The 72,089-nt window shown below is 39.2% G+C and overlaps 1 protein-coding gene and 2 long non-coding RNA genes across 3 annotated transcripts; 2 read left to right on the top strand and 1 right to left on the bottom strand.

Moving 5' to 3' along the window:
• The first annotated feature begins 23,876 nt into the window (after window positions 1–23,876).
• Window positions 23,877–25,932, top strand: LOC308686223. Its single transcript, XR_014029544.1, has 3 exons — window positions 23,877–23,935; window positions 24,820–24,852; window positions 25,700–25,932. It is a non-coding gene; the product is annotated as an uncharacterized lncRNA (long non-coding RNA).
• Window positions 25,933–29,270: 3,338 nt separating this feature from the next.
• On the top strand, window positions 29,271–46,821 carry irs2a (insulin receptor substrate 2a). Its single transcript, XM_081394594.1, has 2 exons — window positions 29,271–32,767; window positions 44,202–46,821. The coding sequence occupies exons 1-2, from the start codon at window positions 29,653–29,655 to the stop codon at window positions 44,204–44,206; spliced, it is 3,120 nt and encodes a 1,039-aa protein (XP_081250720.1). The 5' UTR covers window positions 29,271–29,652; the 3' UTR covers window positions 44,207–46,821.
• LOC308686222 lies at window positions 36,742–42,462 on the bottom strand. Its single transcript, XR_014029543.1, has 3 exons — window positions 40,259–42,462; window positions 39,875–40,033; window positions 36,742–39,687 (listed from the first exon to the last, which is right to left on the bottom strand). It is a non-coding gene; the product is annotated as an uncharacterized lncRNA (long non-coding RNA).
• Window positions 46,822–72,089: the final 25,268 nt, after the last annotated feature.

Raw genomic sequence — 72,089 nt, 5'->3', positions numbered from 1 at the left:
CGTCACGTCGCGACTGCGCGCTCACGATCACAAACCAGCCAGTCCTGAAATAGTCAGAGGGTGTAGTACAAATATTTTACCCTATGCGGTCGCACACTACAGACCCATAGGTGTAATTTATATAATATTTGTAGCATACAACATGCTAAGTCAGGGAATAGTCAGAAATCAGAAGGTCTCCTAAGATGTGCCCCATGGTCCATTCAAAGTGCCTTCAGTTTGATCTATTCTGGACAAGGTTTTGCGGAAACACCAGACTACACATTAATCTACTGGAAATAATGATTTCAGAAGAATGCAGAATAAATCAAGGTTAACATTTATTTGTCAGGTAAAAATGTATCATGCCAATTACAGAAGTAAATTATTAAAAGCCAATTCAAAAATACATGACATCATTTACTCAAAGATGACTCTAAAAGTAAGTAATGTTTTCCTGACAGAGACACACAGTAATGTGTCAGGACCTTCCAACAGGAAAATACTGAAACATTACTGTGGGGGAAAGATCCTGGTAAAAGATTCCCAATGATTGCTCTGTCCCCTCACCTTAAATACCAGACCAGAACAAAAGGGGTTAAACAAATGTTGTTTAGAGTTGGTTGGGCCAATCCATGTACCCTAGGGGGGTAGCACCTGGTTTCTTGAGATATCGTAAAGAGATATCAGCCAGAGAGGAGATACAGGATTCTCCTAAGTTCTTCAATCTTTTTCATTAAACCAATGACTGCAATGAAATTAAGACCATTTTACCAGTCGCACTGTGCCCTTTAAAATGACATCAAACATGTAAAGGAAAAACAACACATTCACAAGAAACACCATATGTGTTAAATAGACATTCTTAATGAACTTTCAGTGCCTTGAGGAGGGAGAAGAGGAGGGAGAGGGGGGATGAGTTGAAGTCAAACAAAGGGACAAGGAGATACGTTTGGGCAGGACAAGGTTCTGTGCTCTGCCTTTGTTGTCCGCTGTCCAGGGTGCATTTTATGGCGTTATTGCAGGGTGAGTTTTGTTTTAACAGGAAAATCAGTTCTTACAACGGCGATTCCTCGCATTAAATAGGCCTTCTGAATCGAGGGCAAAAGATTTGCACAACAGATCTCAAACACCTTAAAAGGGGAAACACAATGGTTAATACCCATGAAAATGCTTAATGTCTCGACCCAATCAGGAAAAAGCTTACCAGACAATGAAGTCAGTCAATCGCTCGTAACGAACCACTTTTAGATGGTTTGGTTTCGCTTTGATCCTGTCACGTAAACTGGTCTGGATATCTCTGAAACAAGCTATAAAGCACCTCCTTTTAAAATAAATGCTCACACACGCAGCGCCCATCACCTCCCTCGACCCAGACTTACCCGATGATGAAATCAGTCAAGCAACGAACCGCCCACCAGATTATTTGATCTCACTTTGATTCCGCAGTGTCGCATAAATGAGTTCACACATGCCTGCAACAAACTAAACGTCATACCCACAAGTCAGATTAATACCCAACCACAATTGTCATAAGACACTGCATTACAAGCTTACCGTAGACAATCGCCATTGTAAAAAGCACGCAACCGCTAGCGTAACACCACACTCGAAATGCCCGCACGTGGGAGCGAAAAGGGAACCCCCGAGTCAACAGGAAGCAGCGTATCCTAACCGGCTGAAAGAGGCTATTTATGGCCAATCGGAAATGACGTGTCCCAATACTTAAAGGGAAATTGACGGCAGGAACCTCTAGCTTAATTTGCATAAGTGGGCAACATGGAAAAGAGAGCATTCGGTCACACATGGATGCATAGGATGCCGTTGCCAGGGGTTGGCAACCAAATGTAGTAGGATACAGCATGCTGAAACACTAGAGAGCAGCGACAGCAGCAGTGACTCTGAAAACAGCTAAACAAATTGTAAATATAGATAAATAAAAATACATTTAGAGTGTACTGGAATGGTGATATATAAAGTTTTCAGTCCAAAAGCACAAATATGTCATGAGAACATGCCAATAGCACTCAAAAACAGCACATATCATGTCCAAATCTACGCCTCAAATTTCTCAGAGGTGGAAATGACATTTTAGCAGTTTTTCTGCAATATTAGCACACCCTCATGTCAGGCTTAGCTACTTTTGGACTTATTATGTTGTTTACTTGTAATGAACATAAATACATTATTTTCATATTTGTTGTACATAATTCAACCGAACTACAGCCAAGGTGGAAATGACGCTGAATAAAAATATTCTGTATAAAAGCTTGACATACCTTGATTTATTTTCTTGTGCTGAAGAGCACATGTGCTTAAGTTTCATCTTCAACTAATACATCCTTTTCACTATTATTTCCATGATTACCAAGTAAATAAAATATTTAAGGTGGGTCTATTAAAGTGGATTTTGTTGAGGGAGGTGGAAATGACGGAAAACCTGGGGACAGACTTATTTCATTCCAAAAATAGTTTAAAATTATGATATACATATGGAATTTCGATGGTATGATATTATTTTATTTGTCCTTAAGACAAACATGTTAAAAAATATTTTTAAATCGACCCTTTAATATAATTTTCTAACATTCAAAGAGGGCCAGTCTGGGTTGGGGACAAGCATAAAACTGCAAAATATGCTAATAAACAGCCCTGCAAAAGCATTTTTAAAAGAAAAAAGAGGCAAGATTTGATTGTTACTAGGATGTTGGAGCATGAACTTCATAATGACAGTTTATTTGTGCACTTGTTTGTTTATTTATTCACAAAAAAAGGCCAGGGACAACAAAAGTGCCTGTAGTTGGAGAATCACCCATATAGCAACAGTAAACAATACACAGTAAACAGTAAAATAGTGAAAAAAAAGAAGAAGAAAAAAAAAAAAGAGTGCAATAGCCAGTAGTGCAATGTAACCAGAGCAGAAGCTGATATCCATATGTCCATTTAAAGTGACAGTACACAGTCATTTGTGTGTTCTTGAGTCCTTTGTCATTAGGGGGCAAACGAATTATGGGGATGAAAGTTTGGATGGCACCAAGATATTCAGGGCTCTGACAGCTTGGGGGAAAAAGCTATTACAGAACCTTGCAGTGCGGGTCCTGATGCTGCATAACCTCCTGCCTGATGGTAGAGGGACAAACACACTGTGTGAGGGGTCCTTTACAATGGCAAAGGCTCTGCGCACACAGCGTGTCCGCAAGATGTCTTGGATGGGTGGGAGGGAGACCCCTGTGATCTTTTCAGCTGACCTCACTATGCGCTGCAGGGACTTGCGTTCGAGTGCTTTGCAATTCCCAAACCACACAGTGATGCAGCTGGTCAGGATGCTCTCCACAGTTCCTCTGTAGAAGGTGGTGAGGATGGATGGCAGGAGCCTGGCTCTCAGGAAGTACAGGCGTTGTTGTGCCTTCTTCCCCATACAGAAAAAAAAAATATTGAAATATATTTTAAAGTGTCAAAAATATATGTGGCATATATTCCAAATACATTGAAATATATTTGCATTGTTGTTCACTTATATTTATCATTTTGAAATATATTCTGAAATATAACAAAAATATATGATGTTAAGTGTGAAATATATTTACATTTATAACATGTAATGTAAAATGACAAAATATATGGTCATAAAATGTTTAGCTTGCTAAAGAAGGGTCGAAAATGTATTTTGATCATAGTAATTCCTCTACCTTTTCCTCTATACACAACAGTAGGCTACCATATTTCACTACTGTATTATTACACACAGCTATAATAAATAACTAGAAATATGCATTTCCGGAGGAACTGCAAAGTGTGCTTGCTCGGGTGCAGTGCACTAACGTTAGCAGGTAGTGGATAGATGCGAGAAAAAATGCGAGAATGTGAGAAAAAAGATGTCAAACTGTCTTTTATTTTCAAATTTAATTCCTCAATCAGCGCTGGACCGGCATTTTCTATCTTCCGCTGAGCCCTGGCCGTAGACAGATCATGTGTTTTACCCTGTCAATGCAGTGGTCTGCGTTGCGCTGATCTTATTCACACTATCGAGTGTAGGTGCAGCATTCTAACATTGAGTCATAATGAGCTGTTTATGAAGAAATTATCCGCTTCCTAATTATGTCATTTTAATCACGAAATTGAAACATTGAAAAACAATTTGCTCTTTATGGTGTGCGAGTGATAGAGCGCGGCAGCAACAAACCATCAGCTTGCAGCGTAACAACATTGAATGCTCGGCCGAAAAGCTGATCATAGCTGTACAGGGCGCCTTATTATTTTTCATCTCCATAAATATATCTAGTAGTAAAGCTAATGCAAGGGCTAGAAATCTAGTAATCTTTTGCTGATACTTCCTTAGCTGTGTCTGAAACCGCTCACTCATTCACTAATCCCTACATAGTGAATGGCAGTTGAGAGAACTACATCAGCAAAGAATTTGGACGCTGACATAATTATCACGCGCCAGAGAGCTCAGACAATTTGTCATAAACATTACCTACCCATCTTTAATATTTCCTTTTTTTGGCTGTGTGAATTGTATGTAACCATTATTTTTCACGTTTATTGCGTAATTTGATTAAAAAAAAAAGATAATAAAAACACTTGCTTGTCATATTTATTTACTTTTTTAATTTATATGTGAAAATAAAAGAGAACAAAACACTACACAACACATTTGATTTTTCAAATATAGACATAACGGTATGTATAAATAAATAACCAGGCGTCTGGTCTTATAAATGATTGTTTTCTAACTCGGGTGCACCGTTGCCATGGTGGCATTTTTGTTTATTTTTCATTCGCGCTCAATCGCCTTATCGTGATGGATTGTGGGAAATAGTGTCTCAGCAAGTGTACATCGTATGTACACTCGAATTCAGAGAGGATTGTGGATAAAAGTAGTGAAGAATGTAGGGAATGATGTCGTTCACTCAGAATTCGGACACCACTACAAAATGGCCGACACCCTAAATAGTGCACTATATAGTGGATAGGGAGCGATTTCAGACACAGCTCTTGTCATCATGGAGAGCGCAGTTCATGTTTGCATAGCAACGACAGACGCCACAGGAGAACAAGCGAAAGGAGACAGCGGCGCACTCGCGCTTTCCACTTGTTTTTACACATCTAATGTGCGTTCCATTCGACAGGGTCCATATGCAATGTTCACTGCTCCCCTACTCCCTGAGCACGGTATATCAGTTGAAGTGGACTTCACTGACAATAACCGCTCATTAGAAACGCCCAGCAAATGTCATCAAAGAAAGTCAACGACGGAGTCGCGCAGATTATGATATAACAAATATATATAGGACTACATTCATATTTTAATTTTTATTATTATATTATATATTTACAATTATATTGCACTATTTTACAACTACCTAAAATAAAATCACTTTACTTCACAAACTAGCTAAGCTGGCTGCATTCACTGAGGTAAATTATAATCATCAAAAATAGTATGTGATATTCACAATAACCGTTAAAAATACTGTCAGTTGTATAACAATGGCGAAATGTATTACTTACACACATACGTAAACTCCTCCATCGTTAGTTATGACCGTTCTGACTGGTGATGACCTGATGCGCGAAATGACAGTTGGGTGTGATCATCGCTCTCCACTTCCTGTGAAGTGATGTATCGATGTTCCCTTATTCCCTATGCCGTGCGCAGTGCCCTTCGAACTGAACATGTTCACTCCCTTCGGATTAGACTCTAACTTAAGATGGCGGAATACCCTGTGAAGTCCACTTCGCAGTCCACAACGCACCTCTAGAGCGACGTTGTTGATTGTTTGAGCATGTGACTGCGCGTTTCTCCTTGTTTTCTATTGTTATGCGCAGCATATTTCCCGCGCGCACAAACACAGCCACAGACAATTAATTGTTTGTTCGGTTATCGAAGAAGAGCATGATGTATTTTGTATAAAGTTTTTTTTTTTTTTTATTAACTGCTTTGAGGATTGGAAATGCACAATTCATGCATACAAATCTGTATATATTAATAAATGAAGATGATTAAAATAGACCAATGCAAAAAACGAAATTCATGCCTGCATTTATTAAGACAAACCTGGTAAAAACGAATGCAGTCTATACACTGACTTGGCTGCTCTGTGAAATGTAATACAACAGTGCCACCTACTGTCTAAATGCATTACCTAACATCAAAAGGTGAAACTCTTGCATAGACATAGGTAAATGGGTTTGTCTATTAGCCTGAAATAAAAAAATAAATAAAAAAAAATTCAGATCTTGTACATCCTCACATTGGAGTCTCGAGTTAATGTACAAAGTTTGGTTTCGATACGTGACAGCATTCCTGAGATATGAACTACTTCCTGTTTTGGCGACTACGCCGCCAATTTCGTTTGGCTGTGACGGGCAAACGCTTCCAAAAATCAAAAATCCTTCTAGTAACTTTGGTGAGGCTTGCTCCAAGGATCATGTACGTCCAGTTTCGTGAAGTTCGGACCAAATTTGTGACCTGTGAAACTTTAGTTTCGTTTTCTGTTCAATCCACTATGGCGGACGAACGACATGGACTCGTGATGTCATCTTCGCGAGCAACTTACACCGGTATTGACCGAACGTTTTAAAGTTGGAACGGTGTCTCTGTCTCAAAGGGTCTAGGCGCAGGAGCTGGCCAAAATTTTTCTCCCGGGAATAATAATAATAACTAGAAAAATGCATTTCCGGAGGAACTGCAAAGTGTGCTTGCTCGGGTGCAGTGCACTAACGTTAGCAGGTAGTGGATAGATGCGAGATGCGAGAAAAAATGCGAGAATGCGAGAATGCGAGAAAAAAGATGTCAAACTGTCTTTTATTTTCGAATTTAATTCCTCAATCAGCGCTGGACCGGCATTTTCTATCTTCCTCTGAGCCCTGGCCGTAGACAGATCATGTGTTTTACCCTGTCAATGCAGTGGTCTGCGTTGCGCTGATCTTATTCACACTATCGAGTGTAGGTGCAGCATTCTAACATTGAGTCATAATGAGCTGTTTATGAAGAAATTATCCGCTTCCTAATTATGTCATTTTAATCACGAAATTGAAACATTAAAAAACAATTTGCTCTTTATGGTGTGCGAGTGATAGAGCGCGGCAGCAACGAACCATCAGCTTGCAGCGTAACAACATTGAATGCTCGGCCGAAAAGCTGATCATAGCTGTACAGGGCGCCTTATTATTTTTCATCTCCATAAATATATCTAGTAGTAAAGCCAGGGTGCGATTTGCCGGGGGGGATGCGTGGGATTTCCCCCTTTCTGGTCAATGTATCCCTGCCTCTGCTTAATTATTTTTATCCCCAGTGGGGATAAATTTATCCCCCCCTCAAAGTGATCAGTGCTACTACACTAGTGGCGAGGCGGATCACAAAACTTATCACGGATCCGTGGTTTGATTAAACTCCATTTTATTTTAAGATGCGCTACTTTGACTGGCTCCGCGCAGCCTCTATCACCACTCTGAAGACTTGCTCAATTTCCCGCCCACGGCGCTATCGGTTACACCTCACGAGTAATAGCCTATCAACACTTGCGAGACGGCTGCAGGTCTTTTTTTACGCCGTATATTCAGCATATTACTGAAGCGGGAATAAAAATCACAATCTGATTATCTGTTTCTATGATGACAAGCAGGGTTAGTGTCCCAGTCACACCACTGAGAATGGCCGAAGTTACACATACGGTGTTTTAATCAATTGAGACTAAACGCAAAGGTTTTTTGATTACTCACTCACTCTTGAGTTTCTGGCGCGAGTGATTTCAATGTAAAGACGCGTTTACGCGCGTCTAGAGGTCCTGCGGCGCGGTAGACGCGAAGCCCGAATGAGGCGAATTGACTTTGTCGGCCCTGCCCGACACGTTAACTGTAATCATGAGCCCGAGCCCGATTTAAACCCGTCCAGAGAGAGAAGTTTTACACACATTTTTTTTAATACGTGGGCCGTTATAACCAGGTGGCGCCAGGGAAGTTGAGATGAAGCAAAGATGAAGTTGACGATCGCCATCTCCGTAGTGAATGCACATATATGGAGAAATGCATGAATTACATCAGAGTGTTGCCTTTTTTCTTTTCGTTTTAAATTGTTTCGTTTAAAGACATTTCAAGCTTTCTTTAGATATATTTCTTAATATTCTCTGTGTGAGGCATACACTGAGTTTCGGTTAATTTATGATGAGATGCGCAGTGCAAGTGACCGGGGCGCGCGGGCGCCTCCATGATTAGCCTATAGCCTATGTCTGCTATATTTGCTTCTTAAATACATGCAATTCGTTGATGAAAAATGTATTAAAATTAAGATACAATTTATACAAAACGAAATTCACTTTAAAGAAAGGCTTTCTACAAAACAAAAATTAATGAAGTGGTCAAAATCATGTCTGACCCACTCCAAGTCTCCCGATATACTGCACATCCTATCTTCGTGCTGTTCACTTTTCATAATCAACATAGATGAAAAAAAAAAAAAACAAAAAAAAAACATTATAATATTTTAACAAATATGCAACTAAATTTATTTAGTTATTTATTTATTAAATTTATTATTTAATGGCTAGGCTACAACACATAGTAGGCCTACAGAATCTCTGTACAAATTTCTGCACATTCATTTACTGCTTCTGAATTTTACACACAAGTTGAAAGGCATTTGTTTGTGCATAGTAAAACATATCTGCAACATTTATCAAGTTCACGGATAATTGTGCGTGCATTTATTAATTATTATCTTAATTAATAATGCAACAAGGACAAATCATGGTAACTGTCTTGTTTGTTTATTCAGAATGAAATGGATCGCAAATGGATCCGAATGAAGAAATGTAAAAAAAAAAAAAAAAAAAAAAAAACGTGGACAATGATGAACACAGAAAATAAACATGAATGAACTTTGGATGAACTTTGGATGGCCTAGGAGGAGTAGGCCTAGTAGGCTACAACTCTAATTCAACAAGGTTTTAGAATATAGAATATTTTTTAAACAAAATAAATATTTTTAAAGTTTATTATCCCGGGCCCGGTGTGATGCGTGCGAGTGGAGGAGACGCTGAACATGACACGTGACGTGTTGCATTTTGTAACACAAGTGCTGGATCAAGGGCCCGGCCCGGGTCGGGTCAAGTTCAGCTCGGGCAGAGAATCTAAACTCTGATTTATCTGATCCTGTCCATTAGCTTTGATCCATGTACGGCTTTTCAGAATGTCACCAAGTAGCCTAAATATTTATGTAGCCTAATTTTTCAGCGCGAAAACTCTAGCTATAGCTGGGAACAATGAAAAGGGTCCAGAGCAGCAAATGCAGTGAATGAAGTTCATGTTCTCATGGTTTATTTTTATGAATAAAAATGTTTCAAAACATCCCCCCCTCTGTTTTTTTCACAAATCGCACCCTGAGTAAAGCTAATGCAAGGGCTAGAAATCTAGTAATCTTTTGCTGATACTTCCTTAGCTGTGTCTGAAACCGCTCACTCGTTCACTAATCCCTACATAGTGAATGGCAGTTGAGTGCACTACATCAGCAAAGAATTTGGACGCTGACATAATTATCACGCGCCAGAGAGCTCGGACAATTTGTCATAAACATTACCTACCCATCTTCTTTAATATTTCCTTTTTTTGGCTGTGTGAATTGTATGTAACCATTGTATGTATGTATTTTTCACGTTTATTGCGTTATTTGATAAAAAAAAAGATAATAAAAACACTTGCTTGTCATATTTATTTACTTTTTTAATTTATATGTGAAAATAAAAGAGAACAAAACACTACACAACACATTTGATTTTTCAAATATAGACATAACGGTATGTATAAATAAATAACCAGGCGTCTGGTCTTATAAATGATTGTTTTCTAACTCGGGTGCACCGTTGCCATGGTGACATTTTTGTTTATTTTTCATTCGCGCTCAATCGCCTTATCGTGATGGATTGTGGGAAATAGTGTCTCAGCAAGTGTACATCGTATGTACACTCGAATTCAGAGAGGATTGTGGATAAAAGTAGTGAAGAATGTAGGGAATGATGTCGTTCACTCAAAATTCGGACACCACTACAAAATGGCCGACACCCTAAATAGTGCACTATATAGTGGATAGGGAGCGATTTCAGTCACAGCTCTTGTCATCATGGAGAGCGCAGTTCATGGTTGCATAGCAACGACAGACGCCACAGGAGAACAAGCGAAAGGAGACAGCGGCGCGCTCACGCTTTCCACTTGTTTTTACACATCTAATGTGCGTTCCATTCAACAGGGTCCATATGCAGTGTTCACTGCTCCCCTACTCCCTGAGCATGGTATGTCAGTTGAAGTGGACTTCACTGACAATTACCGCTCATTAGAAACGCCCAGCAAATGTCATCAAAGAAAGTCAACGACGGAGTCGCGCAGATTATGATATAACAAATATATATAGGACTACATTCATATTTTAATTTTTATTATTATATTATATATTTACAATTATATTGCACTATTTTACAACTACCTAAAATAAAATCACTTTACTTCACAAACTAGCTAAGCTGGCTGCATTCACTGAGGTAAATTATAATCATCAAAAATAGTATATGTAATATTCACAACAATAACCGTTAAAAATACTGTCATTTGTATAACAATGGCGAAATGTATTACTTACACACATACGTAAACTCCTCCATCGTTAGTTATTATGACCGTTCTGACTGGTGATGACCTGATGCGCGAAATGACAGTTGGGTGTGCGATCATCGCTCTCCACTTCCTGTGAAGTGATGTATCGATGTTCCCTTATTCCCTATGCCATGCGCAGTGCCCTTCGAACTGAACATGTTCGCTCCCTTCGGATTAGACTCTAACTTAAGATGGCGGAATACCCTGTGAAGTCCACTTCGCAGTCCACAACGCACCTCTAGAGCGACGTTGTTGATTGTTTGAGCATGAGACTGTGCGTTTCTCCTTGTTTTCTATTGTTATGCGCAGCATATTTCCCGCGCGCACAAACACAGCCACAGACAATTAATTGTTTGTTCGGTTATCGAAGAAGAGCATGATGTATTTTGTATAAAGTTTTTTTTTTTTTTTTATTAACTGCTTTGAGGATTGGAAATGCACAATTCATGCATACAATTAATAAATGAAGATGATTAAAATAGACCAATGCAAAAAACGAAATTCATGCCTGCATTTATTAAGACAAACCTGGTAAAAACGAATGCAGTCTATACACTGACTTGGCTGCTCTGTGAAATGTAATACAACAGTGCCACCTACTGTCTAAATGCATTACCTAACATCAAAAGGTGAAACTCTTGCATAGACATAGGTAAATGGGTTTGTCTATTAGCCTGAAATAAAAAAAAAATAAAGAAAATTCAGATCTTGTACATCCTCACATTGGAGTCCTGAGTTCATGTATAAAGTTTGGTTTCGATATGTGACAGAGTTCCTGAGATATGGACGACTTCCTGTTTGACGACTACGCCGCTGATTTCGTTTGGCTGTGACGGGCAAACGCTTCCGAAAATCAAAAATCCTTCTAGTAACTTTGATGAGGCTTGCTCCAATGATCATGTACGTCTAGTTTCGTGAAGTTCGGACCAAATTTGTGACCTGTGAAACTTTAGTTTCGCTTTCTGTTCAATCCAATATGGCGGACAAACGACATGGACTTGTGATGTCATCTTCGCGAGCAACTTACACCGGTGCTGACCGGACGTTTTAAAGTTGGAATGGTGTCTCTGTCTCAAAGGGCCTAGGCGCAGGAGCTGGCCAAATAGCTGGGGGGGGGGGGGTTGCCAAATAATGTAAAAAAAAATTTTTTTTTATCTTGTCCATCCTCACATTGGAGTCTCGAGTTAATGTACAAAGTTTGGTTTCGATACGTGACAACGTTCCTGAGATATGAACTACTTCCTGTTTTGGCGACTACGCCGCCGATTTCGTTTGGCTGTGACGGGCAAACGCTTCCGAAAATCAAAAATCCTTCTAGTAACTTTGGTGAGGCTTGCTCCAAGGATCATGTAGGTCCAGTTTCGTGAAGTTCGGACCAAATTTGTGACCTGTGAAACTTTAGTTTCGTTTTCTGTTCAATCCACTATGGCGGACGAACGACATGGACTCGTGATGTCATCTTCGCGAGCAACTTACACCGGTACTGACCGAACGTTTTAAAGTTGGAACGGTGTCTCTGTCTCAAAGGGTCTAGGCGCAGGAGCTGGCCAAAATTTTTCTCCCGGGAATAATAATAATAATAATAATAATAATAATAAGAAAACTTAAGAAGAACAATAAGTGTGCGCTTTCAGCAAGCACACTTAATAATAATAATAAGAAAACTTAAGAAGAACAATAAGTGTGCGCTTTCAGCAAGCACACTTAATAATAATAATAAGAAAACTTAAGAAGAACAATAAGTGTGCGCTTTCAGCAAGCACACTTAATGATATGTTGCGGCTATTGCAGCGTTCGCAGAGTCGACGCTCGGCCAGGCAATAGGAAGGAACGAGCTCATCATCCGCTTCCTTAAAGGAGCCAGGAGGATGAATCCCCTGCGGCCCCCATCGGTTCCTATTTGGGATCTTTCTTTGGTCTTGGAGGCCCTGAAAGCTCATCCCTTTGAACCCTTAAATACTGTGGATCTGAAATACCTCACACTCAAAACCGTTTTTCTGATAGCCCTGTCATCAGTCAAATGCGTGGGTGACTTACACGCGTTATCTGTTAACGCCGCGTGTCTCGAGTCCGGACCTAATGACTCTAAAGTCATCCTCAAACTGAGACATGGTTATGTCCCCAAGGTGATCGGCACCCCGTTCAGAGCGCAGATCATTTTGCTCTCGGCTTTGCCGGCATCTGGCAGCGAGGTCGGCGGTAACCTCCTCTGCCCTGTCAGAGCGCTGAGAATTTACATTACGCGCTCCGCCACCTTCAGGCGCTCGGAGCAGCTCTTTGTTTCGTTTGGTGGGCGCACTAAGGGTCTCGCCGCCTCGAAACACACTCTGTCCAGATGGATAGTGGACGCTATCGCGGCAGCTTATGCGTCTAAAGACCTGCAGTGCCCTTTGGGCGTCAGGGCTCATTCCACCAGAGGCATGGCCTCGTCGTGGGCTTGGTCCAGCGGGATTTCTATTCATGACATTCGTATGGCGGCAGGCTGGGCCTCCCCCTCAACATTTGTTAGGTTCTATAACCTGGAAGTTCCCGCCTTGCAGGCTAGACTTTTATCAGTCTAAGTCGCGATTTAGCTCTCCTGGTTGAGCTGCACTATAAGGGTCGATAAATTTTCAGTACAGACCGGCTGCGCCGCTCTATATATCTCCTACTGTGTGCTTATGTACATGTGCGGGCCCACTCTGTTGGCCGCCTCATTCCCACTTATCTGTGTCCCCCGGGCTTTCCCCCCCTGGGACTTATGTAGTGGATGCTTGGCGCGCACGGCGTTGACAAGGGGTTCCCGTAGCGTAATCAACTTACGCAATACGAGAGAACCTCTCGTAAAAGAACGTACTCGGTTACCTAATGTAACCTTGTTCTCTCTAGAAGAGGGAACAAGTATTGCGTAACCTGCCGTGCTTGCGCCACGAGCTCATTTCGTTCATTCCTGCTGCTGCACTGCGTTGACAATAAATACAAAAATTAAGGATAATTTGTTGGTTTCATATCTCGAGAAAAGATGACTTTACCCATAGCGTAAGCAACTTACGCAATACTCGTTCCCTCTTCTAGAGAGAACCGAGGTTACATTAGGTAACCGAGTACGTTTTCATTTAGTTTTGGCCTTGGTCCAACCGTGAAACCAAATTGCTTCCTTTTTGTTGACAGTGGTGGTTTTATCTTTCCTAAACAATTTAGTTTTGTCTTGTTTCAAATCTCTTAATTTATGTTGCACCCTGACCCTGGATCGGGTCTGTAACTTTTTTTGATGAAACTAATTTGAATACAGACAAGCTACATTTAAATGAAGATTCCAGCTTCAGCATCCCTGCAACCAATGTTGGGTAAATTACTCTAAAAAAGTAATTAATTACTAACTGCTAGTTACACCCATACACAAAAGATATATATTTGAAATATATTTTCAGAATATATTTTGAAATATATTTTTGAAATATATGCAAATATTCGAAATTGGCCCAATAAATATATTTTAGTTAAATATATGTAAATATATTTTTTTATTTTTTTTGAAAATATATTTTAGTTAAATATGTGAATATATTTATATGTCAATATATTTACTAACAACATATATGTTCATATATGTTTTAACTTTTGTAAATTGTTTCATTTGAAATATATTTTGAAATTTAAAAAGTTAACATTTTCACAAACAAACAACACATTTTAATTTATTTTTTACATTTTTATTTATTTCATTTTAAATCTGAGTTCAGCTATTTTTGAGTTGACAGCTGTCCCCAGTTGTCCCTTGGTGGCCTGTGGAAATTTCTTCAACACTGCGTCTGGGGGTAGAAGGACAGACACTTTGTTTAGGTTTAGCTATTAGATGTGATCAGTGTTTCAGCATAGTTAGCAACTGCATTTGTTTCCTAGATACAGTATATCTAACAATAAATCTAATAATTGCACTTAGTGTTAGGTATGCCACCTAATATGGCCTAATAGTCCTAGGAAAGCAACTATCTGTCATTTTACATTGCAGTCATTTAAATGTAAGTACAGTATTATTATAGCTGTGTGTCATAATACAGTAGTGAAATATGGTAGCCTACTGTTGTGTATAGGGGAAAAGGTAGAGGAATTACTATGATCAAAATGCATTTTCGATCCTTCTTTAGCAAGCTAAACATTTTATGACCATATATTTTGTCATATATTTTACATTACATGTTATAAATGTAAATATATTTCACACTTAACATCATATATTTTTGTTATATTTCAGAATATATTTCAAAATGATAAATATAAGTGAACAACAATGCAAATATATTTCAGTGTATTTGGAATATATGGCACATACATACATATATTCAATATATTTTTTTTTCTGTATGGGCATCTTCAACAGTGCAATTAGATTACTATACTAATTACTCTCTCTAAAAAGTATTGCATTACTTATTACATTCTAAACCCCACTGACCAGCACCATGCACTCAACCATGCAGGTGAACAATACAAGAATAGCCATGAAACTGCTCTTTTAATTCTTTCAAATATATAATAGAAAATTGCATTATTCTTGAACTGGCTAAAGAATTTAAGGGGATTAGATGAAAATGTAGATTTTAAAGCAACACCATGTAGTTTTTTAACCTTCATAATATATTTCCAAGACTCTTGTGATGGTACATCTACTTAAAATAGGTTGAATGACACGTCTGCCATAGCCTGACAGGGTCTGTATCGCTTTTACTGGCACTACGGAACTTCGGGGTTCGGGTAGTAACCCGAGCATAAAAAGAACTACAAAATTCGACTGCTTTACGACATACGTCACTTCCCCCACCACCCCCACCCCCTCAAATTCAGAGAGAGCCCAACTAGCGTTTGTTTGCCGGCTGGTATAGCGTGTGTAAGTTGTTGTCATGGCCGAAGCAGCAACTAAAACGAAGAAGGCAAAGGTTTTGTCGGAGGAGACTAGGAAGAGAAAAAGGGAGAGTGACAAAATCAAAGGCCGGATGAGGATCAATATTGGTCCAGCGTTCGCTCACTGGCATGAGCTAAAGGAGGAGGAGGGGTGTCCGACCGATGCTGACTTGGCCGTCATGCTGTTCATGGGCGTCAGTTTGGTTTGAAATGTGCGCATTCGGAAGTGCATTTTCAGAAGTGCTGGGTACAATGACACACTCATTTTTTTTCTCTTTCGCGCAGATCATATTTTGAAAGACGATGTCCTGCTTACTAATGTAAATAAATAAAAATGTATTCAAAAATGTGATGATGTCCGACTCGTTTTATGAAGAAGAAAGCCATAAGTTTTCAAAAAGCATTAGACATATAACCCACTATTCTGCTTCATAAGTAGTACCATGTTAACAATATGACATGACGTGGTTTAATGTACCTAAACAATGATTACCAAATTTCTCTCTCATATTGCTCCTCATAACCACTGAAAACGGTCAAAAAATCGAACCAAAAGTCAAATTATTATGGACGTTATCTGACATTAAGCATTTCTGCTTCATTGAGGCTATTGTAGGAAAAAGCTTAACAGTTTAATGTACCTAAACAACGATCAGTGATCACCAAATTTCTGACTTTTTGACAGTTTTAAGTGGTTATGATGAACAATATGAGAGAGAAATTTGGTGATTCATATGACATGCTGAAATATATGCCACTGTACCTGGGATAAAGACATTTCACACGCAACGCATACAGTCTGCCCAAGACGTGACAACTCCTTCTGCAGAGTTCGGGGGTATCGGCTTGTCAGCAAATGCACGTGTATCCCCTGGTGTAACCATGACAGATTTTACGACAGTAGTAGAAGACAATACTGTTTCCCAACTGTAGGGGGACCCCGAGAGCAAAAGTTACTTGGTGTTGCTTTAAATTGACTATTGTTTTAAATAGAATTGTTCAGTCTAAACAGTATTTAATGCCATTACATCACAAGTAATTGTAATTTAATTACGGAAACATAAAGAGTAGGGCTGTCAAAGTTAGCGCGTTAATAACGCGTTAACGCAAAATCATATTAACGGCACTAATTTTTTTAACGCTCGATTAACGCAGCGCGTATTTTCTGTTTGACCCGTGGCCCAGCCCCTAGTTGGAGAAATGGAGATACACAGTGTTGCCAACTTAGCGACATTGCAGACCCCTTTAGCGATTTTTTTCCCTTTAACAAAGCGCCCAAACCTTATTTAGTTTCTGAGAATCTACCGGTAATGCCGGTACTGCTCTCTCAGCATGCGCGCGCGCCTCTCTCGCTCTCTCTCTCTCTCTCTGCGTCTCGCGCTGGAGGAGCAGCTCTTTAATTCACAGATATTATGTTGCTTCTCTAATTTTACAAGTATAGCCGAAATCAGAGCACAGATATTGTCTTTATCTTATGTGTATTTGATTTCATCAGACGACGGCTCGATTATCAGAACTTTTGTGCAGATTAACTTAACATCTTAGAAGGAAGAGCTGGTTATGTCTTAATGGGTCGCGTTTCAGTCACCATTTCAAATTCATTCCGTTGACAACAGAAACAGTAAAATATACCAATGAAAACATTTTTATTGAGAATTTAGCTTCATCAAAATGGGCACAGAGAGAGACAAACTACAATGTAATAATAAATAATTAATGTAGCCTACATTTAGCATTTTCAGAAGAGCTGCCCCTGTCATGCAAAAATCTAAACAGGTTTGTGTTAATTGCTCAGTGCAAAGAAAGAGAAGTAATGGTAACCTGGCATTTTTTTGTTCTTTCTACATGTCTAATAGACTTGAACAAGTTCTTTGAAAAACATCTATGACCTTTGAAACATGTCTCATCCTTATGCTCTATATTGACTATGGTTTCAATAATAAACATACATTTGCATAAAGCATCTATTTATCCATGCCCACGTTGATTAGAGTATTACAAACTTGAAAAGTATTAATTTAAGGTACATTTAGAACAAATAAAAAAACGTGCGATTAAATGCGATTAATCGTGAGTTAACTCATGACAATCATGCGATTAATCGCGATTAAAATTTTTAATCGATTGACAGCCCTAGTATAAACATTATTACAGAAATTAGTTATCACCCTGAATTGTAATCTGTTTGTCTGTTTCATTAATGTTTTTTTTTTTTTGGTACAAATTGCTACTTAATGTAACAGTTTTAATCAGTAAATACTTTTAAACCTACTCCACACATGTGTTTTAGTCTTTCAACATTTAGTTGTCAGTAACAGGGCTGTGCACAGACCTTTTGAGGGGCATGTGCTGAAACTGAAAAAGGGCACCCCTCCCTTTTTTATATCAAAATTATTTAGTAAGCCTACATAAAAGGAAGAAATGGTCACGTCTTCATGACAAATTCAATAACACAAAACAATAGTCTCAAAAGCTTTAGATTTATTCACGATTAATAACAACCATAATAATAATATAGATAATATAGATAAACAGGGTTTTAAGGGCCTCTTAACCTAAATACAACAGCAACCTTCTGTTGCTCTTGTGTACTCCCTCTTTTTTAAATTGCATTTATAGAAATATATGTCAAAAATACTTGACTCATACATAAACATGTTAACCAAATAATACAAATTAGCTTACAAAACCAAACAGAATAGCTAAAAAATTCTGTTTTTTTATTGAACTTTATGCACTTTTTTATGAACTTTGCAGAGAAATATATATATATATATATATATATATATATATATATATATATATATATATATATATATATATATATATATATATATATAAAGAGAGAGAGAGAGAGAGAGAGTTCAGATGCAAAAGCCTCTAAGTGCCATCTGAAAATTTCTTCTAGAATGATCATTTTTATCAAGCTCATATATTTAAGTTCAGTAATTTCACTTAAATGACAATTAATAGCTAATTTTCATTGCCATTTAAGTGAAATTACTGAACTTAAATATATGAGCTTGATAAAAAATGATCATTCTAGAAGAAATTTTCAGATGGCACTTAGAGGCTTTTGCATCTGAACTCTTCATATTCTCTTTTTTAGCTATTCTGTTTGGTTTTATAAGCTAATTTGTATTATTTGGTTACCATGATTATGTATGACATTGAGAAGAGGGGAAGGTAGAGCAATGAGTCAAGTATTTTTGACAAACTATTTTGAAATATAATTTGAGTAATTATGTCCAAATCAATTCCAGATTATAAGAAACTATAGCCATACCTTTACTATATCCAACATGTATCCGCCTACCTGGCAAAAATTTGATACTGTGCTGTGGAGGACAAGGGATGTTGGTCTCTTGAAGGTCTCTTATTCACTAAAAATATTTCACAATATTACTGTTTTTGCTGTATTTTGGATCAAATAAATGAAGCCTTGGAATGAATTACATTTTTTTTTTTGTTACTACTACAACATTACTGTAGTAAAACCATGTTTTACTACATTTTATACATGTGAGGATGAGCGGAGAGTATAGAATAATATAGATTAAAAATTAGATAGCGAATACATGCATATTAACAGCCTTGAATTAACCATAATTGAATATTATTACCATAACATGATTATCCTAAATGTTAATAAATTAAGTGTATCAGCAATCATAAATCAAAGAAGAAATTTCTTAGAAATATGTTATCTAGGTGATGAGGATCGCTTTATGTAAGTTCCAGTACGAAACAGCGCGGGGGCGCACCTGTTATGATTTTCCGATAGTAAAAACAAATTATATGTTGTTGTATTACTTATCAATATATAGTTTTTGTTGTATTACTTATCAATATACCAGCGAATGTGTGCAAATGTGCATTTTTTTGTCCTTCATTAAAACGGCGCAGGCGGTATCACATTACATTTTCATCAACAGGTTACAAACTAGTTTGTTTTTCCTGTTGTAAAATACATTTGGCCAAAATCGCATTTTATAAAATTTGAAATACTACTGTATGCACAGGATATTTAAGTTATTTGCGTTAGGCTATGTATTGGCTATGACTAGATGGCAAATGCTAGCCTAGACCTCTCTCACATGTCTCAGTCAGTGAGTCATCAAATAAATAAAATATGAGCCTTTAGAGACATAGTGTTTAGTAGTACTTATTCAAACAACAAGATATTTATTTACCCTTCGCAAAACTTCGTTCAGCTGCTGTCTACTGTGCGGCTGCTGTGGAACTTCAGTTGATGCAGTGAATATAGAGGAGGCGGAGTTATCAGCTTACTGACAGCTTGAGGATCGAATAAGATTTACACAAGCTCGGTTTAAGAACTGTCATTGGCTAAATATTTGTAAAACAGACAGACAGACGTAAAGGATGACCAATAGCATTGATTTAAAAAAAAAAAAAAAAAAACACCACCAAAAAAAGGGCACTTCGGAGTGTGAGGGCAAAAAGGGCATGTGCTCTGCACAGGTTGAGCCCTACCTGTGCACGTGCCTGGTCAGTAACTTTGTCTCACACTCCAAACACCTGGATTGCACAGTAACCAGCCTAACCCAAAATCCTCAAATCCCTTTTTTTTTTTTTATTTCGATACCCAGCAAGCAATAGGCGTCATTTCAACGTCTGGGTTAAATATAGACCCGATATAGTCCGGCTATGTGTAACCCACTTTTAGCCCAAATAACATTTAATCTGGATAAATGTATTTTTTTCCAAAATAACTTGTGAGATGTATGATATTCCATCATGTAAGCAAAGTCAACTGTGCTTACAAGTTGTTTGGTATGCTTTATTTTACATGTTATATGTGTAGGCTGTGCGTAGCCACGATTTAGCTCGTATTCAGACCCGGCTATTGTAGCCCACTTTTAGTCAAAACTGATTAATTGTAATAATTAATTGTTTTTTTGCCAGGAAGTGCATGAAATGGTTGATATTCCATCATGTTCTCATTGGTAATGATATCTACAAGGTTCAATGTGTCATTTCACGACATGGTCGATCTTTAGTCACGATTTAGCTCCGAATTGGACGGGCTAAATGCGGTCTGCTTTAGCCCACCTGGCGAAATCAAAGCAATCTGGTCTACGTACGGCTTGGCTATAGCCCTGATTCAGACCAGCGATATAGTATAAGAATATTAGTCTAAAAATGTTTCGCTCACACAGCTTAATGTTTGCTGTCACACATAAACATAACATTCATACACAATCTGCGATATGACTGTCTATCATTTCAAATTAAATCAAATGCAATGGCATTTCTCAACCGCTAGATGGCACAATCAAAACACTACTGAGACATGACTACTGGGACTGGGACTACTGGCAAAGCGCGACTAGATCACTGTAGCCAGATCTCGCGATACACATATCCTCACACGTTAAAGCCATGTTGGGAAAAAGAGAGGAGGAAAACTAAAAGTTTTGGATGGACTGTGATACAGAAAGCAACAGAACTTAAAATTAATCGATTAAATGTTAGTCCTACTGTTCCATTACCAGTAATAAAACCTTACTTCCAGATGCTATAGTTGATTTTACATTGTTAGAACAGAGAAACAAGGGTAAGGAATGTAATTCATATAATGTACAGACATATATTAATGAGTACTACAGTTATGTTCAGATATACACAGATGCATCAAAGAGTTCAGACAACAAGATAGGAGTAGCATTTACTGTCCCAGAGTTTCATCTATCAATAAGGAAAAGGATCAGTGATGAGCTATCTGTTTATACAGGGGAAATGGTTGCATTATTATTAGCGATACAGTGGATAGAAGAAATAAGACCTGTGAAATCAGTTATTTGTTCAGACTCATGTTCATCATTGGCTAGTTTACAATACAGTCATTCAGATAGTAGACCAGATATTTTAATGGAGATAATGCAAACAATATACAGAATTCAAATGATGGGGATTACAGTAGTATTTTTGTGGGTGCCTGCACATGTTGGTGTTCAAGGAAATGAAATTGCAGATAAAGAAGCAAAAGAAGCAGTTAAAAACAATGACATTAATTTAATTGTTAATTTAAGTAAGAGTGAAATTAAGAGTATTATCAAGAAGAGACTAAAGGAAAGGTGGCAAAAACAGTGGGATAATATGGGGCGCCGTTTGTAAAGCGGCTCACGCTGAAAATAACAGCAACATTTTGTCACATTTAGCTTCAAACAATGTTAAAAAAACTGGTATGAATTTTTGATGGTCACTTTTTACCACATTTACAACAATATTTGTCAACTTAGAGATATTTTAAATAGTTAAATCTAAATATTAAATGTTACACCTAAATGTTAAATATTAAATCTAAATGCTAAATCTAAATCGAAATGTTAAATCTAAATCTAAATGTTAAATCTAAATCTAAATGTTAAATCTAAATCTAAATGTTAAATCTAAATGTTAAATGTTAAATCTAAATCTAAATGTTAAATCTAAATATTAAATCTAAATCTAAATGTTAAATCTAAATGTTAAATCTAAATCTAAATGTTAAATCTAAATATTAAATCTAAATCTAAATGTTAAATCTAAATGTTAAATGTTAAATCTAAATCTAAATGTTAAATCTAAATATTAAATCTAAATCTAAATGTTAAATATAAATGTTAAATCTAAATCTAAATGTTAAATCTAAATGTTAAATCTAAATCTAAATCTAAATGTTGAATCTAAATCTAAATGTTGAATCTAAATGTTTTGGGTGAAACTAAATATTTAACTAATATGCAAATTCAAAATGCCGGAAGTGGCAAAATAAAAGCTCGAGGTGGTCAGTGTGTGTTTATAGCATGGTTTATAGTGTCAAATAATGAATAAAAACCATCTCATAATAATAACTATAATATAACGATAATAACTTCCTAAAATAATAAACACGTTTGGAGAAACTGTAGAGTATCGTGATGAGAGTAATGACATGACATTCAGTCAAAGTGAGCCCCCTAGTGCCTGGCTATTATGGCTACAGGTCATAAGTCCCGCACTTTTCATAAAAGTGACACTAGCCAACTCTTCAAATACAGTTTCTCCAAACGTGTTTATTATTTTAGGTAGTTATTATCACGATAATCTATGTCCAAGAGTCCATTTCCTCGGATGAGATGGTTTTTATTCGTTATTTGACACTATAAACCATGCTATAAACACACACTGACCACCTCGAGCTTTTATTTTGGCACTTCCTGTTACCGGCATTTTGAATTTGCATATTAGTTAAATATTTAGTTTCAACCCAAACATTTAGATTCAACATTTAGATTTAGATTTAACATTTAGATTTAGATTCAACATTTAGATTTAGATTTAGATTTAACATTTAGATTTAACATTTATATTTAGATTCAACATTTAGATTTAGATTTAGATTTAACATTTAGATTTAACATTTAGATTTAACATTTAGATTTAGATTTAACATTTAGATTTAACATTTAGATTTAGATTTAATATTTAGATTTAACATTTAGATTTAGATTTAACATTTAACATTTATATTTAACATTTAGATTTATATTTATATTTAACATTTAGATTTAGATTTAACATTTAGATTTAGCATTTAGATTTAACATTTAGGTGTAACATTTAATATTTAGATTTAACTATTTAAAATATCTCTAAGTTGACAAATATTATTGTAAATGTGGTAAAAAGTGACCGTCAAAAATTCATACCAGTTTTTTAAACATTGTTTGAAGCTAAATGTGACAAAATGTTGCTGTTATTTTCAGCGTGAGCCTCTTTACAAACGGCGCCCCATAGGATAAGGAGAAAAAAGGTCGGTGGTTCTATAGAATTCAAAGGAAAGTGGGAGAGATGAGAATTGCAGGGAAAAATAGGAGAGAAGAAATAGTAATATCACGGGTGAGATTTGGACACACAAGATTAAATAGTACGCTTTATAAAATGGGTAAACATGATACGGGAAGATGTGATTATTGTGGGCAAGAGGAAACAGTAGAGCATGTTTTAATGCATTGTCAGAAATATGAGAATGAAAGAAGGTTGTTAATTCATAATTTAAAAAACATAAAAATGAAATTCATACCAAAGTATATTCTGCAAAATAATTCGAGAAATGAGTGTTATATTTTTATTCTTAAGTTTCTTGAGGAATCTAATTTGTGGGAGAGAATAAAAAATAAATAAAGAAAGAAAGAAAGAAAGAAAGAAAGAAAGAAAGAAAGAAAGGGGGGGGGGGGGGGTTAGTCGTCTTGATCCACACTCCATACCAGTTGGTGGCGGAAATACACCATTGTGTTGTTTGTCAACCGCCAATAAAAATTCAAGAAGAAGAAGAAGAAGATACACATATCCTCCATTTTCAATTTTATTTTACACGAGGCTGCTGTCAGAGAGCAACGGGCGAGCAACACTCTGAAAACCTTCAAATTTCAGCTTCGATCTTGTAAGTATGAGTGTTATTTTTTGTTATGTTCTTTGTTTAAATTAGTTAGTTGTTATAATGTGTAGAAACCGTGACATTTTAACATTACCATTGCAGAGTACTATTTTTCTCCAACAAGTTAACGTTAACGTTACCTGCATGTGTTATTGCAACTGTGTGCCCATATCTAAATTCAAGGTGGTAAGCATGAAACTATGAATATTATCATTACTATTTTTTATTATTATTAAAGATACCAATATATTTTTGTTTTTAGATTAGAGTAAGAAATAATAGTTTTTGATTTAAGGCAAATTTTCAAAGTACTTTACATAAAACTTAACAGCAACATATGCAACATGAAAAGAAATTATATAAAAAAAAAAAATTCCTTTCCAATTAATAAAAGGTAGTGGCAAACAGTAAAGTCTTTAAAATCGATTTAAAAGAATTAAAATATGCAGCATACATTCAGTTTTCAGTGAATTTGTTTCAGATATGGTGCATAAAAACTGAATGCTGCTTCTCCATGTTTTGTTTTGACTTTTTTTTTTTTTAATTTTGATATATAAATTTGATATAAAAGTAGCTGGCTACTATCCCAGATGACCTGAGAGGTCTTCTCTGGATGGTTCATAATGCATCAGAAGATTAGAAATTTACTTTGGCCTTAAAATGTTAATTCATTTAATAACCAGCTGTAGTATTTTGATGAATTCTTTGACAGACAGATAGCCAGTGTAAAAACCTCACAACTGGAGTGATGTAATCCACTTTATTTGATTTAAAGACACTGTTTATTGCAAATTATCCAGCAATCAGTCAACAAAGTACTTGTCACTGACTACCATTAAATGTCTTGTTACCAACATTCTTCAAAATATATATTTTTTTGTGTTCAACAGAAGAAAGCCATACAGGTTTGGAACCAAGTGAAAGTGAGTAAATGCTTACATGATTTTTTTTTAAGTGAACTACCCCATAACTATCTTTTTATGTTCATTAGAGTTATATGAGTAAGTGATAAAGAATGATTTATAGGGATAGTTCACTTTGAAATTAAATTTTGGCATGTTTTAGCTTATCTTAAGGGAATCCAAGATGTAGGTGTCTTTGTTTCTGAAGTAGTTTCAATTTTGATATTTTTAAGTCAAACTGTTCTTGTCTGTCAGTCAGTCATATAATGCAGGTCTATATGGTCACTACCTGAAAGAGCACGATTGTTGTCACGATTTGTTATGATTTCTCTTACATTATGAGCGCGCTTTTTGACGTGCCTACTTTTGTAATTAAAAATTTTTGGTCAGCAGTAAAAATTGTCTAACGAACAGTTCTGTTTGTTTAAAAATCCGTACTGAAATCGAACCGAAAGCCTCATACAGAATGGCTCAATACGTGTATCGTTACACCCTTAAAATATATGTATGTATATATATATATATATATATATATATATATATATATATATATATATATATATATATATATATATATATATATATATATATATGTATATGTATGTATATGTGTATATATATATAATTAGTGCATCACCATTATGCAGGCAAAAATGTTCAATTATTGTTATTAATTTATTAATAATATTGATATAAATTATTGTCTATATTGATATCAATTATATAGTCTCAATCTATATTCCGTTAACTCTATATTGGCCAGCTCTAGTGTGCATCCTAGCAAAAGTGAATGACTGTAATTAGTTCAAAATGATTGTCATCAATGCTTTTCTTGAGCAATAATTTTTTTCTTTTTCTCATTTGGCAGACGCAGTGATGACCAACTTTCCTTCGGCGACTGAATGGGAAATAAAAAAATGCAATTTCTGGTCATTTTAAACAAGCACCAGGGAGAGCAGGGGGTGGTGGTTATGGATATAAAGCTAACAATTAATTCTTAAAAATTTTAGTATCTTAAGTTGTTTTACATATTTTTCAATATTTTATTTGTTCATTTTTATGTTTGAATGTTGTCTAAGTTGTTACTATAATTGTTCTAAATAAATCCCTTTATAATCAATTAGTTTGGATGGATTTTCATTTATGAGAACCTGTTATATTTGAGTGAAAAGAATCCTTATGCCTCATTTTGTTGTCTATTACATGTATATGTAGTGTAATTGATGACTAGTCTATTCTTGGGCTATGGTTAGACGTCTATTAGATTTTCACTGACAGCCCAAAATCAGCCTTGTTTTAGCCTAGACCCATATTGCCTGTCTATTAGACGTATATATGTAGTCGTTTAATAGCTGTCTAATTGATGACTGGTCTATTTTTGGGCTATGGTTAGACGTCTATTAGACGTATAAATATAGTCATTCGATAGCTGTCTAATTGTCTATTCTTGGGCTATGGTTAGACGTCTATTTGACGTATATATGTAGTCATTCAATAGCTGTCTATTCTTGGGCTATGTTTAGACGTCTATTAGATTTTCACTGACAGCCCAAAATTAGCCTCGTTTTAGCCTAGACGTCTGGGCTGTGTTTTGACGGCTATTAGACGTCTATTAGACGCAAAATTGCTTGCTGGGTAGAATAAATAAAGCTATCCCACTTGTGAAAGAATATTAGAAATAGACATTGCAATACAAATAATAGATATTGCATAAATATGCAAACGATATACTGTACATACAGAAACAGAGCAGTATACAATTAACATCATTAATGGTAAACTTCTTTCTTGGATCTTGTTTGAATTGACAGGCTATTATAGGCTTGAAATTGAATTCCCTCTAAATGTGTTATGGGCCATGAGGACTGTCTGGTTAGTGAAAATGATCAAAATATGATTTCATCTAGTAAAAGTTAACTTCACATGGTAATTTGTTTATTTTAACAACAACAAAGGGAAAAGAATTCTAACGATTACAGATGGAATGTTCAAATTTTTTTTTACATTTTTTTTGCCTACCTATGAATTAAGAGGCATTGTTAACTCTTACATTCTAATTACATGTACAATCAATGCATCAGATGAAAGCTTATCTTCCACTCTTTTGAAAGGTGTGCTCAGTTTGTTTCTAGCATAAAGTATCAGGGAGATATGGCTCAGGATTCATGAATATAATTAAACCTTTTTAGCATGTTTGGGTGATTCCGGGGAGTTAAAGCAGAATTGGAGGTAGCATTGTTTTGACCCTATAATTACAAGTTTCCAGCAGCTTGTTGACCGGGTTGTCCACCCAGGTTGTGATCCTCAGACATCATAGATTTCATTTTATATGACAACCTTTTACAGCAGCCCATGCTAAACCCCCTTTGCCCCCTGGGTAATTGTTAATATTAAATTTCCTCTTTAATATATTTAATATGTAAATCTAATTTGTTAATTGAAAAAAATTATATAATTTATTTGCAATATTAGATCATGCAGCTATTTAAAATACATGTCAGTGTAAGTAGGACCATGCAAATACAAATATCCATGTTGTTATACTGTTTTTTAAAATAAATGTTAGCAATTTCTTGGCCCCACATCAGCTCACCCTGTCACACCTGCAGTCTTGCCTAAGTAGATTTGTTGTGGATTGATCAATGGGCTTCATTTACTTCATTTCATTGTTGTGTAAGATTAGAGACGCCTACTGCTAATGCCCCAAAACACATGCTACTGGTGACGCAAAAACATCAGATCAGATCAACAAACAGAACAACAGCACAACAGAATCTGAGGAAAATGCAACATGACAGCAATCATTCGTCTGAAGCTTATTTAATCATTGTTTGCATGTGTGTGTGACAGAGAGTATTAACAATAGACAGCTGCTCATTTCAGAATTGGGGTATAAAGGCCACAAATCTTCCCAAGGTAGATCAGTCATGCTGTCTGTATACCATAATCTTCTTTAAGGGACAGATTATAAAACCAATTACAGAGCCACTCTTACTCTTACTCCTACCGGGTTCTGCTGGATAAACGGGTACTGTAATGAGTTGTACCATTGTATTGTATTATTGTACCATTGTATCATAAATTAAATGCCATATTTGACAAATAACCTTGCATCTAAGATGTTAAATCCCTGGATTACACACACATCCATTAATAATACAAAATCCACAGACTGAAGTGTTGTGCTGCTTTTATTTTATGACCTGATTTGGGCTGCATCATTGCAAGGGGAAACAATTAGAAGCAATTGCAAAGAACAAATCGGCTACTGATTCTTGTCAAAGAAGAACTATTCAGAAAAGTGTTATGCAACAGGTAGCAAGGCATTTATTATTATTATTACAGTGGTCTTTGATGTGACATACATTTCCTGGGAAACTTTAGTTATGGTATTTTAAATGCTCATTCGATTATTTATGAAATGCAGTTACTAGTATAACCAAACTAAAGAAGTTGGTAAAGGTGTTCATGTTCAACTGAGAGTAGAAATATTAAGACCACGCAAACATTTGGCTGTGGTTTATAGGCATATGTGTAGCTATGGCTACAAATTTGTTGGTCTCACAGCAATGCTTGCATAATCTCACTAAATGCAAAGGTCAGTTTTAAACTTGAACTGCCTATAAACCATGATGCATTGAGTTCAATGTATGATATTTATATTCTTGCGTTGTTGCAAATGACCATGAGGTGGCGTGTTTTTACTTCTACGTGCTGCCCACTTAAATTTTCTTCTGGAACAAACAGATTTCTGCCATTCCAGAAAGTTCCTAGTCTCGCTAAGGCTCTAATATGAAAACCAAGAGGATTCTATACAAACCACCTTTTCGATGGCTTCAAATAATTCCACGCAGAAAATCCATATGTGTGGCACCACAGACGCAAGTTTCATAGTCGACATTCATTTAAAAAAATCTCTATTTTCTTTATGTTATGGTATGTGTAACGCTAATTCGCAGTCACTGTTGCTGGACAGGGACACCCCGAGTGTGTAAAAATAGACCATCATATGCGTTATGTAACACGCAGCACGCGCACTACGACTTCACGCTTGTTTACAAGTTAAAATGGACTCCATGCGTCGATCTTAATAAATTACATGCGTTTTCTTAATCCCTCGAATACGTTTTTTTCACTGTCTGACAAATTTTAAATGAACATTGAGTCTGACTAAATTAGAATTCAGAAATAGCTAAGGATCTTCTGCAGTTTCTGTCGTCATCGCATGGTGATGTTTAAAGCCTGTATCGAATGTGTTTGGAGTCTGTAGGTTTAAGTAAGTAACATGCCGATATATTTTGCTTACATTCAAAACTAGTTTTTCTGCGACATTAAAACACTTTTTTTTTAAAGCTAACCTACGTCTCTGCATCACTAAAGTGCGTACAGTAGATAGATTTGTCATCCACACAGCTCTGTTTGTTTTAGGAGGAGGGGAGAACAGCTTGAATGAAGGGGGATTTGCCTATACACGTCACGGATTTGTCAACGACCCGTCAATCATTTCGCCTGACCAATGAATCCAATGAGCAACCCCATTCGTTGGCTTAGCAGGCACGCCTCCTAAAGATTGCGCCGCCTTATATGACTGTTTTTTTTCTCTCCCACTGACCCAAGATGGGCTGTGTGCAACGTCACATGTTGTTGTTTTTCTTAAGCTCAGTCATTCTGAGCGAAAAGTTATTTGCTGTGAACAAGAAAACATCGCATGGTGAAACAGCGCCGAAATCTCCACTTCTCGGATATTTAAGTTAAATCTCTTTTTACTGCGGATGGATAACAAGTTCTATAAACTTCAGTAAATAAATTGTAAACGCAAGTATGGCAAGTCCGCCTATTAAAGCGGGATCCTCGTTACCAAATGACAACAACTTTCATTCAAACAACATCAGAAAATGTGGATACCTCAAGAAGCAAAAGCACGGACATCGGCGCTATTTTGTTTTGAAAGATCAGAGTGACGGACTCCCTGCGCGGCTGGAGTACTACGAGAATGAAAAGAAATGGAAAAACAAGTCCACTGCCAAAAGAGTAATTTTTCTCGACTCTTGTCTGAGCATAAACAAGCGCGCTGACGCGAAACACAGGTATTTGATAGCTCTCTATACCAAGGACGAGTATTTTGCTGTTGCTGCGGAGAATGAGCAAGAGCAGGAGAGTTGGCACGGAGATTTATCTGATTTATTAAGTAAGGGGAAAATGTGTGACAGCTCCGTTTCTAGTTCGGCATCATCTTTGGTGGGCTTCGACGATGGAAATTACGGCATGATTACAACGGTGAATGCTGCGTATAAAGAGGTATGGCAAGTTAATCTTAAAGCAAAGGGAATTGGGCAGAGCAGAAATATCACTGGAGTTTACAGACTGTGCTTATCAAGTCGGACAATTAGCTTTGTTAAACTTAACTCGGAGGTGGCATCTGTGACCCTGCAGTTGATGAATATACGCAGATGTGGGCACTCTGATAGCTTTTTCTTCATTGAGGTGGGCAGATCTGCCTCTACTGGACCTGGAGAGCTGTGGATGCAAGCAGATGATTCTGTGGTGGCACAAAATATACATGAGACCATTTTAGAAGCTATGAAAGCGATGAAAGAGCTGTCAGAGTTCAGACCACGCAGCAAAAGCCAGTCAACAGGATCAAATCCCATATCTGTACCCACTCGGCGGAATTTTAACAATTTACCCCCTAGTCAGACAGGGTTGGTGAGGAGGTCAAGGACGGACAGTACAGCAGCCACATCTCCTGTCACCAAATTTTCTTCTTGTCGAATACGGACAGCGAGTGAAGGGGAAGGTACCATGACCAGGCCGGTCTCCATATCAATATCTGAGAATGGAAGCCCGATAGCTGTCGGCCGGAACCACATGAGCAGATCTAATACTGTCTCGGTGGGCTGCCGGACATCAGAACCATCACTGCTTCATCACAGCAGGTCCATGTCAACGACAATGTCCCACTCGCCCCCATCTGCTGTAAGCCCATTAAGTTTGTCCTCAATCAGTATTAATGGTTCCATCTCATCCACAGTACATAGACCCTCCAGCTGCAGTGGTTCTGTTTCTGGGTCACCTAATGATACTGGCTTCCTCTCGTGTGACGATTACAGTTCTAGCCCAGGGGATGTGAGGTACAACCTAGCAAACAGGAGTGACACACCTTCTTCTCTCTCCAGCACACCACCTTCAAGAGAAGCCAGTGAGCTCCATGGTTATATGGTGATGGACAGGCCATCCAACTCCCAGAACAAGATGTGTCCAACTAGCAGAGACATATTTGACATGGATATATACAGGAAGAGGACGTATTCTCTGACAACCCCGCGGCAACAGGTAGCACACTCCCAGCTATCCTCAGCGTCACTTGATGAATACATGCTGATGAGGGCTGCGAACAGGAGAACAAATTCTGCATCTCCGAAGGTCTCATACCCAGATGATTATGGAAAAATCGATATTGGCTCTAACAGTAATGTGGGTGATGACGGCTACATGCCCATGACGCCAGGCATGGCACCTCAGTGTGCCAAAAATGACCACTACATGCTCATGAGTCCCATGAGTGTTTCAGCACCCAAGCAGATCATTAACCCGAGGTCACATCCTCAGCCAACAGGCAGTGGCTTCACTACTAACTCACCCAGCAGTGGATCGCTAGAGGATAGCGGGTACATGAAGATGTGGTCTGGATCCAAGTTTTCACTGGAGAGCTCCGATGGGAAAGCAGTGAATGGAGAATACATGAATATGTCGCCGGCTGACACATATGTCTCGCCCACACCACCAGATTATTTCCTGGGTCAATGTGAAACAACACAACGATCCTCCCCATCTCTAAGTATTCGCTTTAACAAACACCAGGCACCTAAACGGGCAGAGGATGACCAGTATGTTTTGATGAGTCCACAGAGCCAAAATCCAACAGAAGAGGCCAACAGGGTTTCTGCCCTGCCACCTCTCCGTCGCCCTGACGGCATGGCACAGATAGCAAGAGTCAACAGGCCCAATAGGTTATCTTTAGACACTCTGAGGATGCTTCCCAGCATGACTGAACATCCTCTCCCTTGTGAGCCTAAAAGCCCTGGTGAGTACATTAACATAGACTTTGCTGCTGCTACACAGTACTCTTCTCCCTCTATGGTTTCTGTGGAAAGCCAGGGTTCACTGTCCAACCTCGGCCAGGGATCCCCCCTCTCAGACTACATGAACCTCAATCAGAATTTACACTCTCATAAACTGAGGGAAGCACTTAACAGTCCCCTGAATGGAATGCCAGAGCTGGCTGAATGCCCATGCCCACCTGATGAGGGGGCTTATTTCCTTAATGAACGGAGAAACTCACCATGCCCATCTGGCACAGGTAAAGACAATTACACTGAGATGAGTTTCAACAATGGTCACATCTCACCTCCATTCCTGTCTGAGAATGATGAGAGTGCTTCAGTCAGCCCCACTAGCAGGGTTCAAAAGCTGGACCTGAGCGACCAGGGGGTGTCAAAAGGAATTGGTGCGTTATTGTTGGCTGCCTCCTCTGTAGACCCAAACGGAGGAGCGAAGGTGATCCGGGCAGACCCTCAAGGCCGGAGACGGCACAGCTCTGAGACTTTTTCATCCACCACCACAGTTGCACCTGTCTTTCCTTCCTTTGCACATAATGTTAAGCGACACAGCTCTGCCTCAGTAGAGAATGTCTCTGTCCGAAGCAGTGAAGGTTCTGATGAGGAGTACGGGTCTCCCATGTGCCGAGAGACTTCAGCTGGTTATCAGAATGGACTTAACTACATCGCCTTAAACCTCATAGAGAAACAAGAGATGGGCAATTGTGAAAACCTTATGGGCTTCAAGACTGGTGGTTGCTGTAAAGCAGGAATAAATGGATTACATGCAACTCCATATGTGTGTCTGGGATTCAAAGAGACTGCAACCACTGTACAAGGTGAGTTCAGATAATGTGATTGGCTGTTATGATTCAAAAAGATGACTGGCATAAATATTTATATACTGCAATATGTATATGTACTAAACTATGTATAACATATATATATATATATATATATATATATATATATATATATATATATATATATATATATATATTATAACATTTAGAGTTATAATAAACACAAAACATGTTATTCTAATAGATTATATATATATATATATATGTATATAAAAATATTTAATAAGCATTTATTAAAATGCTGCAATATTTTAAAAGCATTTAATTTGCAACTCTCTATAGTCTATTAGCATAACATTTGTTTTTTTTTGTGTGTTTATTATAATTGGAAATGTGCATATTATAGATATAGACACAACTGTATCGAAATTATATGCACACAGTAGGTTACTTAAAGTAATTAAACAAAACATTATTGCTGAACGAAATAATAATAAGTAACTCAAAATATTTAGAGAGGTTTGCACCTCTGGCTATTTGTCTCAGTATATGGGGCGTTTATGGCATTGATAAGGTGTTTTTCATTCAGAGGAATTCTAGAGAAATTTGAAGCATGAGAGACGTGACTGTGTGAGTGCCCGCGCGCGGTAAACAACCCAACTGCGCAGGCACTATGACGCTGCAGTATTGAGCGGTGCGCGCACGCTTGTTTATTTACCCCAAACTCGATCAAAGCTGGCTTTTTACAGACCAAAGTGCGTTAGTGCTTAAACATTGTTTTAAGGGCTATAGGCTTGTGTATAACGGAGCTATTAAATAGATCTGTTCTCAGAGGATGGATCATGAAGCACTGAGGAATGCGAAATGTTGTTCTGAGGCATTTGGCTCACGTGCTCAGCAGTATTTTCGTTCAATAAAACGTATCGCCTGGTCGACCTTTCCCTTAATTTTGTTATGCCCTGTTCACCCTATTTGGTCAAACATGAAGCCAAATTATTATAATTATAATTATTATTATTTTAAATAAAATTCCCCATTAACAGGGACACTTACCTAAGTTTAAGAAGGATTCCCATGTCAAATATTCCTCACACATGACATATTTCCTGCAAAAGTGCATGTGTTCATTTGCCTACTTGAATCATATCATGCGGGTGTTTGTGAGATTAAACTGCGGTCACAAGCCGTAACAATATGCTGCTCTTAATAAAGTACAGTGCCCTATGGCATTTTCCTGTGCACTGTTTTTGCATAGCACACAGAAGATTGAATGTGCACGTACTGCACATCGCCTGGTACTCCCATATTTCCATAACGCCTCAATTGGAGGCAGTGTTGTGGGCCAAAATTATCCCCAGTGGTTAAATGACTGTTCATGGCTGGTAGTTTTCATTGCAGGCAGCCTGCAGTGTAAACATCAGGCCGAGGATGGATAGTGGACAGCACAGTGAGTTTAACTCTTTCTTGTCTTGAGTACTGAGCCTTGAGAAAAGAGTGGGCAGGAGGGGAGTAAGAGCTAGTTTGCATTGTGTCTCTGAAATGAACATGTGCAGCCATGTACACGGGTCGGCTGAGCAGAAGAGGGAGGGGAGGGCCTGATGGAGGCTTAAGTCATGTGCTTCAGTCAGGAGGAAAAACAAGCCAGGTGGTTGTTTGTGGGGTCGTTGTCAGGTAATGATGATGTTTCACGCTTGGAATGCATGACTGGGTAAAGGTTGCTGGGAGAGGCGAATACTCACTTGTTTTGGTCTCTACTCACTGCCAGGACACATGACAGCATACAGTGTGTTGACAAGAGCTTGTTTTGATGTGTTTTAAATCATAGAATGCCAGAGGCTGTCAAAATCATGATGCTTTAATTTTTGTTTGTCCTCTAACTCTGATGCAGTTATTATTATTATTTTTTTTTTTATGTAGAACAAATTAAACAGCTCTGGTGAAAACATAACGTATTAGTTGAAAATTGGTATCGTAGTTGAAGAAAGAGAAACCCCATAATGAAGCAGTGCAGGTGCTTCATTTCTCAAAATTACCTGTCAAAAAAAGCAGCCTGCTGTGGCAGTACCATGATATGGTATATGATATGATATAGTCATGGTATCACATTTGTTTACTGGTAGTGTTTTGATTCTCTGTTGGATTTATCAGTAAAAATTTACTTGAGCACAGGAGATTTTTTGCTAGGGATCGCAGTGAGATTTGCTTGTTAAATAGGCACCTCCAATTCAAGAAATTGGTTTATTATGTTGCCTTATTTACAAGCACATTACTGTGCAGAATTACTAAATGCAAATGGAAATAAATGGAAAGAATACAAAAGAAAAGTTCCACAAAATAATTAGCAGGAAAAGAACATGCTTGTTTATTCAGAATATTCTGTTTACTCCATATTCCATATTCCAATTGCTATGGAGCATGTAAACATCTTTTTCAGAATAAATACTTAACCAGAATATGGACCTTAATTTAAAATTTCAAGCATGTAAACAAGGTCAATGTCATTACCTGTTTCTCCCTGATTCGATTGTTTTGTAGTTAGGCTATTTGTTTAGCCTGGCAAGCCAGACCTACATCAAGATGTTAGGTCTGGCAACTCACCATTGGCACGGCTCAATCCGAGGGGCGGGATAAACGGTTGTCTCTCAAAATCCCTCTGCACGCAATAGGTTAGCGCTACAACCAATCAGAGCAACGAAGAAGGCTAGTTGGTATATTAAACTTTTGCCGTATCCAGTCGGCAAAACTCCCAACACATCTTCCTTTTTTAAAAATGACTTAAGTGCCGTTCTTTGCTCTTTTCTCAAAGAAAAGCTTAACTCCAAGTCCTCCAGAGTCGCGGCCAAAGCCGAAAGACCGCTGTTCACCAGCAGCAGCAGCCATTCTTTGTTTTCAAGCTATGGTTTTCAAGTAGCAGGGAACCGTCGCAACTCTGTCGTCATTATGTTAAGCCCGCCCCGCCTACTCTATACTCGATGTGATTGGCTTGACCTGAGTTTGGTTTTTCCAGCTCGAAAGTCAATGGAGAGTTGACTACACTGGCTGCAAAATAAATTTTGCTGCCGCTAGGGTGCGTCTAGATTTCTAGGCTACTATTTGTTAACATTGACATTTAAATGTAGAATGTCTCTGTGATGAATTTGTAGCTTAACACGTCTCTTACTGCTCTTGTGGTTTTATGAACATGATGAGTTGGTTGACTTTGTACGTCCCTCAATTAACACCATGCTATACAATATATATTTTGCTAAATGAGACTTGTATACATTTAGACATTCTACATACAAAAGTAAGTAAAGTGTTACTCCAACCTTTCAGAACTTTCAGTTACTGAAACTCTTTCTCTCTGAAATCATGAGAAAAGAAAATATGAAAGTGTTTTTTAAATTCAGACAAACCTGCACATTTTAAGTAGTGATGCACCAAAATAATTGTTTTACAGGAACACTAAAACCAAAATAGCACTTTATGCTATTCTGGGTGTCTTTTTCTCAGGTGATTGCAACTCTGGCATCATTTTTGGTCACGGTGATGTGCGTCCACCCTGCTGACATGTTTACCTCTTGTACTTTATCTACATTGTGTAAACGAAACTCTGCCACAGTCAAAATGTGTCATCAGAGAAGTGCTAATTGAATATCACTGTTTTGATCAATGATTTTGTCCCTCAAAAACAATTTATGCCTAATAATATTTTTTTTACTGTTTCGGCTGACTGTTTTTGGTGTCTGAAATTTTGATGCATCACTAATTTTAAGGTGTGAAATGGTACAGTTTATATTTCTGGCTGACTGTGAATGTGTATGAACAGCAGAATAGATCACACATCCACACAAACATTTTTGTGTAACTTTAGCACAAGGACAGTGAGTGTGCATTTTCAGAGAATTTAGTTACTATTCCACTACTCTTTTGAAGCTAGAAGCTCTGTCTTTGAAGCTCTTTCTCTCCCTCACATTCCTGGTGTCTGTTTATAGAATAATTTCTTACTATTTCACTCTATGTTGTTGTTACTTTCTCCTCCCACATTTAGCTACTTGAAGAAACTACTTAATTACAACTTTACATCTTCATACCACAACAACGTAAACACTGGTCAATTACCATAGAAAGTATTTAATTTTTATTTATCATGAATGATAAAGCATGTATTACACTGAAGGCTAGAATGCCTACTCTTTCTGTTCACTTCTTTTGTGATTTCTTTCTTTCTTTAAATGCTGTCTGTCAGTGAAGAGGGGTTTTTCAATCTATTGACTATTTGTGTGAGTCTAAACTGAATATTTGGCCAGACATTTATTTGTTTTTTTTTTTCATTAGGGGGTGCTTAATGTCAGCTCCCTAGACTTTGCAACTCTAATCTGAGCTCTAACTTTAACCACGCTGAGATTTAAGCAACAAAAATTGTTAACCCAAGCAGTTCTCTCAGATTCTCTACCTCTGCAGAGCTGGCTAAACTAGGCCGGGATGTTCCCGCCTGAGATAGCCATGTCAACACTGTCAGTGTTACCCACATTTAGCCAGGAGCAAGAGGAGATTACTCTTAGGGGAGAGTGGGGGATTAGACATTGTTCAGCGGCTTGTTTTGAGGCGGATGAAAGGAGCATTGACTCAGACATAGACAGTCATTCATGCAGGTTCACAACAACCATGTCCTCATGTAGACGTCACAGCATTTTCAGGATGATTTTGCACAGCCTCATTTGTTTTTGGGTGTCTGACAATTAAAGGCCTAGATTTTAACTCATCGCAGTGGAAGTTTTTTTTTAACCCGTTATTAAATCTACAGCTTAGACTCTTTCTTACAGGACTCAGTTGCTCACTTATTCCACAGTTGGAGGTGCTGTGACATCTCTATCCAGTGATGCGCAAGCTAGCAGAGATGCTATGTCATGCGTGCATTAAATCAGCATTGCGTGACTATTACCCGGTTCCAAGCATCACTCACTGCTGCCTAGAGCTTTCAGCATTACAAACTGCATTATAGGCTGCAGACATGGTTGTTGGTACCTCCATCACGCAAACCCTAAATCTCATCAGCTGAATAAAAAAGGGAGGGTCACCATCCAATTCATCTACTTGCATGCAAGCCTGAGCCTTTTGGCAGTTGTAGCTTTGCATCCTTGCTGCTCATTGACCCTGAAACATATTGGAATTTGTGTAAATTACCCAGGATTAAATTAACCAAGGTTAACCGAGGTTTTAAGCTTTAACTATTGTTATTTCAGGCAATCACATGAGTATACCCAGATAGCAAATTGGCTTTGGGCCGGATCTGGCTAAATTTCGGCTGAGATTTTGGCCCACATACCGCATGGAATTACGGTCCAAGGTTGGCCCAAGTGCTGTTTGCCGAAAGTCAACCAGATCAATGCCGGAAGCAGACCAAAACTCACCCAGAGTTTTACAATGTACCCAGATATTATCCAGAACTGGCCCAAAACAACGCCATAATCCCCAGATATTATCCAGAACTGGCCCAAAACAACGCCGTAATCCCCAGATGTCAGCCAGACAAAGGCCAAACTGCCACCAGCTTTACCCCAGAACTCAGCCACAACTTATCCAGAAAACAGCCATAACGGGGCCAATATTATACCAGTCCCCAAAACTGAACCAGAAATTATCCCTGTGTAATACTTATATATTGTGCAAGGAATAATAAAATAATGACACTACACAAATGCAAAGTACAGCATTTTATTGAGAGGGGAAGAAAATCTCAGCCAGATAAGTGGAAAAATAAAAACTACAGGAAAAAGACAAGATAAACCAATACTAGAGTTAGGCAAAACAAAAGCAACACATATTCACAATACAAGAATAATAAAAAGACAGAGCACTAAATTAAAATGTTACAAAAAATAATGCAATTATGCAATTTAATAAAAAGTGTATGTGGCATGCTTAATGAAATACAGAAACAAACCAAAATACGGTGGCCGAGAGATCTCAACACATGCAAAGTGGAAAAAACACCAGCAAACTAAGAAAACATCTTCATCAGTTTGACAACACACATGCTGAAAATACTCAACACAACCAAATACAAAAATGCGCTGCAAATAGCATCTGAATCTGATCTGTGATAAGTCTGTTAGCGCATTAGGTCCAACCCCCTTTGGGCGGGTTTGAAAGGGTGGGAACTATTGCTTGTAGTCTTAACAGAAATCCCCCCCCTTACACTTCCTCCGACAATGACGCAAAATTACGATTTTTGCGTCATTGTAGGAGGAAGTGTAAAGAGGTAAATACGGATTTCTCTCGTCTCAGGGGAAAATGAGAAAATGTTGCACGACCCTTCAATAGTATGACTGGGTTTCTAACATTGCAAAGCTTAATGCAAATGGGTGGAGTGTTCCTTTAAGAAAACAACAGTTTCACAACACATGCTGCAAATACAATACAACCAATAAATAATAATACAAAATAAATAATAAAAAAACACTACTGTAGATATTTGCGTTGTTGGTCTGCCATTTGCAGTACGTTTGTGTATTTGGTTGTGTTTTGCATACTGTCAAACTGATGAAGATGTTTTGTAAATTTGCTTGTGTTTTTTTCTATTTTCATGCATTGTCTTCTGTTGCAGCGTGTTGAACCCTCTCGGCCACTGTCCAAAAAATGCAACAGAAACAAAGCAATAAATTAAATTGATACAGACAAAGCAAAAGTGTCATGCATAAATCATAAAGTACAGAAACAAACTAAAAGCTGGTTATAAAAGACAAATGAAATACATTTTATATTTACAGATGTGCAAAAAAAATTAAAATATAAGTTGCAACAATGCAAAACAGATTCCCTAATAACTTAAAATGTGTGGTTTACATTTTGCAAAGGTGTCCTCCTTTTTTCGCCACCCTCGCGATCACCAGCTAGATGAAACCACCTTTTAAAAACTTTTTCGACCTCCAACTCAGATGTCTGTGCACACACAGGATTACTTCTTACAGCCTCTAGAATAGGAGCATACAAATACAGAGTTAAAAAATAATTTTAAATAAAATTAACAATAGACATATAAAGCATTTGTATCAAAAGACACCACCAGTCAAATTATTAAAACTTTCAACATTCATTCATGACATGAGGGAATAGTCATGAAGTTCCAGATAGACTTAGACACAACAAAAATGCACTTACCAATCACAATGTTTTTAGGCTGCAAGCTTTGGAAAGGTGTTTTTCCATATACACTTCTCCAGTTTACCACTTTGAGAACGTCATTTTTGAATGCTTGCCTCATAATCCGCCAGACGTGTCCTTTAAGTCGACTACACCCAACAATCCCAGTTCAAGTACCTGAAATATTTTTAAAACATGCCATCACTATTAAGTCAAAACACTAAAACATGCTAATATCGATATTATATTTACCAAATTAGACAAATATAAATAGTTTTTGTTATTGTTAGATTTTTCATGTTTTAGATTTATCACACACACCATTTAATTACAACAGTAATTACAACCAGACTTGTGAGTGATAACAGCATGCAACTGTGCATTACTGACAGTGTTACCTACCACTTTTTGTCTTGTTACTGGACATGATCGAAGATCACTTTCCAGGGAAGTTAATGACCTTAAGTCTTCAATTGGAAACAGTTTTGGTCTTTGACTTTGGTTCTGTGCCTCCCGAACGTTGTTTGCTTTGAGATCTCGCACCATCCTTACAATGTTCTTCTGCTGCTCCATAAGGATTTCTTGTTTAGATATTATGTCATGGAGAAGTGCTAAAACATTAAACACAGGTATTGAAAGGGTTTAACGTTACCACACCACATCTGCTATGACATGAGCCTTACGCTAACAGTGAATTATATGATAGGAAAAAAAAAAAAAAAAAAAATCTTACATCTTAAAGGTCCCGTTCTATGCCCCTTTTCACAAGATGTAAAATAAGTCTCTGATGTCCCCAGAGTGTGTATGTGAAGTTTGAGCTCAAAATACCCAACAGATCATTTTTTACAGCATGTTTAAATTGACATTTTTTGGGGCTCAGAAAAACGAGCCGTTTCAGTGTGTCCCCTTTAAATGCAAATGAGGTGCTGCTGGACGACACAGGGGGCGGAGTTTCATGAGCTCGTGCTCAGTCTGTCAGGAAAAATTCATCTCACGGAGTGATGATAATATCAGAAACTCTCAGTAACGGCGTTTATTTCGAGTCGGACAATAATGCCTACAGAGTCAGAGTGCTGTATAGAGATGAAACAGGTATGGTTTAGTAGTTTAATTACGGTTATTATAACGTATTTGTCATCTGCTTGTAGGCTATGTATCCATTATTTATTAATAGCCTACAAGTCTGCTGTCTGAATGATGATCAAACATGTACTGATGAGTTTAATAAAGTTTATTGTACATCACACAAAAGATGAAGCGTCAGTTTTACTTCAGAAAATCACCGTAAGAGCTGAGTAAACACAGTAGGCTAAGTTATAAGAAGTGCGCAAGTAGCCAGTAGAGTTGAGGGAGCATTCCTGTGGGCGGAGGTTAGTCAAGAAACGGTTCTGGTGACATCACTAATGCAGGATGTAGAGGTGTGTAGTCCAATCGAGCCGTTTTTTGTAGTCAACTTCTGTTAAATAAAATATCTCGCTTGGCATTGAACTTTGAGCTTTATAATTTTACAGATATTATTTATGCTCTAACAGCAACATTACACACTAACTAAAGTTTGAAACATGGAATCGCATGCAACGGGACCTTTAATCGGTCATCGCTTGAGAGGCTTGTTCTCTGTGGTGTTTCATGATGCCACAGTGATTGTATTGCTGTTCGGGAGACTGTAAAGTTGTATACTGAATTAATTTATTTTCCCAAAGATTCAAACATCTTGTTGACTCTTTTAATAGCCATTTTTCTCATGTTACCTCGCTCACTGTAAGCCCACATATGTTCATATAATAAGCACTGTAAATGGGGGCTTAATTCTAGACCCTCTAACATAAAAGCAAATAAAATCCAACCACAGAAAACAACCAAAAAAGCCTATCTAGTAACGTTACTGCGCTATAGATTAAAATCTACGTGTTAGTTTAGATATTTTAAAAAGTATCAACTTACCTTGATCATGTATTAAAACTCCAAAAGAAAAAACCAAGATAGCGTGATTGTCGAAGTTAGAACAGAGAATGTCTAATAGGAGACGGGCTCTGGTTAGAACGACAATTTGAATTTCACCGCGAGACTGCGTTGGAAAAATATGAGTTGCTGAATAACTGCTACGTAACTTCCGGATCCTCTGGTAGGCGGGATGATGTCACGGGGTGCACTCTGGGAAAAGTAGTCCTTCTTGTAAAGCGGATTTAACGCCGTATATGTAAATCCAATACTATTTCCATGATGCATTGCAAACTGCGTCATCGTATCAGCAACAACAGACGCGCATTGACCCATCTGCCGAGCAAGAAGACTGCTCTAAAAAACAGTTTAACCATGGGTTTTTTTAGTAAAACTGTCGTTATACTGTACAAATGGTAATCAATTCGCCAAAACTTTTTTGTGGCATTTTGATTACCATTTGGATAACCACAAAGTACTCATTCAGTCCCATTCAATCTTTTGTCTTTTATGATGCTGCTGATTGAACCATTTTTCTTTGTCTTCAAACATTTTGCAAACATCTCATGTTTTTGTTTTGTTTTGTTTTTTTTTCATTCTGCACATTGTCACCTCCTTAACTGCCCATTAAAATAATCTTGCCAACAGTATAATCAAGTCTTCTTTCCTTTAAAAAAAAAAAGAAAAGTCTTCTTGCCTCCTTATGTGTAAAAGTCTACTATTTGAATAAATATCTATAGGTATTTTTAACTAGGCCTATAATAAACAGATTTCATTTTATTCTTTTTGACAAAATTAACCTTATAATTATGTATAAAATATGAACCAATTAACAACACATCTTACACAGCTATTTTACAGTAGAGCACATTCATACCAGAGGTCTTTTATTTGCTCTTCTACCAGAACCCAACCAGATCTCAGCCAAATATTTTCTAATTCTGGTAGACCGAGCTCAAGCCAGGGCTCAGCCAAAAAGATACAATTTGATTTTTGTTTCTTTTGGTTAGCCAGACTCCAGCCAGAGCTTAGCCTAGTACTGTTAGACACAGGAGTGTGAAAAAAACAGTGCCAGAATTAAGCCAGAAGTGCCTAATTTAAGCCAGACTCGGCCCAGACTTTGTTGCTATCTGGGTACCCACAGACAATGCTTTGTCAATGCCTTACATTCAACTTCAAATTGCAATTATTTATACTGTTTACTACAATATTAATTCAAATTAAGTTTAAATTCAGGAATTGAACTGGAATATAAAAAGCATTCTCAATTAGGCCTAAATGTTGAATGGTGCACCACCCTGCTGCATTGACAAAGTTTCATCATGACCTGATAGTTACTTTCAGTTACAAGTGTGGTTTATGACTTTATTTCATTAACTTTTTAACAAGTCTGGCAATATGGGAATTTAGTCTTATAGTCTTTTTAACAGATTCCATGTCTCTATCCTTGACTATATGGTCTCACTCCACATTATCTTGAAGCAAGTGTATTAAACATTCCTGAAGAGGACAGTCCTCTTGAGAAGTCCACATTATTCTTGAAGGATTATGGGTTACTGTTCTATTTTGCTTCAAGAAACAAATATTAAATCTTACACAAATGTCATGTGTAATCATCATCTTTGCTCCAGCCATTATCACTGGCTGCATCTTAGGCCTATCTCCCATTCGCCATCTCCTTTCATGTAAATTAAGGTGAAGTCTGAAGTGCTTTGTCATCATTTTACCAGTCAGTTGTCAGATTATGTGATTCATACTCTTCAGGATCACCCAAGACCTAGCAAAGAAAGACCCTGAGATTTCCTCCATTTCTTTGGTCTGTGACTATAATTCCAATGAGATTATCAGGGAATTATATAAGGATTAGCCCATCTGTGGACAGTAGATGGTTAAGACTGCTGCTAGCTCCATCCCTCCTGACATGATACCCTTTCCCTCGCTTATCTGAGAGAGGTTTAAATATGACTGTGCATCATGGGTTAATCACTCATGCTGGTCTGGAACTGTCACTAAAAAATGTCATAAAAAGGAGGTACATTTAATAATAAAATAAAATATGAGAAGTTTTTTTTTCTTTTCTGTGTATGCGCATGTTTTATTTTAGAAAACACAAGTGTCAAAAGGTATTTTGTACTGAGCGAAGAAAGAATACGATCTTTGTTGTGAGTACCTTCGGGTTTTAATAGTGTTTTGGACATATTTTTAATGGGTTTAGTTCATAAAAAATTTATTTGTAAAAGGCTGCTGGATAACGTTCAAGATAATTTGACGCCAGGGGTTCTACTACAGTGCAGCTACAGTTTTTCTCAACAATTTTACATTCTCGTTGCTTGTGGTTATACATTTTTGTTTCAAATGGAGCTTTAAAGATATCTTCTCTTTTTTTCCTCCCCCTTACTTTCAGATTGAGCAAGGCAGAGGTTATTCCTCCTGGTACTGAGGGAAAGTGGAAGCTCAACCAGTAACTAGACTGGACTGGACTGGTCTGGTCTGGACTATGCTGCTGTAAATGAACTGTGACCTTTGCAACTCATCCTAAAGCTGAACGTCCGATGGCTGGGTTGTGATTATTCTAGTGAGGCCACTTTAACATGCTACTCCTGCACCATTTTTCAGGATCTACAAAGCTGCTGCTCTGTTGGTAACAAGAGTCACGAAACATACATGCCACTTCACTTGTATGTTTGAACTTTTAATTGTTGTTGATGTGAACACTTATGTTAACAATAATTGGAATATAGTTTTCCCTGAAATATGTAATCTTCATTTACCTGACATAAACAACTGTAAGGTTCTTATTAACCCATCACATGAATAGCTACAGTTGTGGTATTTTAGTCATTTTAAATGATGACTAAAATATTTCCACAAGTCCTTTCTTAGGAAAAGACTTGTACTGATGTATGTAATTTAGAAGAGATAAAGAATTCCTACTTATTTTTTCCTCAAATTGAATGTTCTCACATGACCAATCCAAAGCCTTACTCTCTGTCCGCAAAATTGCGACTACTTATCTGGACCTAAACAATGAGAAAATATCAAAACGTGATATTTATTGTATACACTCTATTTTTCTAGATATTTAGTTTATTAAATAAAAACATAAGTTGCTGTATAATGGTCCACTTTTTATATTCAGAGTGTCTTACCACATAATCAGAGGTGGTTATTGCAAATAATAATTAATATCTAAACATTATTAGTACATATTATATTTATGACCAAATATGGTCAACCTTTAAATCCTATGTTTTCTCAGATTCATTGTCACTTTCTCACGTTGTTGCATAAAACATGGCCATTCCATGTTCCTCTGCCTCAAGAATTGCATTTAACAGTAATATAATATATGGTAACAGTGACTATTTCCCATTTAGCATGCACTACTAGATGGTATCGATGCACATGAATTTTGACCACAGAAAATGCCATAAGACACCACCTTCGGCTAAAACAGAAAGAGTAAAATGGAAGTTAATCTCTTAAAAAATATTATTAACAGAATTGATAGTTTTTCCAGACAAAGGCTTATTTCAAATGAGCACTTTCAGTTTTTTAGATGTGTGGGTCCAGAATTTGGATGATCATTTCTGTTCCTTTCTGTGCATCACTACTTGACCACAGTTTAATAGTTGGTGACTGTCTTAATATGCTCACATTGGCTCTGTGTTGATAATATCGTAGTGATGTCTCATTCAACTAGATTGTAACACATGACACATCTGAATGTAGAGCACAAAACCCACTTAGACAGTATGAGTGAACAGATTAGTGGGGCAGAAAAAATGATCACAACAGGAGTAATTTTAGTCATTCTCTGCTTTTCCCTGAATGTTGTGAACTAGGCTAAATACAAAAATGTGATCAGCTTAACATTTTCATGACATTTAAGTTCCTCTCCTACACAAACGGCTAAGCAAATAAAAAAAATGCAAGATACTACACATTGCATTTGTGAAACGTAATTTGTTCAAAACGTAATAAATCCCTTATCTAAAAACACATGTATAGCACTGATATAGACGTGTTGATGCTTTTTAAAATTTTATGTTTAAAGTCCTAAATAAGAGTGACACATGACACAATGCTACTTTATTATGTAATTTCTTGAGGTAATGGTACTCATTCTTCTTGATTCTTAGGAAGTTCTTGCTTCTTGGGTAGCATTAATTCACCCTTTGTATATGCAATTCTTACTAATCAGATTAGTTTACAAAGTGGAACCAAATGTATAAATATTATGTTAATATATTTGTTAAAATATTTTGCAGAGATATTGAATTTATGCTGTTTTGTACATTTCATTCTGCCAACTTTTAAAACTTGTTTTATTTTTCTTTATGAAACAAATCTATCTATCTATCTATCTATCTATCTATCTATCTATCTATCTATCTATCTATCTATCTATCTATCTATCTATCTATCTATCTATCTATCTATCTATCTATCTATCTATCTATCTATCTATCTATCTATCTATCTATATATATATATATATATATTTAACAGTGTTCTTGAAGATCTTGAGTCTAAGTATAAATATCTATGAAGAGTTCAGATGCAAAAGCCTCTAAGTGCCATCTGAAATTTTCTTCTTGAATGATCATTTTTATCAAGCTCGTATATTTAAGTTCAGTAATTTCACTTAAATAGCAATGAAAATGACCTATTAATTGTCATTTAAGTGAAACTACTGAACTTAAATAAACGAGCTTGATAAAAACGATCATTCTAGAAGAAAATTTCAGATGGCACTTAGAGGCTTTTGCATCTGAACTCTTCATATATATATATTGTTTGTATGTATCAAAGGGTTAATATATTTTCAATATTTGCCAGGTTTAATTGAACAAGCTGTCTTCCATTGTACAAATATCATATACTGTTTATTGTCATGCTGTTAAGAGATCATTTAAAATATTCTAGATAAATATTGCTTTTGTTTGTGTTGCAAAAGAGTCACATGCAATAATACAAATGATAAATATTGTTATTTAAGGAAAATAAAATGTTTTATTGTTGTTTTGTTTCTTATATCCTTTCTACAAAACCTAGAACACCTAGTGATGCAAACTTGTTATATAAACATACATATTTTGAAATTATTCCCACCTCTTTACTGACACTGTGTCCCTAAGCTTGAGGGTAATAGAGGAAGGAACACACAGTTCATTCATAAACAAGTAGACAGATTACTTCCTGTTGAATGAGCAGGACAAAAGCAAGTGTTTTGCTGTTCATATCATAATTCCCAGGCTCGAATTGATATAACAGGATGCTAATGAATCAATATATTCCATGTGCTAGACTGTGAAGTACAGTCCAGATCCACATGCAGGAAGCAAATAGAGCAATACATCCTTCCTTTTCAATATCTGGATCATTCCTAACAGAGTACCTTTTGAGTTATTTAAGTTAACCCCTTACCCCTTTTTGAGAATGGACATTAAAATGCACTATTCAAGCTTAAATGGTTGTAATTCAAGAATGCTTTGGAGTATAGACCTAAGTTTGGTCTTGTATTAAAGGTAAAAAAATAGCAGATTATTGCTGAAATGAAAGCACTTCAAAAAATTAAAGTATGAAAAAGTTATGGAAGTTTAAATTTACATTAAATCAAATATAATTTATTTAATATTTTTATTTTATATAAAATATATATTTTACAAAATATGTTTTACAAAAAAATTACTATAAAATCAAAGCCAAATATCTAACCAAGTTGTGTTCCAAATTTGAAGTTGATATCACAAAAAATGAAGTTCCCATGAGATTTTGTTTAGGCGTATTACCAAAAATAGCCACCGGGTGTCATTGAATTCCATTGAATTTTACTGTATGCATTCTACCATAACAAATTAATACATTTCTGTCCAAATATCACTTCTGTCACAAAATATGGAATCTTGAGACTCAGACCTTTCTGACAATATGTGTTTTCAAGATTAGAAAATATTCTGATCATAAATTATGAAACATAAGGATGCCCAAAAGGGGAGGAGCCTGATAAAATAATTTAGAGTACCGTTTCTATGGTAACACAATGTCCAATTTCAAAACAGTTTTCACAGGATGAATTCTGAGATCATAAGCTTTCAAATGATACCTTATTTATGATAACTAATAAAATATGTAATATAATAAAAAAAAGCGATGAAAAAATATAATACAATATTTTAGAGGATAATATATATATTATACTTTTTAGAAGATAATATTATTTTATATTTTTTTATTGACAAATACTAGATTATATATTTTCTAATGAAATTTTAGCATAAAAACCAACATATCAATTATTAAAAGTGTGTGCGTCAACTTTTTGTGACGAAGGTCAGAACTCCTGTTATTACGTAGATTTTTTTGAGGTGCACTCTTGTCATAAATTCATCTATTTATGTTCCTACATAATTTATAACAAAAAAACAGTCCTAAATATCTATTTAGGAGTCTTAGAACTTTCCAACGATATATAGTTTGTCATAATTAGATTAGGATTAAATAGTAATATAGGGAAGTAAAGTTAGGCGTGCCGTATACGGTACGGTGACCGTTAAGGGGTTAAATAAACAGTTATTCAAGTGTTATGATTTAAGTATTTCTGGGGTACTCGACTTTCAGGAATATGCAGCACTTTATTAACCATAGCTTGATTATTTATGGTAGAAAAGTTAACACGATGGACCCTAAAAGGTTTGAAATAAATGTGAGATTGGCAGTCTGCTTGCATGAGGGTTTCAGTTTAGAAATAATTTGTCATTTGTGTAAATTTATTAAACAACTTGGTATGTTCTGTAAATTCATCAAACAAACTATTTTAGTCAAACCAACCAAAAATACAAAGCATACTAATACACCAATCATGTATTTTGTTAAAGAGATTTTGAAAAAAATTAACAGGATACAGAATGATATTGGGAATACAGGAAAAAAAAATGATTACCAGTTAAGAAGATATTCCAAAGTTTTCTTAAAAAAAAAAAAAAAAAAAAAATGAAAACAAGAAACATCTGAATTGTTTTTAAATTGTCAGTTTTATTGAAAAGTTCAAAGCATCTGTGGTCGTGAAAAAAACATTGCTCAAATCAAAGCAGTAACAAATTCACCCCATGTTCACTTAATCGTGATTTTGAGATTAAAGCAACATAAATAATAGTGTAGCAAGTCTAAAGACCGTTTATGTTCAATATCAGGTGCGATCTAGATGCATTTTCTTTCATGTGTTCTGGTTGTGTGGGGCTTTTAAGGCGTAGGCTGTACTTCTGAAGAACGAGCCTGCGCAGTGTGGGTGGGAGTTAGAGGAAAAGGAGTTCCTGAAGTTTGAGGTTCGCTGGACTGTGTGAGGCAAAAGCATCGGCCACACAGGTGCTCACGTTAATAAAAGAGCGTTTAAACTGTTGAGTCTATCATTTTCTCTGATCGCTATAATATGATTTCCATCTACAACTATTGCATTTTATACAATGTTGGCTATTAACGAAAATATACGCATGCACATAATATATCTTTCTTTTAATGCTCACATACTAAATACTTGAGACATTGATGTAGGTAAGATCATTTCAGAAAACCAATGTGTCCAGACTCATGGACGGGCCAAACACCTGGGGGAAAAAAAGAAAAAGATTTGCACTCACACAATGAAGCACAAGGGCAGCAGGACCTCTGTTAGATCACAGTGACTGGAGGGAAGAGGCAAGGGCACAGCGTTATGCAATAATCCATGTCAGTGTAAAGAACACACTGTGCCGGAACTGCAATTTCTCCTGCCTCTGTCCCAGGCCCTGTTTCTGAAATATTTGCAAAAGACCTCCCACATAGAGACAAAATGAATAGGAAAAGAGTCAATCAAAGTCATTTACATTTACAGAGTGTTGCTAAGAGAAGGTTTTGTTTAGGAAAAAGTGGACACTTTGATCAGCAGTTTGATGAGACTGAATTATTTTCTCTCGCAAACCGCACAAACAATGCCCTGCAGCCATTTACCCTATCTATGCAAAAGTAATCTATTAGTCGGAATGTCCTACCATCACTAAACAAAAATGCAAATTGATGCATTCAGAATCTTAGGTTCTTTCAACTGATGTCTTAAAATTGGCCAAATTGACACTGCTTTGTTTTGTCAGTTTAAATTTGTTCATAGACCCTAACACTTGACACAAATTCCAAGAATGGTAACAATCAACAAATGAAAAAGATGAGTTCACAATGAAATCAAAAATTGTGACAATTCTTGTTTTATGAAATATTGCAGTATTTGTAATAAATTATTTATCCGTGCACATCATTATTTTTTTGCAGCGACATCTCTTCTTTGATGACGTGTTCATCGTCGCAAGGGCAGGACAACCTGTCACTCACACGAGACCGCAGCAATAGCAGACTACCACCATCCAACAAAATCAAGTCCCGCCCAAATTTTTTTCTTTTTCGAGAAGCCGTTTAACTTCGATATACATCAGGGAAGAAAAGACTATTGCAACTTCTGTTTCATGCCAACTTTAACATCACAACACAACAACAATAATGGCAAAACAACAACAAAGTTAAACCAAAAGTTCTGTAACATTAACCACATAAATTATTCATGCTGCAATGCATGCTGGGATTTCACAAACCCATTTCAGCACATTTCAGCAATGTTAAAGTTAAAATTCTTCATTCAGACACATGTTTGACTAGTCAGGATGGGTTTTTATTATTATTATTTATTTTTTATATATATATATTTTTTACCTAAGGTTACAGGTTATGTTAATGTGATACACCTTTAAGTGACAGTACAATTTAATGTCTAAAGGATATGAGTTTATCTAATTACATGCAGCGTTCACTAGAATTGCGACTGTTATTGTGTTGTACAATATAAATTAGGGGGGAACCAAAGAAAGCGGAACCAAAGTGCGGGTATTGTTGCACCGCACCGCCTAAGTGACAGACGTCTTCCTCTTCTCTCATATTGATATTTGGAAATGAAGATGGCGGTTCGCTCTTTCTCTAACTGAGTATGATTTTGTCTTCCAGGCTGACATCGAGAGTTGAGAGTAGTGAACCCCAGTCAAAATCTTTTTGTTACTCAATTTGAAACTCGTAACAAACTGTGGAGGCTCGCCCAGGATCTCTCCTCATCACAACCATAGGGGGAGCAAATCCAGAGATACTAGAACCACGCGACCAAGGTGACAAGACGTTGCTGCAGGCCAGGAGTCAACCCGTGGGTGTCCGAGGAGGGGGACCAAAGAGAAAAGGGATCTCAACCTCACTTGGGAGCCGCACTGCTGATCCAGAGGCCAGCACACGCTACTTTCCAGAGGACCACATGCTGATCCTGTGGTCATCGCACACCAGCAACAGAGCATATCGGGAGGTCGACACGCACACACACACACACGCCACTTAAGTCACTACACCGCTGATTTACTGAACTCACAAACCACAAGGGGACATCAGGACTATACACCATGTCAGCAACTCGTAAAGAATTAGTATGGGGCATCAAGAAACAACTATTCAGACTCTCAAGCAACGACATCTATCAGGTTGCGAAAGACATTGCAATTAACAGTCAACATGAAGAAGAGCTGAATGCGAATGATGAAGAAGGCTGCATGGAGTATGTAGTCTCCTACATGCAATCTGACACCTTACTAGGACTTGAGGATGAGGGTATGGGTCAGTTGTTGGTTTTAAATGACTTGATAGGTAGAGTAATTAATGGTGATGATCCTGTTATTTTCCAGTGGGTACATTGAGTGATGGTAGCACACACGTTACACCTAGTCAAAGTCCATCCACTACAATCCCAAACCCTACATCACAACCTCATTCTCACCCTAACAGTACAGTTATGCAAACAGAACCCCACTCTATCACTCATACCAATACAACAACACAGTCCTTAGAAGAACTGAGACAAGTGTATGAAGAGTTGGGTGAGAAACTGCGACGACGTGAATTTACAGAAACCTCATCACCCACAACTTACCTCCACCAGGGTGAGTCAGAGTTACACCGTATGCCACAGATGATCTCAGAGAGATCCGTAATACTGAAGGACCTTTCCTACCTGCAGCGCAGAGACTTCAAAGTACATGGTGGTCAGGTTGGGGATCAGAACTCTGATTTAAAGTATAACAATATCAGCAAACAAATCGACGAGGGAGTGAAAGAGGGCTTTGCAGAAGCAGAAGTGGTGAGAGGGGTGTTGAAGATCATCAAACCGGGGGCTTTTAAAGATATGCTCGTAAACAAAGATTCAATTACAGTATCTGAACTCAAAGGTTTCCTCAGGTCTCACCTCGGAGAGAAAGCAACGACTGAGATGTTCCAGGAATTGATGTGCGCCAGGCAATCAGACCAAGAATCACCACAGCAGTTTCTCTACCGCATGATTGGGCTTAAGCAGAAAATCCTTTTCCAGTCCTGACAGGCCAGTGCAGACATTTCATATGATCCCAAGACCATCCAGGAGGTGTTCCTCCATACTATCTATCAGGGTTTGGGGACAAAACATGCTGACCTCCGACAGAGACTGAGACCTCTAATCTCAAACAGCCAAGTCACAGATGAGGAAATCTTGCGCCAGGTCATGAAAATAATAAGTGATGAGAACGAGCACCAGCGCAGACTGGGCCAACCCCCCCGACAAAAGATAACACAAGCACACAGCGCCAAGGTTGAGGCGAGAGACCATAACAACAATAACAAGTCACGGGATACACCATCAAACAATGAAAATCTCCAGACAATACAACAACTCACTTCTCAGGTAGAGACCCTGACACACATGGTGGCTTCTTTGATTGAGCAGCGGACAGAAAGTCCTCGGGTGTCTTACCCTCCTTCTCAGCCAACCTCTAGCAGACCTGTCCAAGCACAGTTGGGACAACCTGCAGTCCAGGTGAAAGGAAGGACAGCTTGTTGTCCGAAATGCACTGAACAGAATGCACAGGAGTGTAACCATTGCTTCGTGTGTGGGGAGGCAGGACACAGAGCAGTGGGATGTCTGCAACGAGTCAGGGTGCAGGGAAACGGGGCTTGGTCTTTGTGGAGGGACGCCCAGAGGCCGGTGAGCAGCTTCAGTCCCAAACAGTAACAAATGACAAACAAATAACAAGACACCGCAAGCAAAACAAACAGCAAAATTCACATGTACTGACCAGCCAGAATAACATCGCCTGCAAAGCACCCCTAATTGGGAAGAAAAGTCTGCTAAAATGTTTGATTGGCGGATACCCAGCTACAGTCTTGTTTGATTCAGGCTCGCAGGTGAGCATAATTGACCAACAATGGACTGACACTCACATTCCTACTCATATCCTGAGACCTCTTTCTGAGCTATTAGAGGAAGAACTTGGCGTCTATGCAGTCACTGGTCATGCTGTCCCCTACACTGGATGGGTTGAGCTCACTGTCAATCTTGCCGGGAATGAAGACCCGAATCTCACCATACAGGCCCCTTTCCTAGTCAGCCCGCTGCCACTGCCCCAGCCCCTTCTAGAAGCCAATGTACTCCAGGAGATCATCAGAAGGAAAGAGTCCTCGGGCGATGCAGTTGCAACGGTTGTCAGCCTTCTCCGCAATAAAGTGCCTTTGGAATAGAGGAGGAACAGGTGGAGGCCATTGTGAATTTCATCCAGGTGCCTCCAAGGACATACTGTGATCCAGTCACTATAAGAGTGGGCCAAGACCATACCATCATTCCCCCTGGCAGGACAGCTTATGTATGGTGTAGGGTACCCCCAAACTTTGATGTCTCTAACCCCACTGTTCTATACGAACCGACGGAGGAAAGCGTTGTCTTAGGGCAGTTGAGTGTAGGAGAAGGCCTCTTGGAAATCAATAACACCCGACGGCCTTATGTTAAGGTGCCCATCTCCAATCACTCAAAGCATGAGGTCACCCTACCGAGGAGAACCTCTCTGGGAACCATCCAACATGTTATCAAGGTAATTGAGACCAATATACCAGAGTCACATCAGGCTGATCCCACACCAAGAAAGATGACATCAGTTGAGGTTAAGTCTGTCGCTTCTCCCAGCACCTCTCGACCCGAGTCCTGGCTTCCTCCTGTTGATATCAGTCACCTCAGCCCTGAACAACAACAGGCGGTAAAGGAAGTGCTCTACGAGGAATGTGGAGCATTCGCCTGCGACAGTGACGACATAGGGTGCATCCCCTCCCTACAGATGGAGATCAGGACTAAGGATGACATCCCAGTTCAGAGGGCCTACGCATCCATCCCAAAGCCACTCTACAGGGAAGTTAAGGAGTACATCCAGGAGCTGTTGGTAAAAGGGTGGATCGTGAAGTCCCAGTCGCCTTATTCAGCTCCTGTCATCTGTGTAAGAAAGAAGGATGGGTCCTTACGCCTGTGTGTGGACTACCGGCTCCTCAACAACAAAACTGTGCCAGACCATCACCCTCTTCCCAGAATTCAGGACCTCACTGACTCCCTGGGAGGATATACCTGGTTTTCGATCCTCGATCAGGGGAAAGCCTACCATCAAGGCTTTATTGCTAAAGGATCAAGGTACCTGACCGCATTCATTACCCCTTGGGGGCTCTATGAGTGGGTCCGAATAACCTTTGGGCTATCAAACGCCCCAGCTGCTTTTCAAAGGAGCATGGAAAGTATGCTTGACACGCTGAGAGATGAATGCTGCATCCCTTACCTCGACGACGTGTTGTGCTTCTCCAGGTCCTTTGATGAGCATGTGCAGGTGCTACGCAGAGTTCTCCAAGCCTTGCAACACCATGGGGTAAAGCTGAAGCCGGAGAAATGCGAGCTCTTCCGCAAGGAGGTCCGATATGTCGGCCGGTTGGTGTCAGCAGAAGGGGTAAAAATGGACCCCAAAGACCTTGAAGCAGTGTGGGCACTGAAAGACAAGACGCCACAGACAGTTGGGGACGTCAGGCAGTTGCTTGGGTTCCTGAGCTATTATCAAACATACGTGCAGGACTTCTCACGCATAGCCAAGCCCCTATACAACCTGCTCCAGTCGAAGCCCAGCACCTCTCCAGCCAAACCGCCACGAGGAAAAACAAGATGCAATCAGCAGTCCTCCCGTACTCCGGTAGAATGGGATATACATCACCAACAGATCCTTGAGCAGCTTGTGGACCAGCTGACCAAACCCCCAGTGCTGGCGTATCCCGATTTCAACCGCCCCTTCACACAACACACAGATGCCTCCCAAAAAGGTCTCGGTGCAGTTCTTTATCAGAACCAGGATGGGAAGATGAGGGTGATTGGATATGGGTCACGAACACTAACATCAGCGGAACAAAATTATCACCTACACAGCAGAAAGCTTGAATTTCTTGCATTGAAGTGGGCGATATGTGAGAAGTTCCGTGACTATTTATTCTACGCCCTGCATTTCACAGTCTTCACGGACAATAATCCCCTCACATACATTCTGAGTACTGCCAAACTCAACGCAGTGGGTCACCGGTGGGTGGGGCAGCTGGCTGATTTCCAGTTTGACATCAAATACCGGCCAGGCAAAACCAACATCGATGCTGACACCTTATCACTGGACATCGACACATTCATGGCTGGGTGTTTGGAAGAGTTATCGGAGGAGGCAGTATGTGCTGTATGGGAAGGAAGCCGGAGAGCACAACAAGGAGACGTGGCCTGGGTGGCAGCCCTCAACTTAACATCCCACAGCCAACCTCAAGTTGAGCCTCTGCCGGAAGTCAGTCATGATGAGCTTGTGAGGGAACAAAGAAAAGACCCCGCTATTGGAAAAGTGATGGCGTTGAAGGAAAACGACACACCACTAACAGAGGATGACAAAGAGAGAATGGACACACATGCAAGGAGGCTGTTAAGAGAGTGGAGCAGATTATACATAGAGAATGACCTTCTCTACAGGAAGAGTGCAGGTCAACAACAACTGGTCCTGCCCGCCACCTACAAATGAACAGTACTCACTCAGCTGCATAACAACATGTGCCATGTTGGTGTTGAAAAAGTTCTGAGCCTAGCGAGGGAGCGATTCTACTGGCCTTTCATGAAAAGAGAGATAGAGGAGTATGTGACCAGGAAGTGCTCTTGCATTAAACAGAAGAAGCCCGCCACACATGAAAGAGCACCAATGGGAAGTATAACATCAAATTCGCCCCTTGAGCTGGTGTGTATCGATTTCCTTCACCTGGAAACCTGCAGAGGTGGATACGAGTATATCCTGGTAGTGGTTGATCACTTCACCAGATTCGCGCAAGCCTACCCCACGAGGAACAAGGCTGGTAAGACGGCTGCTGACAGGCTTTTCAATGATTTCATCCCCAGATTTGGATACCCGGTCAAACTACACCACGACCAGGGTCGAGAGTTCGAGAATGAACTCCTCAGAACTCTCAGGCAACTAGCTGGTGTCGCCCACTCGAGAACCTCTCCGTATCACCCCCAGGGCAATCCTGCAGAAAGATTCAACCGCACATTGTTGCAGATGCTCCGCACCTTGGGAGAGAAAGAGAAGGAGAGTTGGAAAGACCACCTGCCCCATGTACTCCAGGCATATAATTGTACAAGGCACAAGGCCACAGGTTTCTCCCCATACTATTTGCTGTATGGCCGACATCCTCATCTACCAGTGGACATCCTCTTCGGCCTCATAACAGATGAGGGAGCTGAAACTAATGGACAAAAAGGATATGCTGAGAAATAGGCAGGAAAAATGGTGGAGGCATACAGAATAGCAGACGCAAACAGCCGACAGTCAAGCTCCAAAGGGAAGACATACTACGATAAACGGAGCAGAGGTGTGGTTCAAAAGCCAAAAAAACAACAAATAACAGTCAATTAACATTTAAATTATTTTTATTTATTCATCAGGTCTTATTCACTTATCTATTGAAAACAACAAGTACTACAATAATATGACCAGAATACAATGCGTAGCCTATAGTGTCTGCGTCTGTGCGTGTGCCAACACCAATATTGACTGTAGTCAAGGCAAGTCACATTTATTACAGTGCTTTATACAATACAGATTGTATCGAAGCAGCTTCACAGTAATAAACAGGAAAATAATGGTCTGATGCAAACTTAATTAAATATGAGACAAATTCAATCTCTGCTGTAAAGCAGCTATACAGAAGACGTCATTATTCAGCTCAAGTCAGGTCAATGTTGATTCAATTCAGTTTAATAACAGTGTAAATATTGCAAAATTAGTCAATTATGCATCAAAGTTGACTGTAATTTATTGTATTGGAGATATACAGTATGCATTACCTAATTGTTCATGTTTGTAATTACCTGTTGCACAGCCAGAGTATAAAACTTGAAACTGTAGTTGCTTGCAATTCTCAAGGACATTTCTCATGGCAGTTTTACACGTGAATATACACTTCAGTTGTGATGCTTTCACATGGTGCATTTATAGAGCTATTACAGCAGAGTGATTATACAAGTCTTGACACTAACAGAACAGAGGAAATGGGTGAGAACAGATAATAGTGTTCAACAGCATGTTAATCTAATTGCTGGTAATACCCCAAGTTGTTCCAATGACTGCAGGACATTTAGAATTTTAAAATGCATTTGGATGGATCTACTTAATGGCTTCATCCAACACACAAGCATTTATCCTCTTTTCCATAGGGACTCTCGAGGGGCAGAAATATGTGTAAGGAGTTTGGTTGATAATTTGGTTTATTGTATTATAAAATTACAAATAAAACCTGATTCAACATGAGAAGAATAGAAAAAAACAAAACAAAAACGTAGCACTCTGGGAGTCCCTTTGGGTCAACACATACAGATCATGTACACATACAGTAGCTCACGTGTGCTAATAGTGCTAATCGCACGAGGCCACAGAAAGTAGCGAGCTTGTAAACAAGCCCATGTGCTTGCTGCTGCTGCAGGGCTAGAGCCACGCCCCCTCCCCTGACAGTCTGTTTGAAGCTTTCTGAAATCACTTGTATGGGCTAAATATTTAACTCATTTGCCATTTATTAATTTTTTTTTTTCTTCAGTGAATTAAAACATATAGTGGAAGTAAAATCTGATTTGTTGCAGAATATGTAATATATATATATATATATATATATATATATATATATATATATATATATATATATATATATATATATATATATTTTTTTTTTTTTTTAAATAAAATTCTAATTCAAATATTTAAATGTATGAATTTTGACAATTTATCCTATTTTACCCTACCAAAAATCTGAGAAATGAGTAATGCCTTTATTTCATTAGTTATCTCAACACATCAACACTAGATTCAAATTATTTTTGTCATCAGATATCCTAGAATCAAGTTGAATCAACACTGCAAAAAATGACAACATATGTTTTTTCCCCCAATTACTTGAACACATCAAAATAATTTAACCAATTTCAGCTTCTTTTTTAAGTTAGATTAAGTAAGATTCAACTATAGGCAAGATAATTTTTTTTAAAAAATGGTTGAAATGACTTGGATAGTTAATTTGATTAAGAAAGCAACAAATAAAGGGTTGAATTAGGGGGAATTTGTCACAAATCCTCAAATCAAATCCCTTACATGATGGCATCAATCATGGTTAGGTTGTGAATGGCTGCATACAAAGATGATGCATGTTTCTCGTTCAATGAGCAATAGCTGTGCTAAAGCCAGTGCAGTAACAAATATCTTTCTACTTGTGCTGTGCTGCAGACAGTCTTTTAACTTAATATCAAATACAAACAGGTCTTTTCCATTTACTCAAAATCACAGACTTGAATATATTGGAATCAATATACTTGAAATGAAAAAAAAACAAAAACAAAAAAAAAAAGATTAAGTTCAACTAAAAAATGTTTAAAATGAAGATAAATACATTTTATGTAACCACTTGCCTTAAAAATTGAGTAAAATCAAGCCAATGTGCCCAATGTGCCCAATTAACCCAATGTGTATTATATAGAATAAAGGTAATTCTGATTTGATTTCTCTTTTAATACGTTCCCTGTTAAATATATGCCTCAAGCACAATGCTACTAAGCCGTGACCTATTTGCCTATGATGAGAACAAACTCAACTCAACTGTTAAGAAGGAGAAAAGATTTAGAGCATTAACTGACTTAAAGAGGTTAATTTAAAAATATATACATGTTTTCTTCATCATGTAGGTCATTTTCCCTAATTGAAATAGTTTTCTTCTGGGCAGGCAGAAAAAAAAGACATGTTGCCAATTATTATTTTCTTTATAGAACATTTTGAGAATAGAGTCCTCACTGGTGTTCACCCAGCTGTTCTTTATAGTCAAAATGTCTTTTAATGATAGAGGTCAGGCAAGATTGACCTGACTGTGTCAGTCACAAGGGCCTGTATAAACTTCCAAGTGTTTAATTGCTGAAAAGATAAGATGTCTTCTTGGGTTTTAAAGGATGGATGTCTTGATCTCAAGAAACAGAAAATGCTCCCATTGACCAATGTAATAAATTATGCTTTATTAACAAATTTCGGGAAGAGCAGGCTCAAATGATCTATCCTATCAGCATGAGAAGAGGCCTATATATACGTAGCCCACTCACCTGTTCCTCAACAGTTTTCAGCATCCCTCCACCACCCCGTCTCCTCACACTCGCCAGGTTAATATGGGTGGGTGGAGCCAAAGAGACCGGGCGACACAGAATGTCCTGTAGACCAAGGCGGACCATGGGTTCCTAAAGTTCCTCAGTGTGTCTCGAGGGAGTGATCCCCCTGGCAGAGGAGGAGTATTCGAACTGCCACAAGATCCATGTGTATGGTCAGTTCTTCTGTCAGTGTCGGTTGCAACAAAGATGAAAAAAATAACTTTTAATAAATGCAAACTCAAAACAAAATACTAGTAATACTCAGAACTAAAACACATGAAAAGAACAATCGTGTAAAAGCGATGACAACAGACAAATGGACTAAGCAAAACACAGGGAATATTGAGGCAGTAAAAAACAAACAAAAAGGAAATTGAACCAGAACATGTTGAACAGATTAATCCAAATTACTGCATAATAAAATAATACAAGAATCAGTGTGAGATGCGTCTGAAAAAATGCACTACAACTGGATTTTTTATGGCTTTGTCTCACTTAAGTAAATGCTTATCTCATTATGTCACTGTCTGTTTAGTCAAATGTTCTATAAATATTTGTATGCATATGAATTTGTTATTACAATTTGGAATTACAATGTTGAATTTAACACTTCTGTGATAACTGTCTGAACTGATTGACCCATTGTATAGGTTTTCTTAATCAGAGACACTTGAGGTTTTATCATTTCTTGCTGTGAGGTTTGTATTATGTTAGGGTTATCTTATAGTTTACTGGTGGTAAAAAAAAAAGAGAGTCATCAATGAGAATGTAAGGTCAGTGTATTACAGTGTGATATGTTTTTTGCATTATCAATTCTGATTTGCAATAGAACTGAGTCTGCATGAGTGACATGGTTTTGTGAAAGTGATCTACAAATAAAATGACATCTTTAAAGACATTTTGTCAATAGAGTTTTTTTTCCTAAATATTTCCAAGAATCTTTTGTTAAACTATATTTATTAAATAAATATTCTACTACTAAAAATCAAATATGTGGGTTTTCATGAACTGAAATGCCTTATATCCCATTAAAATACATTATCTACAGAGTAAAGGGCAAAAATTACTCATCTGTATTGAGGTAGAAGTTTTACTGCTACTTAGTTATCTTTATCTCTTTCAAATAACTTACAGAGCATAGGGAACAGATTATCTCTTATTAACCTTTAACGCTTTTGCAACAAATACATCATGGGACACAGTGTTGAATTATCAGAGAAATATACTTTGCTAATAGAATTGGCACGCACACACTCTTTCTGCAAGTCTCATGTGTGGTCTTGATGACCCGTTACCATGTTTTAATTGACTTTACATTGAAATGAGTATATGAGTGCATAGCTCTCTGAAAATGTAGCTCACAGAGTGCTTGTGCAAATAAAAAAGCAGGGTAACACAAACAACTGTGATATCATTTGCGTTGCCTTAGGGATGTATTATATAACTCATGACTGACTTGTTCACTTGTACTCCAGATGGTTTTTGTTCACTTGTACTCCAGATGGAAGTCAAGGGAAGTTGTAGGCCATTTCACCTTTAGCATTTGATGTAAGAAGACTCTGTCTATCTCTGTCATCTGTCACCAAGAGCTAATGTGACTAAGACGTGGGGTCAAGTGAAATTATACTGTATAAAACCTGTCCAGTTATTTTACTAGAACACTATTTAATTCCTTACACCTCTTTTGTTTTGGACAAATTATGGGACACCCACAATGAGAATAAAATATGCCAAAGGATGATGGTCAAAGGTTCTCATAGCATTAGTCTCATAGTACTGACTTACTCCAAATCCCAGTTCCAATCCCATGTATTTCATAATCCAATGTGAATTATGCCTGCATGTGAGATTTATATTTTGTCCTCATTGTGGGGTTGTGTCTGAAGTGATTCATGATGGATTCAAGCATGCATTACTTGCTGTTTGCATTGCTATGGTTGCAAAAAATAACTTTTTAATTGAATTTGATTCTGTAATGATGCAGCGGACGAGGAGGGATCCATTTGCAGCTTTATTTAGAGTGGTCAGACAGGCAGGGTAAAACAACAGCAGACAGAACAACGGAGAGAACACAGAGCAGATCGGGGTCACAGGCAGAAGTCAGGGCAGGCAGCAAAAGGCAAAGTCCAATTAGCAATCCGGGTAAAGGCAGGCAGAGAACAATCAGGAGTCGAGATACACAGTCCAAGGTCAGTAAACGAGAACAGCAAACAGGAATAAACGCTCGGAAATTGTACGCCGGGGCAATGCAATACTTCGCAGAGAAGTGGAGTGTGGAAGTGGCTTTTATGTGTGTGTGAATGAGGTGCAGGTGTGTAATCAGTGCAGTGCAGGTGTATGAAGTAATCAGTCCAGGTAGATGCAGGATGGGAAATGTAGTCTGCAAGGGTGCAGCGATTTGTATTATTTTGAAGCACCCCCGGACGCCGCCATTGGCTAACGGAACCCCACCTGCAGTTAGCATCCCATTGACTCCCATTCATTTTGGCGTCACTTTGACAGCGAATAACTTCACATCTGAGGCGTTTAAAGACTCCATTTGTCCATTATTTATTTCTAAAGAAACACGAAAATGTATAAAAGGATCCATTACCTTGTAGCTTACGTTATGGCCCTGTAGAAGCAGTTTTTGTAAAAGTAGGCTAACGATTGCGTCACAGCCACGCGACTCTCTGTCGCACAGTAGGAAATTACCGTATGGACAGGAGGAGAAGCTCGCGGGCAATCGGGGGGACGTCGAGGCAAAATGACAAAGTAATTAATCAGAACACCTACAAAAAGTTTCTCCTGCTCCAAGATCATGGACAGCTCCTACTCACGCTCTCCGTCTCTGCGAGTTTCGGAAGGTAATGATTCAGATTGATCTTGGCACAGCCACTAGAAGACAGACGGTTTGCTCACGTCACATCTACGTCGTCGAGCTCAGTTTGAGTCTGCGCAGTACGCTGGACCCCCAGGAAGTAAAAGTTTCTAATGGGCTTCACTTTGTCTCCGTTGAATCCAATGGGGTCGCTGTGTCCATTTCTTTTACTGTCTATGGTAGTCTGTGAGTGAATCTGATAGTCCGGTGTGGAGTGCCCTCTGGTGGCTCTCAAGGGCACTCCAGCTGGTGACCGTTACATAGCCCCTCCCCAAAGAGCGGCTTCCAGACGCTCCAAAACTGTCCAGGTGGGAGGTGGCCCGGAGGTGGATCCGGGGGCGGGATGGAGGGCCAGGTCCGTGGAGCGGAAGAGGACCTTGAGACTGCGGTAATACGGAAGGCCAGGGCGGAGCAGGCTGTGCAGGCGACCATGGCGGAGCAGGCTGTGCAGGCGACCAGGGCGGAGCAGGCTGTGCAGGCGACCAGGGCGGAGCAGGCTGTGCAGGCGACCAGGGCGGAGCAGGCTGTGCAGGCGACCAGGGCGGAGCAGGCTGTGCAGGCGACCACTTGGGAGGCGACGACCCTTCGGGAGGCCAGGGAGGAGACGACCACTTGGGAGGCGACGACCCTTCGGGAGGCGACGACCCTTCGGGAGGCCAGGGAGGAGACGACCCTTCAGGCGGCCAGGGAGGTGACCATGGCACAGGAACAGACACTGGCTCAGGAACAGGAACAGACACAGAGACAGGAACAGACACCGGCTCAGGAACAGACACCGGCTCAGAAACAGGAACAGACACAGAGACAGGAACGGACACCGGCTCAGCTGCGGCCGTCTTGTCCGAAGACACTGGCTCGGCGGAGACCATCTTGTCCGAAGACACAGGCGTGGTTTTGGCCATCTTGTCCGAAGACACAGGCGTGGAGTCGGCCATCTTGTCCGAAGACACAGGAGTGGAGCCGGCCATCTTGTCCGAAGACACAGGCGTGGAGTCGGCCATCTTGTCCGAAGACACAGGCTAAGAAAGAGGAAGAGGAACAGATTCAGGCTCAGGCTCAGTATCAAGATCAGATTCAGTCTCGGCGGGACGAGACTCTGGACGTGACGTGACGTGAAGCTCTGGCTCGGCAGGACTGACGTGAAGCTCTGGCTTGGCAGGACTGACTTGAAGCTCTGGCTCTGGCTCGGCAGGCCTGACGTGAAGCTCTGGCACTGGCTCGGCAGGACTGACGTGAAGTTCTGGCACTGGCTCGGCAGGACTGACGTGAAGCTCTGGCTCGGCAGGACTGGCGTGAAGCTCTGGCTCTGGATCAGGATCAGCGCGCTCTGAGATTGACGGGACCAGCGGCAGCGAGGGCTTTGAGCTGGGTAGGACCAGCGGCAAAGAGGACTCTGAGCTGGTTAGGACCAGCGATGAAGAGGGCTCTGAGCTGGGCAGGACCAGCGGTGAAGGCTTTGTGCTGGACGGGACCAGCGGTGAACACAGCTCTGGACTGGCGTGAAGTGCAGGCTCGACTGGACTGGCGTGAAGTGCAGGCTCGGCTGGAAGATACTCAGGCAGGAAGGTCTCGGTGAAACATGATTTATGCAGGATAGTCTTGGCGGGATTAGACTCCTGCACGATGGCCCTTATGGCAACACGTACAGACCTCAGCGGGGAATCGGCCACACTGGATACCAGTCCTAGACGATAATAGATCGATCCGGTGACTAGCTTGATGGCTGGCGTGACGGGAACAGTCTCTGGAAACGCCCCCTCAGCAGTAGAGGGCTCTGGAAGATCTGTTGAGACGTGATAAGATTCTGGTGCGGCTGCCATTATAGGCACGGAAGTAATGGTGCATTCCTCTGCGCCTCCCACGGTGAACGCTGAACCAACAGTCAACAAGGCATAGTTCATAAACTGACTGAGAGATGAACGGGGACCCTCACGGATTAAACGTGATCTGAGCGGCAGATTAATGCCCTCACAAAAGAAATCTATGAGCACACAATCCGGCATTTCAGAATAATAGGCGAGATCTAAATACTCTTGGATATAATCCTCGAGTGATCGAGAGCCCTGCTTAAGGGTTAATAACATTAGTGCATTGTCCAAACCTGGCCGATATTCACAGGGAAAGCCACTGGATCCTTGTAGTGGTGAAGTATTCTGTAATGATGCAGCGGACGAGGAGGGATCCATTTGCAGCTTTATTTAGAGTGGTCAGACAGGCAGGGTAAAACAACAGCAGACAGAACAACGGAGAGAACACAGAGCAGATCGGGGTCAGAAACAGAAGTCAGGGCAGGCAGCAAAAGGCAAAGTCCAATTGGCAATCCGGGTAAAGGCAGGCAGAGAACAATCAGGAGTCGAGATACACAGTCCAAGGTCAGTAAACGAGAACAGCAAACACAGGAATAAACGCTCGGCAATTGTACGCCAGGGCAATGCAATACTTCGCAGAGAAGTGGAGTGTGGAAGTGGCTTTTATGTGTGTGTGAATGAGGTGCAGGTGTGTGTAATCAGTGCAGTGCAGGTGTATGAAGTAATCAGTCCAGGTAGATGCAGGATGGGAAATGTAGTCTGTGAGTGAATCTGATAGTCCGGTGTGGAGTGCCCTCTGGTGGCTCTCAAGGGCACTCCAGCTGGTGACCGTTACAGATTCAGTCATAGACAGTGGCTCCACATGATTTAAACATGTTTTCTCTACTCAAATACTTCATGTAGGATGAACTAAACTGAACTGAGTACATTCAACTAAACTTAGACATGTCCAAATTGATTGAAGTTGTTCGGACATGTTTCCATAGCAAGCTAAATGTAACTTTTCTTTACACATTTGATGTGAGATGTTGGCAGTCCAAAGCTGAAACTGGTTACATCCATAGAATCACTGTCCATCTGTCACTGTCATGTGACTTCCGGTGTGAGTACGCTGAGCTTGGGAGAAGCGCAATATAAATTAAACTTATTATTATTATTATTATTATTATTATAGAACTCCCTTAGTTGCTGCTTTCTTATGAAAGTTATTTTTATTCTTGTTAGCAGTTCCTCAATCCAAGCACATTCTCGACATTTCTCCACAATGGTAACCCCGCAAAACAACAAAATAACAGAAACTCCTTTACATACTAACAAATAAAACATATTAACAAGTATCTCCATTTTCTTATCTTGCTAAAAATGTAATAAAATAACACCTTATTTCAACATTTACTCCCCCTATCTAGCCTCATGCAAAGCATGATAGGAAGTGGAAATTTTTGTAGTCTCAACTCTGTCTACTGCAATGTATTACGTCAAATGGATGAACAATTAATTAATTAATGTAATTTATTAATTTATTTTCTTAAAGTAAACTGAACAAGCAGCAAAACCAATTTGCCCTTTTTGATCAAAATACTTGATTGAAACATGCTCTTTCATAATGTAAACAACGAGTTAAGGTAACCAAGGGTAAGGGTGAAACAAAAAGTAACCATTTCAAATCAATTTAACATGAACCAATCATGTTTGAATGAGAACCTGATGTTGTAATCATAATGAATTGTTTAGATAAAGTGAATAGCATAAAATAAATAAATAAATAAAATCTTTATTTTGAGTGATAGCAACATCAAATTAAAATTTGCACCCACCTGTGCTCCTTTAGTCAAATTTGCCCCACATTGAAAATCGTTAAAATGTATAAATTCATTAAAAAGTTATGTGTTTTTCTCAATGTTATAGAAAAAAAAGAACATTGATGAAGTAGCACATTTATGTCATTTGTAAAATATGAATGCAACGCATCCAACCTATTTTTTTGTGTTTTATGAGAAAATAATAGGAAACCTTTTACTCAAGGAGTGAGAGACTTTAGTCATCCCTTTGCAAATTGTGGTATTCAAGCCATGCATTCAATCTTCCACAAACCTACAGAGAGATGGAAAGAGTGAGAAAAAGACAGATACAGAGAACAAGAGGATATGTTACATTGATCTTCTTGCCAGTCCGAGATAGTTAGCGAATCCCTTGCTTTGGCTAAGCAGGGAACAGTACAGCAAGTAATGAGGCTGAGACATAATGCAGAGCCTAGCAGCATGCCAACCTAAATCAACACAAGCATTATGCTCTCTGGCTGTTCATCTTAATTTTTTCCTATACATTATTTTTTACAAAGAAAAATAGCTAAAAACATTTATTACTCTCATTTAGAATATGGAAAGATTTCACTCAAATCAAAAGGATTTCACATGATGCCAGCTTTCCCCTGCTCGCTGTGCTGCAAGTCTTGGAAATTCATTTAGGAAATTAGAAAGATTCCAGTAAACAGACAGGCAGATGTCAAACAGAAGGGGTTTTCCAGACACATATTAATTAATGCGGATGCTGGTCTCTTGAGTGAGGCACAATAATCCACCATACTTGTTTATTACTGCACTGTTAGACCTTACCAGGCTTTTTTACAGTAACACAGAAACACTGTTGTCAGTAATTTACTGTTAATTGTACAGTTCTTTACTGTAATCTACTGTAAAAAAACAAAATTAAAACTCGAGTTAACTAATTTCACTTGCAGAAACTGACTGCCTTAAATTGACCAACTGTCATTTAAATGTTTTAACTAAAATTTATAATGCACAGATAATGTGAGCAAAGTATTACTGTGTTGCCAGTATATACCTGTTTTATAACTTACAGTTTATTACTATTAAAATACATTTTGTGGGTGTGTCTTTTTATTTTACACTGTTAACCCCATAGGAAAATCCACACTACAAAGAGTAAAAAGTGTTGCAGTGTTATATTGATCATGATGACAAAATAATCATATAGCCTGTTCATTCACTAATCTCATTCAGAGTTTAATCCTGTATCAAGAGTGTCACATTACCACCACTGTGAAACTACAGCAATGAGTTACAATGATGATTTTTTTAACACATCATGCACAACCAAATAAACAGAGCAACAATGTCTTGTAGAAACACAGAGATATCAAAAATCAGCACGTCTCTCTCAACAATGGTGGCAATAATTTATTTATTTATTTATTCATGCAGCAGTGCATGCTGGGAGTTTTATACTATCCTGGAACCCAGCATGCATTGCGACATGAAACTTTTGATTGTTACCATTTTTGAGATTCATATGCTGATTGTTGATGTCTGTGTGTGTCAAGCAGGAGTTCAAAATGTTTTAATGCAGTATATGATTTCAATATTCTTCAGAATAACTGATTACAGAAACATTGATTATGTGGTAGATTAACAGATATATGACAAATATTAAATAGCCTTCAAAGCTTATACACAGGATGAGATCAGACATGTCCAGAATGATTATGGCATCATCACAACAGCCAAAAACTTGACAACTTCCTCTTGACTTTTTCTTGCCATAAAAAAATGTGTTTTATAAACTCACAGTTATAGCAGCCAGAGAGAAACGTCTCGGTTACCAACGTAACCTCAGTTCCCTGAGAGTAGGGAACAAGTATTGCACAAGTTAGCTTACGCTATGGCAAAAACTCTTTTTCTCGAGAATATTGAAGCCAAATTTTTAAAACGCAGTGCAGCTGCACAGCAGATATACAGCTGAGTGTCTAGCATGCTTTTTGGCTGTGCTGCGGCAACTGCAAGAAACTATGGCGAGGCGACTAAGACGCGCGAACCAATCAGGTCGTTTCGTGCCAAGGCGTGTCAGAGCCCGCCAGAACGGGCATGGCTTATGGCTATATAAGCCCCCATTTTCTCCATAGAATTCAGGTTTAAATCGACTGAAGCGATCCCTAGATCTAAGCACAGTAGTACGGCGGGTTACGCAATACTCGTTCCCTACTCTCAGGGAACCAAGGTTATGTTAGTAACTGAGACGTTCCCTTTCGAGAGGTCTTTCATATTGCATAAGTTAGCTTACGCTATGGGAACCCCTTTCAAAACGCTGTGCTTATAAACTTCGCCCCATACTATTGCTTAGGGCCGAGCGCCCGAGGCCCATAGAAGAGTAAAGTTATGAGTCCTAATAGAGGGCAGACCATTGATGAGCCTCATGTAGGGAACTATAGGAATGGGCTTTATAGAGTGCCAAGCTCCTTGCTTATATGGTATATAGAACTGTAGTTCGAGTTCAACCAGGACCAGACAGACGTTGGGCCCTATAGCTGTGGTAAATTGTGCTTTAGACACTTTATTTACATGGAAAGAACCCTTGCTTGTAAAGCGGGAACTTCTAGGTTATAAAACCTCATAAATGTGGACGTTGAAGCCCAGCCAGCCGGATATATTCCACTCGACCATGCCCATGAGGAGGTCATGCCTCTCGTGGAATGAGCTCTGACACCTACTATCCAGCGTGACAATCTCTGCTCCGTGACTGCGAGCCCTTTGGTACGGCTGCCGAAGCATACGAAGAGCTGTTCTGACTGCATGAAGGGGGCAGAACGCTTTAAATAGACTCTGAGAGCCCTGACAGGGCAGAGTAGATTCGCGTCTCTTTCGTCTTCTGATGGGGGAAGAGCTGATAGCAAGATTACCTGTGCTCTGAACGGAGTGGAGTGCACTTTAGGAACATACCTGTGCCTTGGCTTAAGGGTAACTCTGGAGTCATTGGGCCCGAATTCAAGGTACGAAGCGCTCACTGAGAGCGCTTGTAAATCACCCACTCGCTTGACTGATGCCAGTGCTAGCAAGAGAGCAGAATTGAGCGAAAGAGGCTTCAGGTCAGCGGGCTGAAGCGGCTCGAATGGGGCCCCTTTCATGGCCTCCAGGACCGTGGAGAGGGCCCAGACAGGTACAGAGGGGGGTCGAGGTGGGTTTAGCCTTCTGGCCCCTTCAAGGGAGCGCACAACTAGGCCGTTTCTTCCCAGTGATTGCCCAGTCACATGAGCGTGAAATGCTGCTATGGCCGCTACATATACTGTGATCGTGGAGGGGGTGCGACCCACATCCAAAAGCTCTTGTAGAAAGGAGAGCACCTTTGTCACTCAGCATGAGTAGGGGTCCAGCTGGACCAGCCGGAGAACACTAACCATTTTAGAGTGTAAAGACACCTGGTTGAAGGCGCACTCACTTCAGTAATGGTATTTAGCACCCTTTCCGGGAGGTTCCCGGATACCAGTTGAGGGGCCATACTTGGAGGGCCCACAAGTCGGTATGCCAGATTGTCCCATTCGCCTGCGTGAGAAAGTCTCTTTTCAGCGGTATCGGCCATGGGGCTGTTTCCAGCAGCTGAGTCAACTCGGAGAACCATAGCTGGTTCTTCCAGAGAGGGGCTATCAAGAGCACTGCACACTTGCTCTCCCTGTTCCGTTCGATGACCTGAGGTAGCATTGTGACTGGAGGGAATGCATACAGCGGGCGGCTTGGCCAGTCGTGGGCTAGCGCGTTCCTGCTTTTGGAGAAAAATGTTTGGCTACGAGCGTTGTCTTCTGAGGCGAAGAGGTCGACCTCTGCCTCGTCGAAGATTCTCCATATCAGCTGAACTGTTCGCGGGTGAAGAGACCATTCCCCTGGGGGAACTTTGTCTCTGGATAGCATGTCTGCACCCTGGTTCAGAATGCCTGGCACGTGTGCCGCTCTCAGCAAGCGCAGGTTAAGCTGAGCCCATAGAATGAGGCATTTGGCCATGGTGTGCAGTTTGCTCGACCTGAGTCCACTTTGGCGATTTATATAGGATACCACTGACATGTTGTCCATCCGGACCAAGACGTGGTGACCTTTTAGGTTTTGGGAGGAAAGCTTTCAGTGATAGAGCGACCTCTTCGGGCTCGACCATAGGCTGGAGATGGGCCTGCCCTCGTATAGGGTCCCCCAACCTAGGTTGGAGGCGTCTGTTGAGATTACTTTCCTCTTCGAAATCACGCCCATACTCACACTGGACTGGTACCAGCCAGCTGCTTCCCAAGGAGCCAGGGCTCTGGTACAGCCATGGTTCACTTTAATGCATAAGTGGCCAGATCGCCACGCATGAGCCGGTACCCGGGGTTTTAACCAGCGCTGGAGGGGACGCATATACAGTAGACCCAGCTGGAGTACTAATGATGCTGAGGCCATAAGGCCATAAGGCCATAAGTTACTAACTGCGCCTCCGATTGGGCTATAACCAGCCAATCATCGAGGTAGTGCAACACTCGCACTCCCCGTTGTCTCAGGGGGGTGAGAGCTGCATCCATGCACTTCGTAAACATACGGAGTGCTATGGATAGACGGAACGGTAGGACTGTGTACTGATAAGCTTGCCCCTCGAAGGCGAATCTCAAGAATGGCCTGTGATGGGGTGTTATCTGAATGTGAAAATAAGCATTTTTCAGATCCACTGAGAAAAAACAATTCCCTTGGTGAATTTACGCCAGGATTTGTTCTGTTGTCAGCATTCTGAACGGGCGCATCATAAGCGCTTTACAGCCCCTTTTGCTAACAGTTTCGACACTTCAGTGCAAAGGAAGTGAGCCACGTGATGTCTCGACCACGGCTAGAAAGCGTTGAGGTCTGCGAGCAAACTGTAGCGAGTAGCCTCATTTTATTATGTTCAACACCCATTCTGATATACCGGGGATTGCTTCCCAGGCCTTGGCCCACATAGCTAAGGGTTGAATGAAGTCTGGGGACGGGCCGCTTTGTGATAGGGACCCGGCTGCCCAGCTGTTTTATGCTTGTGATACTGTGTGAACAGGGCTTATGTTCAGGGGTGCATACTTTGTAGTGGGCACACAGCCTACATTTAAAACATCTCCAGCGTGAGCTAGAGGGGGAACAGACAGAAAAGTGCTCTTTTTGTGTTTGTCTTTGTCTTTTTGGCTGAGGGAGCGCCGCTTTCTTGTGGCAGCCCGAAGCAGAGCTGGAGCATTTAGGGAGGAAGTGGCGCATAGCTTGCGACATTTTCTGTGCCTCGGTGAAGCATTCCATGAAACCCTTTACCGCTGGGCCGAACAGGCCGGTGGTGGAGACCCAGGAAAGCGACCCTGTCCACGTCCTTCATCTCTGTCAAGTTCAACCAAAGATGTCGCTCTAGCACCATCCAAGTTCGCCATGCTCCTACCAATCGCCTGGGCGGTTGTTTTAGTAGCGTGCAGAGTCAAGTCTGTGGCGCTGCGCAGGTCTTTGAAAGCTTCCAGGTCAGGTCCAGACTCGTCCATAGAGCAGAGAAGTTTGGCCTGAAAGACCTGGAGGACAGCCATAGTGTGAAGCGTGGTTGGCTAGCGGAGGCATAGGCTCAGCCAGCGAGAGCTGAAGTAGTGCGGCACCGAAGCAGCTTGGCTAGCGGAGGCATAGGCTCAGCCAGCGAGAGCTGAAGTAGAAGCAGCTTGGCTAGCGGAGGCATAGGCTCAGCCAGCGAGAGCTGAAGTAGTGCGGCAAGGCTTAGACGGGTTTAGCTTTCCATCCCATAGTGGTGGGCGGGCAAAGGTGTGCGGCCACTGCGCCTTCGAGGGGGAGAATTTTCTCGTATCCTTTCTCCTCAGCGCCGTCGACAGTCGAGAGCATTGAGGAGGTGGAGGGTTTGAGACGAGCTGAATGCGGCGCTTTCCACGACTTCGTTAGCTTGTCGTGCACCTCGGGGAAGAAAGGAGCAGGCCTTTGCCGAGGGGCCTGTCGGCGCCCCTGCAGGAACCACTCGTCCAGCCTGCTTCAAAAACAACAAATATAACAAAGAATGCATTGTTTTCTACGGTAGATTACTGTTTTAATGGAAAATGGTATGATAATGTCAGAATTTGACCTTTTTTTTACAGCAAGGGTTAACAGTGTGCTGGAGTGACACTGCAAATTATTAGTGACATCTTTCTTTCTCATAACAAACAAAAATACACTATCATCATCCTTGTGGGGTTTGTGTGTATATGATATGAGCAGATCTAAGCCAACACATTGTTACAGAGGTCAGGAA

This window comes from Scardinius erythrophthalmus (genome assembly GCF_964197995.2).
Source record: "Scardinius erythrophthalmus genome assembly, contig: HAP1_SCAFFOLD_47, whole genome shotgun sequence".
Lineage (NCBI taxonomy): Eukaryota > Metazoa > Chordata > Actinopteri > Cypriniformes > Leuciscidae > Scardinius > Scardinius erythrophthalmus.
The sequence above is the reverse complement of the archived record's forward strand: the minus strand, read 5'-3'. Positions and strand labels throughout refer to the sequence as shown.

Bases quoted from the DNA above. Each gene is read 5' to 3' on its own strand.
- irs2a (XM_081394594.1), top strand. From the start codon at position 29,653: ATGGCAAGTCCGCCTATTAAAGCGGGATCCTCGTTACCAAATGACAAC.